Source organism: Sorghum bicolor, chromosome 3, assembly GCF_000003195.3.
Source record: "Sorghum bicolor cultivar BTx623 chromosome 3, Sorghum_bicolor_NCBIv3, whole genome shotgun sequence".
Lineage (NCBI taxonomy): Eukaryota > Viridiplantae > Streptophyta > Magnoliopsida > Poales > Poaceae > Sorghum > Sorghum bicolor.
The window spans coordinates 72609726-72677263 of record NC_012872.2 but is presented as its reverse complement, the minus strand read 5'-3'; the positions used below and the strand labels follow the sequence as shown (position 1 = coordinate 72677263).

The window sequence follows — 67538 nt, the reverse complement described above, 5'->3', positions numbered from 1 at the left end:
CTAACGGTCCTGTTGCAGACGTTGCAACAGAAGCTAGCTCTCTCTTCAGGTCTTCATCCATTAGATTGAATGCTGATGCTGATTACTGGTAGTAACAGACTAACGGTTGGTTTAACCGTCAAGAACTACCTCCTCCACCACACGGCATGTCATTGCCATGTACTACTAGTTCTAGTTGACTGTTGACTTAGCTAGGTACTCTGAAACAGGAAGAATGTAAAGCATGGCCAATCAGAAACTTAAAAAAAATCAACACAATTAGCAGCATGTACCATCGAAGAGCACTACAGAAAGAGGACAGAGTGCGAGTATGGAATCTGCCGGAAATTTTCAGTTACATGTCCTTTTCTTCCTCCACCACAGTTCATTCACAAAAGAAAAGAACAGAAAAAAGGTCAGAAAAGATGTCTGAACCGCCTTAAGCCCGACATTCTCTGAACGTCGTGTACACTGACTCGAAGTCCATAGCATATAGCTTATTGACTCTGCAAGTGAGCAGAGCACCAGAGGTTTGATGTAGATGCATCTGGCATATTCAGTTTAATTGTTTTTTCATAAATAATAGCCTCCATTAAGATCAATACAACTGCAACCATATTAAGATCGACCTCTGCGTGACTGGGTAACTACTGAATATCAATCGGTAGACCAGACTGCCACCTGTGTGACTGCATAAACAAAAACAATTCACTGGCCACCTTCCCCAAGAATTCATCCATATACCAAGGTACTAGCATCAAAATGTAATAATTGTGTTATTGGCAACAAGAAAGATCAAATTGATACATTCTTCCACGCATAACTTACTCAAGTACAACATGGATTGATTAGTGTTTCAGTTACTGCCACTCATCTCTCCTTGATGGATTGGATTGGATGTACTGTGTTCTCCATTCCTAGCAGTTTACTCATCGATCCTTCCACGCGTATGCATAAGCTGAAGAACATGGCTTTTTTTTATTGATGGGTATAAATCGGAATAGCCTTTATTCGACATACACTGCAGAAATTCAGAGTCTTTGATACTAACATATAATCGATTCCCACACATTTACTTAGTTTTATCATTTTCCTGTGCTTACTCGATCACTTGTGTGGTGTGGATGATCAACCATCAATGGGGTCCAACTCCAAATCCAATGCAGGGGCGGCGTCGGTGGGCGTGTGCTACGGCACGAGCGGCGACAACCTGCCGCCGGCGAGCGCGGTGGTGGGCATGCTCCGGGAGAACGGCTTCACGGTGGTGCGTCTCTACTGGCCCGACGGCGAGGCGCTGGCGGCGCTGGGCGGGAGCGGCATCAAGGTGGTGGTGGGCGCGCCCAACGAGGTCCTGACCACGCTGGCGTCCAGCGCGTCCGCCGCGGCGGCGTGGGTCCGCGACAACATCCAGGCGCACCCGACGGTGTCCTTCCGCTACGTGGTGGTGGGCAACGAGGTCCCCGTGGGGCAGACGCAGTTCCTTGTCCCGGCCATGGAGAACGTGCACGCGGCGCTGGCCGCCGCCGGGCTGGGCCACGTGAAGGTGACGACGGCCATCTCGCAGGGCACCATCGCCGTGCACCTGCCGCCGTCGGCGGGCGTGTTCACGGAGGAGGCGCTGTCGTTCATGAGCTACGTGGTGGCGTTCCTGGCGCGGACACGCGCGCCGCTGCTGGCGAACCTGTACCCGTACTTCGTCTACACGCTAGCTCTGGGCCACATGAGCATGGACTTCCCGCTGTTCACGGCGCCGGAGACGGTGGTGCAGGACGGGGAGTACGGGTACCAGAACCTGTTCGACGCGACGGTGGACGCGCTGTACGCGGCGGTGGGGAGGCTCGGCGTCCCCGGGGGTGAGCGCGTGAGGGTGGTGGTGTCGGAGACCGGGTGGCCGACGGCGGGCGGCGCGGCGGCGTCGGTGGAGAACGCGAGGACGTACAACCAGAACCTGGTGACGCACGTGTGGAAGGGCACGCCGCGGCGGCCAAGGAGGGTGGAGGCCTACGTGTTCGCCATGTTCAACGAGGACCAGAAGGAGGCCGGCGTGGAGCAGAACTGGGGGCTCTTCTACCCAAACATGGAGAGGGTTTACCCCATCACCTTCGGAGCCTGACGATATAGCATGCAGCAGCTTCGTCCACGGTCCATCCATGGACGACCATTGCATTGCATTGCATGGCATGGATTCAATTGAGTTGTGTGTGTGCATTTGCGTGTATACAGCGTCTGATGTACAGCAGAGGATGAGGAATTGTTGCGACCGCTGAGCGTTTGTTTGCTCCGACGTGTACGCGGGGATCGGAGGGGTCGATACTTGGATGAGCAGCTGGGTGTATGTATACGTACGCCATGCGTAGCGTAGCAGTATACACAAAGGCGTGTACATCCCGTGGCTCTTGTGAGTTGTGAGCTACTTGTGATGATGGGATTTGCAGACGTGGCACATTTCTTAGAAAAAGTTCTTTTTCATCGTGAACAAGTCATTTAATTATATATCCACATGTAGTTTTATTAGGGCACCTCTAGCGTGGAGATCGAACCGAATTGAGAAAAATCGACGAGCTACAGCGTCACGGAGTCAGTCACACACACAGCATCTGAATTCTGAAGCTTCTACCAATGATCACCACCACACCAACTGCGTTTTGTAAAATAGGAATAGTAGCTCTTTCGTTTGTATTTGACAAATATTGTTCAATTATGGACTAACTAGGCTTAAAAGATTCGTCTCGTCAATTCTGACCAAACTGTGCAATTAATTTTTATTTTCATCTATATTTAATACTCCATGCATACGTCTAAAAATTCGATGTGACGGAAAATCTAAAAAATTTTGTAAAATTTTTGGGAACTAAACAAGGCCTTGTTTTGTTTTTGGGGGTAAACAGCTGCCAGTCTCCCACTCCCACGGGCCACGGCCCGTGCTCCCACCGCCAGGCGCCCAGGCCAGGCCCAGCCGTCACGTCACGTCTCGCTCCCACTGTCCTGTCCCGCACCTCCCCCTTCTTTCTCACCAAACCAACAACGCACCAAGCCCCGCCGCTCCCAGGACCCCGCCGCCCCGTGCCGTCGAGGAAAATCCGCGATGCGCAAGTGGTCGCACGGCCTCGCGCCCGCCTCCGTCGTACTGCTCGCCGCGCTCACGGTGGCCGGGCTGCGGCCGGCGACGGCGCACGCGCACGGGCGGCCGCCGCTCCGGTTCGGGCCGGCAGGAGTGTTCAAGGTGGCCCTGTTCGCAGACCTGCATTACGGCGAGAACGCGTGGACGGACTGGGGCCCCGCGCAGGACGCCAAGTCCGACCGCGTCATGGCCGCCGTCCTCGACGCCGAGAACCCAGGTCCCTCCCTGCCCATGCCGATGCTTGCTTTCCCTTTCAGTTATTTCCTCCGGAAGAACTGAAACGAAACTCCTCTGTCGTCGCCTCGTCGGTCTCTGCCGCCGCGGCGGAATCCATGCATCGTCAATCAGACTTCGTGGTGTACCTCGGCGACCTGGTGACGGCGAACAACCTCCCGATCCCCAACGCGAGCCTGTACTGGGACCGCGCCATCTCGGCCTCCCGAAGCCGGGGCGTCCCGTGGGCGACGGTGTTCGGCAACCACGACGACATGCCCTTCGAGTGGCCGCCCGAGTGGTTCTCCCCCGACGGCGTCCCTCCGCTGCGCTGCCCCGCCAGCCCACCGCCGAGCACGCCGGACTCAGGATGCAGCTTCCGAGGGACTCCCCGGACCGACCTCATGGCGGCGGAGACCGGCGCCAACAGTCGGCTGTCCTACTCGTCCAGCGGGCCCAGGGAGCTGTGGCCCGGCGTCTCCAACTACGTCCTGCAGGTGCTCTCGCGACGACGACGAACCCGCGCCGGCGACGATCACGACCCAGCTCTGCTCATGTACTTCCTCGATTCGGGCGGCGGGTCGTACACCGAAGTGGTGTCCAGCGCTCAGGTCAAGTGGTTCCACAGCCAGTCTCAGTTCCTCAATCCAAATGGAAGGTTAGATAGAAATGGCTGTCAGCAACAGTGTTTTTTCATATTAAAACTGCTAGAGCATCTTCAAGAGTCTTTCTAAATCTCACGTGCACTCTAAAAAACCATTCTTGTCTTCTATTTTTAGTTAGCGAGAAATTCAGAATAAAAGATTTGGATAACCATTTAGAAAAACTGTTGAAGGTTAGTCTTTTATCAAAATCTTTCTATTCCACATTAAGGAAGGATTAGAAAGTTTCTTACTCTAAGGGAAAACAGTTTTTTTATCATAATAATATCAAATTAGCAATATCAGCATCATCCTCTCTCTTTTTTTTTTTTTGTTTTTGTTGAGTCATGCAGGATCCCTGAGCTCATCTTTTGGCATATACCAAGCACGGCGTACGTGAAGGTAGGTCCAAAAGCCAAGTCAGAGATAAGGAAGCCCTGCGTTGGCTCCATCAACAAGGAGGAAGTGGCGCCACAGGCAGCTGAATGGGGCATCATGGATGCACTCGCCAAGAGGCCGTCAGTTAAGGTGCGTCAGTCAGTGGTTCATCATCAGATTAATAAGCAACTGAATCCATCACTGTTCTGGTGCTTGGGTCAGAATATTTATCAGCCACACTGTGACACTGTTCTCTTTTTATTGATGACAGGCAGTGTTTGTTGGCCATAACCACGGGCTGGACTGGTGCTGCCCGTACCAGGAGCTGTGGCTGTGCTTCGCACGGCACACTGGGTACGGGGGATACGGTGGCTGGCCCAAAGGAGCGAGGATCATTGAGGTCACGGAGGATCCATTCTCGGCAGTGTCATGGATACGGATGGAGAACGGGAGCAGGCACAGCCATGTTACGCTCAGCTCCTGAATCCATCCATCTACCTGGGCGTCGGCTTGTTGTACAGAGAAGATTTATTTTTTTTCTTTTTTCCCTTAAAACAAGAGCACCACAGGATCGAGGTGCTATTTAATGTAAAAAAATTGCACAGCATGGACCCTGGCCTTTCTATAATACTAGCAAATGTACCCTCGCGATGCAACGGAATAAAAAAGTGTTACATAACTATTTATGTTTCTCTCTTTTTATACAAACTTTGAGAGCTATAATTTATTTTGTGTCGACAACAAATATATAAGGAAATATTGGCAATAATATGACAGTGCATAATTAAGTTTGTATTTAATTAAAATAAGATCTTCGTAGATTTTTTTTCTAGCATTGGTAAACACAATATCTTAAGTTTAGTTTTTTATAATACCATACGTTGGTATAGTCAAATATGTATCAAGTTTCATGAATTCTTTTGAAGATACGTAAAAATCTGTAACTCAAGTTAGTGTGGAATTAGTTTTTGATGCGGTCACTCTCAATTTTCCAAATTGTTCCACAGTCTAGGGTTGCACTGGTGTATACATACATGATGCACATTTATTTAGATTGAACTAGGAGGATTCTCCGCATGTTAACGCGAATATGAAGGAGAAATCTATATGTATGGTGTTGGTAATGCAGGAACATGATATAATACATGTATAGATTTATTAGCATTAACCGTGGAGATTATATCCATAGTGGATGATGTGTCCCGATGACGTGTATATCATAATTCTTGTGTTAATAAACTTTAATTGCAAATCATAGTGGACTAGTTAACTTACCAAAAAAATATTACCAGAGAGTATTAACATATCTAAAGTGAATTAGCAAAGTCATCGGTATGTGGTAATAACATACCGAGGCTAATTAATGTTTCCAGGGAAAACATATGATAATATTTTCTTTTTCAGAAAAAGAAAAGTTATGGTCCGATTTACCCTTTATTTGTCGACGTGGTCACGTTAGACAAAACCACCAGGGTAAAAAAAAAGTTTAAAAATTGAGAAGGTTTTAAGAAATCCGGTTTGTAATAAAGGAGTGGTGGAAATCGGACTGTTGTGAAAATTAAGACGGGCTGTTTGTAATAAAAGAGTGGTGGAAATCCGAGCTGGCTTTGAGAGAGAGCGCGCGCGAAGGGCCGGACTACGTAATGGGCCGCATTGCAGATCGTTGGGGGTCTGGCCTGACGGGCTGGTTTCACTGACTCGGCCAGCGCCCAGCACGCACGGGCTCCTCACTTTTCTTTTTTTGTTAAAGGCCTGTTTGGTTCTCTTACTAAATTTTAGTCAGCTAAAACTATTTTAATTTAGTTTTGAGTGAATTGTGAAATAAACTATTTTAGTTTTTTTAGCTAGTGTGTTAGAAAGTTTAACTACTAAAGTGACTAAAATTTAGCAAGTGAAATCAAATGGGTCCTAAGAACAACTCCAGGAGCTTAGTTAAAATTAGTAGCCAAATTTTATTGTTTAGTCATTTTGTAAAAATTGATAATTTCTTAAAAAAGAAGAGGTCTACAACAACCTTGCTATCAGATAGTAGTGCCAGTGATTAGCTATATATGGCCACCGAAAATTAAGAGATAGTCAACTTTCTATTTTACAAAACCAAATAGTACATGTGTTGGAGCCTATTTTTCTGCTATACAAGTTTTAAAATAGTCTTGATAAGAGCATCTCCAAGAGTCTTTGCAAATCTTATTCTCTAAATCATTATTTAGAGAACCATTTCTATAAAAATCGCTTTCTATATTTCTTCACTCTCCAACAACTTTTCTACCTTTCGTGTGCACTCTAGAGAGTCATTCTTGTCTTCTATTATTAGAGGATAACTTTTCACCAAAATCTCTATTCCAAGGATTTAGAGAATCTATTAAAGTTGCTCTAATAAAAATAGTTAAGCTCTTAGAGTTGCTCTGGCAGTCTCCTCACCTCTTGGCCCCAACCCCAAACGAAGTTAGGCGATCACGCAGCGCAGGCGCAGCTTCTCCTGATGGATCAGCTCTTCCAAAATCTGAACACGGTTGTTCACGATTCGTCCCGCACCCGGCCACCCATGAAACCGACGGGGAGAGGCCGCGACGAAAGCTGGCACGCACGCGACGCGGGCGACGGGTGGCAACCGGGCAAGCAGAGCACAAGAAGCAGACGCAACAAGCAACAAGTCGCGCGCAAGGGCTGGCACGGCGGGCGACCAAAAATTAACAAGAGGCCGGCCCCAGCCCGTCAAACGGGGCAGAGGGGCCCGGTCAGCTCGTCCAGGAATTCCACGAGCCCGGCCAACGCGCGCCTTTGTATTCTACGTGGTACTACATTACATGCAGCTTCCGGCACCACACCGGCCGCGATCGGCGGAGGACCTCCTCGCCCGCCGCCGCCGCCTCTGCCGTGTGGTGTGTGTTAGACTGTTAGGCCACCCGGGGATCGCGACCGCCACGTTCGGATGCGCGGCCTTCGTTCCTAGAGCGCACATACATACGAATTACTTAGTTCCACACCGGTAAATTGATGGATACTGACTAGTATATACTTGCTATATATATAAATTAAACTAGAGAGAGATGGCTACGTTATACGTAGACGTCGTAGTGGTGGAAACTTGGAAAAATCCAATCCATCGACCGGAGACTTGCTGAATGGCTATTATCCTGTGACCTGCCCAACTGGATATTGCCTTGCTGCTGGCCGCCTTGGAACGGCCTGCATTGCCCGGCGTCGGCGTGCCCTGTCTATATATCGCTAGCTAGCTAGCTATAAATACGGCCCCGTTGCCTCGGTGAATTGCATGCAGAGTGCAGTACAGCATCAGTCACAGTAGTAGTCATCTGGCTATACCTGTTAAGATACTCTTCACATACCTGATCGATCCTTGCAAGATGGCGAGGCAGTGTATCGCTTCCATGCTTGCACTGGCATTGCTCCTCGGAGCATTTGCAGCCATTCCTACAGGTGATTAAGATACGTTGTTCATACGTAGTACCCTACCCATTTGTATATATTTATGGCATTGCATGCATCATCATTGGAGTATTACTAGTCGATCTCAGTGCAATGTCGTTATAATTAATCGATGTGCGTACATGACTGACACTGACGTACAGGAGTGCAAGCCATCGGGGTGTGCTACGGCGTGAACGGCGACAACCTGCCGTCGGCGAGCGACGTGGTGAAACTGTACCAGTCCAACGGCATCAACCTGATGCGCATCTACTTCGCGGACACCAACGCGCTCAACGCGCTGAGCGGCAGCAACATCGGGGTGATCATGGACGTGCCCAACACGGACCTCTCCTCGCTGGCCTCCGACCCGAGCGCGGCGGCGACGTGGGTGAAGAGCAACGTGCAGGCGTTCCCGGGGGTCAACTTCAAGTACATCGCCGTCGGCAACGAGGTCTCCGGCGGGGACACCAACAACATCCTCCCCGCCATGAAGAACGTCAACTCGGCGCTGTCCAACGCCGGGCTGGGAAAGATCAAGGTGTCCACGGCGGTGCAGAGCGGCGTCACGCAGGGGTACCCGCCGTCGCAGGGCAGCTTCTCGCAGAGCTACATGGCGCCCATCGCGCAGTACCTGCAGAGCACGGGGGCCCCGCTGCTCTGCAACGTCTACCCCTACTTCTCCTACACGGGCAACGAGGCCCAGATCGCCCTCAGCTACGCGCTCTTCACGTCGCCGGGGACCGTCGTGCAGGACGGCAGCAACGCGTACCAGAACCTCTTCGACGCGCTCGTCGACACCTTCGTGTCCGCGCTCGAGAACGCCGGCGCCGGGAACGTCGGCGTCGTCGTGTCCGAGAGCGGCTGGCCGTCCGCCGGCGGCGACGCCGCCACGCCGGGGAACGCGCAGACCTACAACCAGAACCTCATCAACCATGTCGGGAAGGGCACGCCCAAGCGCCCCGGCGCCATCGAGACCTACATCTTCGCCATGTTCAACGAGGACAAGAAGACGGGAGCCGAGACGGAGAGGCACTTCGGACTCTTCAACCCGGACAAATCGCCGGCGTACTCCATCAATTTCTCCTAAAAACCAACCAAGTGGGACGCTCGCGCGGCCCGGTCCATATATACACGATCGAACAAGACATAAAATTTAACTATACGAGATACCATACAGATACACATATATACCTTATATACTACATACCAAAACATTGAATAAACTGCCTGTAAAATGCAAAGTGCATCCATGTAAGGCAAGTGCTTCGATTATTACATAAAAATGAATAACAAGAAGTACATTCTTGATTTATTTCTTCTTTGCCCATGTAGTTATATGCTTTCTCCTAATTTCGTCTCGACATTATGTGCATCGATCATTATTAAATGGGAGTAATATCTCATTATAATCAATTAAAATTCGGTTCAAAATTAGAACATATCATCTTGCAAATTGGGAGAGTGTTAGTAGTATGTTCAAAGATTTTGGGCGGCTTGGTACCAAATTTGAGAGATTTAAAGAAGTGTCTGTTAGCCTTGTGGAGTAAGTTAAGTAGCCATGTTGTATTGTTGTTGACTATAAATACAATACTGCTAGCACGAGTGCATGACTTCACCATTTTTTAAAGGCTTGCTGTGGGCAGCCTCTGCTGCGAAAATGGAGTTCAGACAGGAAATAGGTAACAAGAAGAAGATTAAGTTTTTAAAGGATAACTGGTTGGGAAACTCTAGTTGAGCTATACATTTTTGGGAAATTTATATTCTGGTCCATGGAAAGTCGGAAACGGTGGCTAATCTTTGGGGGTGGAAAGTCAGAAGGTGTGTTGATAACTGGTTGATGAACCTCTAGTTAGAAGTAATTTAGTTAGCCTCTACAGTTTGTTTGACGAAGAAGACTCCTTAATTTGGCAGTTTAATTCTAAACAGTGTTTTCCTCTCAATCTCTCTATAAAGTGATTAATTTCAGGTTAGTCGTGAACGGCAAAGCGTTTTCTTTCGTCAGAAGCCACCTAAAGATGTGTGCGAAAACGAGGCCGGCAGATCATGACATTCATAGGGCGCTAGCTCATGCCAGCATCAGCTGCGATGTCGACACAAGAAGACGCCACAGCACGGTCTCGACGACATGGCAGAGCTCGAGCGGCTCCATATCGCGAGGGCGCCCCGCTGCTCTAGCTGTCCGCCGTGAACGGGGATGACGCTGCCAGGACACAGGGCCACCCAGCGCGCTACTGGCCCTAGTGAATTTGCCGCCACCAGGCCCAGTCTGCATCATCCACCTCCACCCGTTGAAATGGATTATCTGGTGTTCAAAGTCTGCATTGGGTAAAGGAATATAATTTATTGCCTTGTTTAGTTCCGAAGAGTGAAAAGTTTTCGGTACTATAGCACTTTCGTTTGATTGTGACAAATATTATCCAATTATGGACTAACTAGGATCAAAAGATTCGTTTCATGATTTACAACTAAACTGTGTAATTAGTTTTTGTTTTCGTCTATATTTAATGTTTCATGCATGTGCTAGAAGATTCGATGTGACGGGAAATCTTGAAAACTTTTTGGTTTTCAGGGTGAACTAAACAAGGCCTATATTCGTAGGGCAGTGATCACAAATTCACAGGTGATACGACATGTCAACTACAGAGTGATCACAAGTTCTTATTCAGCTTGACACGGAAGCAGTAATGCGATTGGGAAACCATTTGTAACATCACTTTTGCCGATGTTGATCCTTTGTGACATTGTTACCTAGTGGAAATTTCATTCAGTCGTGTGATTTTGGGTTAGCAAAGCAAGTGTCAGTTTCAACTTCCTTTGCTAACATGTACCGACATCACTGGAACCTTTTGGATCTGTGACTCTGTATCATCTCAAGACTTTGGTTAGCAGTTAGCTAGTATATTAACTCACAGTTACATCAGATATGAAAAACTGCTACTGTCGAGGTACTTGGGTTCTGAATATTTTTCATACAGGAAGGTCAACAAAGAAAGATTGATGTCTATGCATTTGGGGGTTGATTTGGAGTTTTACTAGAGATTATTTCAAGAAGAAAACCCATTAATTAGCAGAGTTGACATCTCTATCACAAATTCACCATCCTGGACCACAGCGAACAGCTCGAGCAGGTGGTCGCGCGCCCCTGCAACAGAACCGCTCGAGCATCGCCACGCCGAGCCCGCGTTGCGGTAGCTCCTGAGTGCTCGATGACGTCGAAGTCCAACCGCAGATTTGAGAAAGCCAACACCCAACATGCTTGCTCGCGACGAGGTCAGGTCTACGTCTTCATCTGTCGCTGCCGCGGCAAGATCAGTACGTCTCGGCGGCTTCCGGTGTAAGCTGTTAACGGAACGAGGTATTGCATTGGTGCCGCTAAAACTGGGCGATCAGAGAGACGGCACATCTCTCAGAATTTGCCTCCGCCGTGCCCCTGCCTAGCTAGCTAGCTATATAAATATGCCTCGATGCCTCGGTGAATTGCATGCAGTGGAGTGCAGTCCAGTGTAGCATCGGTTACAGTTACCTGTCTGTAGCTGCTGCAAACATATAGGAGTAGCGCAACTGATCCTGATCCTGATCCTGATCCTTCCAAGATGTCGAAGCAGGTTGTCGCTTCCATGCTTGCACTGGCATTGCTTCTTGTAGCTTCCATGCTTGCACTGGCATTGCTGCTCCGAGCATTTCCAGCCACTCCTACAGGTCAGATCAGATTTTCATGCATCACGCATCATACATTACTCTAGCTAGGTGCAATGCTGATCACCGCGATATGCTGATATGCATGCATTATTGACACTTATGTACGTACGTACAGGAGTCAAATCCATCGGCGTGTGCTACGGCGTGAACGGCGACAACCTGCCGCCGGCGAGCGACGTGGTGCAGCTCTACCAGTCCAACGGCATCAACCTCATGCGCATCTACTTCCCGGACACCAACGCGCTGAACGCGCTGAGCGGCAGCAACATCGGCGTGATCATGGACGTGCCCAACTCGGACCTCTCCTCGCTGGCCTCCGACCCGAGCGCGGCGGCGACGTGGGTGCAGAGGAACTTGCAGGCGTTCCCGGGGGTCAACTTCAAGTACATCGCCGTCGGCAACGAGGTCTCCGGCGGGGACACCAACAGCATCCTCCCCGCCATGCAGAACGTCAACTCCGCGCTCGCCAACGCCGGGCTCGGAGGCATCAAGGTGTCCACGGCGGTGGAGAGCGGCGTCACCCAGGGCTTCCCGCCGTCGCAGGGCAGCTTCTCGCAGGGTTACATGGGGCCCATCGCGCAGTACCTGCAGAGCACGGGGGCCCCGCTGCTCTGCAACGTCTACCCCTACTTCTCCTACACGGGCAACGAGGCCCAGATCGCCCTCAGCTACGCGCTCTTCACGTCGCCGGGGACCGTCGTGCAGGACGACGACGGCAACGCGTACCAGAACCTCTTCGACGCGCTCGTCGACACCTTCGTGTCCGCGCTCGAGAACGCCGGCGCCGGGAACGTCGGCGTCGTCGTGTCCGAGAGCGGGTGGCCGTCGGACGGCGGCGACGCCGCCACACCAGGGAACGCGCAGACCTACAACCAGAACCTCATCAACCATGTCGGGCAGGGCACGCCGAAGCGCCCCGGCGCCATCGAGACCTACATCTTCGCCATGTTCAACGAGGACAAGAAGACGGGAGCGGAGACGGAGAGGCACTTCGGACTCTTCAACCCGGACAAATCTCCGGCGTACCCCATCAATTTCTCCTAAACAAGTGGGACGCATGCACGCGCAGGTCCATATATACACGATCCAACAAGACATATAAAGATGAATAGCAAGGAGTAATGCTATTTAAAATTTCGTCTTGACATTATGCAATGATCATTATTGAATAGGAGTAAGTCATTAGAATCGACCTAAATTAGATTCAAAATTAGATACATTTCATCTTGCAAATTGAGAGAGTGTTAGTATGTTAAAAGATTTTGGAGGACTTGGGATCCCAAATTTGACAGATTTAAACCTATATCAGTTAACCTCATGGATTAGAAGATACGATCTAGATGGTCACTAGTTATGGAGACAGGTTGTTGACTATAAATACAGTACTGCTAGACCTATAATATATCAATATCTTTCTTTTTTTTGGTGAATATCTCAATGTCTTTTATAGCTCAACCCTGGGGTCTTCACTGTATTTTAAAGGCTTGCTATGGGCAGCCTCTGCTGCAAAAATGGGGCTTATTAGATGGAAAATGGGTAACGGAAAAAAGATGTAGGTCTCGATTTCTTCGTCAGACAAACACACTGTAGAGGCTAACTAAACTACTTATAACTACAGGTTCATCAACCTGTTATCAACACATCTCCTAAAGGTGCATTTAAGGCTTGTTCCACCCCAAAGATTAGCCACCATTTCCGACTTTCCATTAACCAGAATATACACTACACAAACATACTCATCATGAACGCATTGCAGTGAGTTCATGCATGGGTCCTCCTACCAAAACATACAACCGGCCGGCACTGCAGTTTGCGATGTATTGATTGCCTGTAAATCAGAACCAAGGCTCGTGTATTCTGCGCTTGCTTCATCTAGCAATGTATAGGTCCAACTGTAAGTCTGTATGTATGTGTGACCGCACATAAATAACAAAAAAGAACAAGTTCAAAAAAAATACTAGACTGCAGCTTTGGCTAACTATATATAAAACATCCGTGCAGTGCTTTGCCGATCAGACTTTGGCATTTGCGAGAGCATATTTCCAAGAAGAGAGTCACTCGCCAAACTAATTAAACTCTCTCTGAACATGAACACGGGGAAGAAGACGTCTAATTACACTCGTCTTCTGGGCCTGTTCCTGGTGCGTGGACCAACAACGGCGGGCTCCTTCTCCTCCACCGGTACCGGCGGCAACTCTTCCTCCTCCCCTTCGTCGTACACAATAATGTCGCCGTCGTCTTCTTCCTCGCCGGCGCCGTCCTCGTCCGACGCCTCGTTCTCTTCCAGTATCGCTCGGTTTATCTCCATCTGCGCATGCACGGACAGCCGCCGTTTGGCCAAGTGTTAACACTGTATGTATGTGTGTCTCTTCAGGTTCAGACATGCTCTCGCGTATATGCCAAGTTGCCAACAAGGAAATGAATAGTCAGATGTACAATTCTATTCGCAGGTAGCACTAACTACAATCAGACGCGCATGGTGCTTGGCTGCTTGCTAACAATTTCAATTGTTGACGAAAATCATCATCAGAATCTCATTTGCGAAGTGCAAAATAATCATAATAGTAATGCAATCTGTCACAGACGTGCAGTTACTGGTTAGCAGGACGAATTCAAGTAAATTAACGAGGAATGAAGCTAACAGCTGATTAGTAGAGTATACGCAGCAGCTAGCTGCTAGCAGTAACAGAAGCGCGTGGTAGTGGTACTCGTATCGTAAATTCGTAATCGTACCTCCCTTAGGAATCGGTCGTCGAGGTCGTCGGCGACGCGGGCGGCGGTGACGAGCGTGCCGACGAAGAGGGAGAGCGGGAGCACGAAGGCGAGGATGAGCTGGTTGGTGCTGGGCGGCCCGCCGGCCCGCACCACCATGAGGCGTCCGCGGCCCCGCCGCCGCGCGCCCCCTGCTGGCACCGGCCTGGCGCAGCTAGCTCGGACAGGGCGGCCGGAGCACGGCGTCGTCGCGGCGAGACGCGGTGGCAGGGAGAGAGCCGCGACGTGGCCGCCCCGCGCCATGGGCTATGCCAGAGGCTTCCCTTTTCCTTCCTTGGCAGGCAGCAGGCTCCCCTCAGCGGGCAGCGGGCAGCGGCGCAGCGCTCTTGCCTTATCCGGTGCCCCGGTGGTGGTGTGCTGTAGCTGTAGTGGTGTTGGCACTTGGCAGGCGCGCGTGAGGAGAGAAGCGGATTGGGCTGGATTGGATCAAGTCACGTTATGGTTTTGGAGGCCCGCGAACGACAGACACGGCGCAAAACGGGCCCATTGGATAGAAGCAGAAACTTTTTCTTTGTGTTCGTAATTAACCACGGACCGTTTTATAGGAGTATAAAAAAATGAAAACGTGGGCCGAATCCAATTGGACTTAAATTAAATAAATATATATGACGAAACTGTGCTTATAAATTCACTTCTCCTATACTATATATATTTTATGATTATGATAACAGTGTCCTGATTGGGGTGTGTGTGTGAAGTGTACTCATTCCGGTGGCGGAGCTGGCGGTGGAGCTGGCACTGGGTTCTTGGCAGGCGCGCACGGACAGCAGGAGAGGAGCGGATTGGGCTGGATTGGATGTCACGAAAGAGGCTTTGTAGGCCCGTAGCCGTAGGGCAGAACAGACACGGCTCAAAAGCAGCGTCCGAGGAGGTTTCAGCCTAACTAAACAGCTTTGTTGCTGGGCTGCTGGACCACAGCTTTGTTAGTGAGTCAAACGAAGAGAAAATTGGCATCAGACGCAAGGACATGTGACACGTGAAGTGTGCACATTCCATGGCACTAGCTCCTGCCGACCGGCGTTGGGTCGCCATCGGCCGTAAATTCGGACGGCGCCGATGGATTCATCATTCATCAAGTGGAACCAAAAAAAAAAAAAAAGGAACAAAGGGAAATGCATGGCATGGCGCCGGCGCTTGAAATTGGCACGAGGGAGAAACGGAACCGTGCACCTCCGGCCGTCAGTCTCAGTCACGCTCTGACTGACTGAGAGTAACAACAACCGAAACAAAGCCAGCCTCATGATCCCCCCTGACGGCGACGTGGAGATCTCGCGCGGCGCCATCCGACCAGTTGCCTGGTTCCCTCGCGCCGCCGTCACGTCACTCCTCGTCACGCACGTCCCCACAGTGGTCGTACGTGCGTCACTGGTCGCGCCACGCGTGATGCACGGTCCGTTGTGTAGCCGGTGGCGTCACCGCGTCGCACTCCCTGACGTCAGGGGGGTGTGTGTGTGTGTGTGTATGGGCCGGCCCGGGGGAGCCGTGCAAAGATATTTAGAACAATAATAGAGTCTTCAAAGCCGACTCTTTTTTATAAAAAAAAAATTATCAAAAAATGATATATATATATACTAAGATAAATATATTTATATAGTTTTTATATTTTAAATTCAACAACTTAAAAATTAATTATTATAATTTATATTTTTAATATTTTCTTTAAGGATATAGAGGGATAGCCAACAGACACGTCCAGAGTAGTTACGGCAGAGCTTTGGTCCTGTTTAGTTCCCCACTTAAAAAAAATTTCATGCAAAGACGTCGGTGTGATTCTCATCTTCCTCTGCTTTTTTGGCTGTTGGTACCACTGAGCGGTGTCGCGACTAGCCCGCTGCGCTTCAACGAAGACGATGACGACGACGACGACTACTGTTCCCAGCGCAGCGAACAGGGATTGACAGACGCTGGCGGCAGCAGTGTAGCAGGCTGTAGCTCGGTGGCTCCACGACTCGGCCAAGCGGCAACGGGCCCGGCCCGTAGTCCTCTTGTCCTCCGAGAAGCCCGAATTCAGGAGCCCACGTCCCGTTGAATGATCAAACTTGCAAGCACGTGTACGGAGTACTCGTACGCACGTACCACAAGTTGTTCGCTGGGTCGTACGGACGGCAGGATCATTGAAGAGGAGTTGCAGCCGGTGGAAAAATCAATCATTCTTATAATGCGTTTAGCCGGGCTCCGAATTCTCTGACAAACATTTGAGATCTAGATTTTTCATAGAAATGTTTCTGTTGGTATTGAAACAACGAATCGGTGAAACCGTTTAGCTACCTATCCCCGAAATGAACTTGAATCACTGAGAAACACGTACTACTACTCATTTTTTTAAAAAAAAAAAATAAAAATAAATACCATCTTATTTCTTCTACATATGGGATGTAGTGTACTATTAAACCCACACGGTGTCCCCTAAAACCTCTATTATGGGGGTGTTTGGTTGGCCACTAGCATGGGCCACACTATAGTGAAGGCTGCCACAACCATGCTAAGTGTTGTTTGGTTGCTTATTCGAGTTTGGCACGACACAAATCTTTCCATAAGTTCTCAGTAACATTTCTCGCCACATGTGTAGCAGAAAAATTTACTGCCAAAGTCTCTGGCGCCACTATAGACTGGCATTTGGCATGGCTCGCTACTGCCAAGACCAAACATGGCCTAAAATAACATATCTTCATTCAATTCAACTAGGTTGGGACTTCTTGGGTCGCTTCAACTTGGATGGGCCTTCTTGAGCCTGCTCGATTCATAGCCAGATTTTAATTACCTAAACTTAGGTGAGCCAAAATTTTGGAATTGGTTCCTACCAAAATTTGTAACATGTCACAGATAGCGTGCCAAAATCTTTGGCATGACAAAGAAAAAATAGCCAACCAAACGGACCCTAGGTATAATCATGATCATATATTACCACCCCACAAAAAGATCACGAGTACGTCATAGATATCTAGTACGTACTCCCTCCCTCTCAAATTGTAAGTCACTTCAAGAATCTTGAGGAGTCAAACTATACTAAATTTTACCAAATTTATATGATAAAATAAATATTATTATGATACTAACTAGGTATCATTAGATTCTTTCTTAATTATATTTTTATAGTATACCCATTTTATGTTACAAATTTTAGTATTTCTCTATATAATTTTAGTCAAACGTGAAAATACTTTTACTCTCTAAAATTTTTGAAACGATTTACAATTTGAGATGGAGAGAGTACCTATTAACTACTACATCAACCATGTACTACAACTAGCAGCAAACATACGGAGTATACGGCTACTCTCTCTCGCGCGAGAGAGAGAGAGAAACAAACGTATATATACGGCCGATCGAGGCCTAGCTGTGATGGCGTGCCAGGCGCAACGCAGCAACGACAAGGCGCCCCATCGATGCATCCATTCCAGAGAGCGAGGACGACCAGAGAGAGCCCAACGCTGCCCTGCCCTGCCCTGCCCTGCAAGGCTGCATCTGCATGCCAACGATGCCAGCCAGACGAACTGAGAATCCAGCGTGGCGCACGTCGGCACGTACCCTGCGTCTGCGTACGTATGAGCTGGATCCATCCTTCCATGGATCATGTTTTGCATTGCATTGCATTGCTCCGATCGATCCGGTCGTGTGCGCGCGACAAAAACACACAGACGCATATCATGACGACTATACGTGCGACGGGACTGATAGCTAGCTAGCGACCACAGCATCTCGCTCGTCTCGTGCCTGCATCACTCTGGCTGCTGCCCTGCCCTCCTGCACGTACGACTGCAACCATCGATCCATCCGTCCGTCCATGCATTGGCCCGCCGGCAGAACAGGCCCCAGCTAGCTGCTAGCACATTGATCACGAGCCACCAAACCAAAAGACATGGAATGTTGTAAAAAAAAAAAAAAGACATGGAACGAGCGATAGTGTTATCGCTAGACGCCAGCATATTATATATAGGAGTATGTGTATGTACGTATATATACACGTAGCTATGTCACTGTGGCTTGCTGTATGTGTGTGGTACATACATACGTATATGTCACTATATATGTATTGTGTACACATACACGTACTACTGTATGCCTTGTTTAGTTCGCAAAAAATTTAGTTTTTGACAACTGTAATATTTTCGTTTTTATTTGACAAACATTGACCAATCACGAAGTAACTAGGCTCAAAAGATTCATCTCACAAATTACAAGTAAACTGTGTAATTAGTTTTTATTTTCGTTTATATTTAATACTTTATACATGCGACCAAAAATTTGATTTGACGGAGAATCTTGAAAATTTTTGCGAACTAAACAAGGCCTGAGCATAGCTAGACAAGCAGCGTTTTGTACGTACGTTGCCGAGGCGTCCCCATCGGGCGTCGCCGTCGTCGCCCGTCGGGATGGGCCGGCCGGAGACGGGAAAGGCGCGCGGGGACACCCAAATGGGGGAATTCTTCCCGTCCGAACGCTCGGACGGGAACCGCCGTCCGATGTTTCCCGCGTGGACCTTTTCCCGCGCCGGGAGCCGAGGCGGAACGAGTGCAGGAATCGGCAGCCAGGTACGTTGCGTTAGTTTTTTTTCCTTATTCCTTTTATTCTTTCCTTTTCCTTTCTTTTTCTTTCCTTTTTGATTTCTCTTTTTCCTTTTCGTGATTTATTTTTATTTTTATTTCTTTTATGTTTTATATAGTTATTTTTATTATTATTTTCACTTTTTATATTTTATATGTTTTTTTATTTCTTTTTATTTTTTTTCCTTTCTTTTCTTTCTTTTTCTTATTATTTTTATTTCCTTTTTTCACTTTATCTTTCACTTCTCATTTCTTGTTATTTTCATGCTTCTTTTTTATTTTTTATTATTTTGTGTTTTACATATTTTTTATTATTCTTTTCACTTTCTTTTATATTTTGTATGTTTCTTTTATTTCTTTTTTTCATTCCTTTTTTTCTTATTACTTTTATTTTTCTCTTCACTTTATCTTCTACTATTTGTTTCATGTTGTTTTTCATTACTTTATTTTATTTTATTTTATTTTTCTACGTCTCCAACACATGCGCGGTATGAGTTTTTATACAACCACTGGGTTCAGTATTTGATGAACTTTTATCGTAACTAGTAAGTTGTTCATTACTTTCCTTTTTTATTTCTTTTTAATTTTTCTTTTTCTTTTCTTATTTTTTATTTTGTGTTATTTTACAGTAATTAATTATTATATTTTTCATATACATATTTATTTCATATTTTCCAATATAATAATCATTTATTATTCATATTTTATGTTTTTTTTTCTCTTCTTTGCTATTTTTCATTTTTATATTATTATTGTTATTACTATAATTGATTAATTTTAATTTATATTCTGCTTTTTATTTTCTATATTTCATGAGATGTTTATATGGTATAGATTTATGTTCTACGATATTTCATGTGGTATATAATGTTATGTCCTGTGATGTTTTTATGATGTTTCTGTAATATAAATTTGATGTTTTATGATACTTTTTGTGATGTTCACATATTATAAATGTGATGTTCTATGATGTTTGTATGTCCACATGGTATAGATGTAATGTTTTATGGCGATGTCCGTACAATATACATGTGATGTTCACGTCGTATATAATGGTGTTCTATGATGTATTTCATGATGTTCATGTAGAATACATGTGGTGTTCTATTACGTTTTTTGTGATGTTCTATGGTGTATCTAGTGGTGTTTACTTACTATATACGTGATGTTCTACGGTATATTTAGTGATGTTCACTTACTTTATATGTGATGTTCTATTATGTATTTAGTTGTGTTTATGGTTTATTTAATGTTGTTCCTGTAGTATATATGTGATGTTCTATTATGTTTTCTATGTTTGCACAATATACATGTGATGTTTTATGATGTATATAATGATGTTCACATAATATATATGCGATGTTGTATAATGTATTTAGTGATTTTTTATGGTGTATTTAATGTTGTTCACTTAGTATATGTGATATTCTAGTCTATTTAGGACGTTTAAAAAATATAAGTGTTATATTCTTTTTATCTTTTCTTTATTATGTTTTCTCTTATGCTTTACTTTAAAATTTATTGTCATTTGTTTATGTTATCTGTCTATATTTATTTTTATATCATATTATCATAAATCTAAACTAGAATATTATTGTTCTGAACTGAGAATATTTTTTTATTGAAGACGGAACATTGTTTCTATAAACCTAGAACATCATCTCTGCCCAATAATGTTCTATCTTTGTAGGATAAATATTCGTTAATAAAATATTATCTAAATATATCCATGTGAGATCTTATTTTGAAGAATTTATTGTAACAAAACCGTTGGTGTAATCGGAATTTAATTTTATTGATTAGTATAAAAGTTATGACTTTTTTAAATCTGTTGAAAACTATTTAATGCGTCAGCTTAGTTGACGTGGAATGAGATGAGCATAGGTCAGTCTAGAAATATCTACCCACGCGCTGAGCCAAAACCTGTCACTTCCTACTATTGGCCTATACTTACTAGGTGGGAAAATCTAGTACCAAGAAAATTCGGCGGGAATTGCCGGACGCCGGACTCGGTCCGAACGGCCGGACCGCAAGAGGCCCCCCCAAATGGATGGCGATTCGGCTTTTGTTTCGATCGATCGCTGCATGCGGTTTCGGTTTGACGGGCAGGAGGGAAGGAAAAAGCTACTAGCACGGACCAAAAACGGCGCTCCTACCGGAGTACGTAGTATATGATGATTCATCACTATTTGTAGCTGTACGTACTTGTACGTACAGTACCTACTAGCTGCCGCTAGCTAGCTAGGCCGCTCGCCATGAATATGCTGCATCCTCGGCTGACTCGTCGTCGTCGATGTGCCCATGCTTCGTCGTCGTTCCGGCCGGGCACGCACGACATATCTAGAAAAGTGACTATACACACTAGCTGCTGCGGTCCCAGTGACACGCTAGCTTTTGCTTCTTCCCATCCCAGCAGCTCCCGCCTTTTGCATGCAGGCAGCGGTAGGCATGCATGATCGAGCTGATGGGCATTGGCCGCCGGCAGATAGGAACAGATCGAAGACGACACAGGAGTTGGATGAGTCATTCGATCGTGATGTACTCTACATTACAAAGTGGTTGAATGTTGAGTGCATGATCGAGCTTTCTTTCCACTGTTGTGTGGTCGTCGTCTTCATACGCTCATGATCAGCACGATGCATTCCAAGATATTGGGGGACTACTCCATGCTACACTATATTCGCTTGAGCTTATAAGACAAAACCAGCAGCATTCTTTTTTTCATAATAAATCAGCATCAACAACAGAAACCATCAGTCACAAATAGGATCTCTCACTGTGCCTGCTGCTTGCATTGCAATTGCATATACTCCGTATATAGGAGTGGCAGATTAATTCTACCATTTATACGAATGTCTTCATAGTCGTGTATAATTGCTCGCACGCTGCTAGAGCTAGCTAGGCCTGACATAGACAGTAGTGACTTATCTGTCCGGGCGGTGGCCCCAACTCAAGCAATGCACACAAGAACATGAACAAAGTGGCAGACAGTGAAATTGCAAGTAGCCTGGCCAGGCCATGCGCAAGCTGCTGATCGATCGAGATCTGCAATTCTGCATGCCTCTTTTTTTTCCCAGCGGCATGCATGGGGTGTGCATGGTCCTAATAAGGATCGGCCCAGCCGGCCGGCCGATTCATGCACGCATCAATGTCCTGCGCCGCGCCGGTAGCTGCTAGGGCCGGCTGGCCAGGGCCGTGTGCACGCCGCCCGGTCGCGGAATTGATCGGCCGGCACCACCGTGTACCGGGCAGACATTCTGAATGGCCACAGCTAGCTACGTACCAATTAAGTTCCGTACGTCTTCCGTCGTCTCCATGCTCTACTACATACACACGTACAATACAACAACGTACACCATTCTCCATATTCATAGTGCTGGATCGATCGCATGGCATGCAATTCCATCCGAGAAGGCGACATGCATGCATGACTTCTTCTCCATTACTACAGTACTGCTCCACGGTCGGGCCGGGCGAGGAGCAGCTAGCGGTCCATCGGTCGTCTGCTTGCTCTCATAGCATGCAGGCACAGCCAGGAGAATGTCAACGGCCCAATATTGGGCATCGTATATCACTACAGGTCAGTTCGAATTTAGTGTGATCATCAAGTGTAAACGAGAACAGTGGATGTGGCCGGTGCTCATGCACATGTGATTACGGTAACTAATAACATCTTAATTTAAGTATTATATTAATCCTAACATTGACATGGGATCCTTCCACATCCAACCAGATGGATTCGATCCAATCTCTTTAATTTAACTCGAATGCCAGCCGTTGGTGGGTGCATAAAGCCCGGACGTGATTCGTGATCCGTGTCGCTGAATTCATTGAGTACATCGGTACGTTGCCGTGTAGTATGTACAACTATAGACAAGCAACACGGCGAGGTCGATCCGTCCATTATATGTATTTCCCTCGGATTCGATGCGGGCGCACGGTAGGAGTATACTTATATTATTGCGGACTATTATTGATGTCAGCTCAGCTGCACGCCAGCTCGAACGAACAACCACATTTCGTTTCGGCAGGTACGTGCCGTGCGGACTGCTGACGTACTGTACTGCCGAGACGCCTCCTGATTACGGAATACTCGTATTATTGCTGCTGCTGTTTTGTAGCTAGCTAGGAGCCTAGGACAGAGTACGTAGGAGTAGCTGTGGCCTACTACGCGTACGCCGCGTCGCCGCCCGAGGTAAATCATTGGTCGTCGCGTCGTGCCGTCGCCTATACATGTACGTACACGTACTCGTGTCTTCTCGTGGATGTCAGATACGTGTACGTACGCGTACCTGCATCCCGTCGGCGTACTACTCGATGTGATGTGATTCGATAATTCTCACCGGGGTGGATGGTCGTACTACGACTAACGTGTTCCCGTGCGTGGCGGTGCATGCTCCGTTAATGGCAGTGGCAGCAGCCGCCGACCGCCGTGCACTACAGTTGTCGGTTGTCCGCGCGCGGATGCATCGTCGCTAGGCATAGGTACGTCTGGTACGTTGCGCGACCATGCATGCATGCATGCAATAGTAGTACTACTTCCGATCAACTCCTCGTCATGCATGCTTGGCCTTACGAGTTAGGCCTTGTTTAGTTCACCCTGAAAAGTAAAAATGTTTTCAAGATTTACCGTCACATCGAATCTTGTGACATATGCATGAAACATTAAATATATACGAAAACAAAAATTGATTACACAGTTTAGCTGTAAATCACGATACGAATCTTTTGATCCTAGTTAGTCTATGATTGGATAATATTTGTCATAAACAAACGAAAGTATTATAATATCGAAGACTTTTCACTTTTCCGTACTAAACAAGACCTTATTATATATGACGTGCCAGCCAAGCAGTACGTGTAGTATGTACGTGGTTAGACGTACGTACTGTAGTCGATCGATAGCCGCGCAACAACGTACCTGATGGAGAATTGGCCCTTTGATAAGTCGAGCGTACGTTGTCTCCGTACCCGTAGCCGACGCGAAGCGACGCGCTTCTGCATCGGGCGCCGATGGATCCGACCGTAGCCCGTAGTAAATGGACGGGCAGGAAGCAGCTAGTCCTTGCCGGGGAGATTTGCATGCATGACGACCCATATATAAATCCACCGACGACAGAAGCAACGGCTCGCCTGCCTGCTGCATGGCCCGGCCGTTCGTCTTGCCTTCGTACAATTACAGACGACGACGTACCTGTAAGGGGATCTGGATTCGGGAGGTGTCGTCAGGGAAACAATCTATCTAACAGCATCCGTATATGTATACTCGATCATTGCGGTCGTCTGGACTTACGTCCTAGTATTTGTAGATGGCACGGGCTGTATCAGAGGAGAATACTAACGGAGCCAGATACTGTAGTTATAGCTCTCCCACCTCATATAGTAGTACTGTACATTGGATGTCAAAAAAACTCCACATCCCATTATATTGTTAGTACCTAGTACTGTCTCCCTCGCAAAGAGGTGTACGTATCTAGTAGTAGTACTGCATACGTGTGGGCCGGTGCAACGAGTACTCGTAGATACACGTACTCCCTTTGTATTCAACTCGTAAAAATTCACGATGCAAACAAAAACAAGCGCGCACTGGCGTGGTGTGTGAAGATTTGTGCGTGCGCCGTGCGCGTTGGATCGGACCGACGTGGCTGCTACAAATGCAAATGGGGGGTGTGGTGGCCGAGGCGACGTCCACGATACTACTGGCTGTAAAGCGGACAAAGCCTCGCATTGGCCAGAGGGACAAAGAGCTGGCCTGTACCGGCACGTAGTAGTACACTGTACTTGCCGCCTTGGCCCCGGAACCCGCCACTCCATTCCCCGTCGTTTTTTAACCCCTCTGCCACCCCTGCCACTGGCAGCAGGTCCAGCTGCCAGCCCCCAGCCCGGTTGGCGGTTGCCAGCTCACCACGCACCTTCTTCCTCGCTTCTCACTTTTCACCGCACGCTCCGTTTTTACTACCACTTTTTACCCTTTCACGGATGGAGATGGTGTGCAGGTGTCGTGGTGTGGTCTGAGGAGTCTGACCACCACGTACAGTGGCGGCACGTGCCAATGGCAGCAGCCAGCTGGCGGCTCTTGAGTTGTGTAGCAGAGAGCGAGCCACCAGGCATTCCTAGAAATGGTTTCAAAATGTCTTATAATTTGAAAATGGAGGGAGTATTGCACAATTATTGTTTAAGAGAACCATTCCTAAAAATGGTTTCTCGAAGGTGCTATATAAATTTGGGCTCAACACAGGATTTTTAGAGACGGTTTATGATACGCTGAAAGGAGTGATTATAAACATTATCCAAGACCATTTTAAGGGGGTGTTTGCTTAAAAAATGCCATAAAATATATTTGTATGTGGTGTTGGGTATTTTCCAAACCTTAATTTCTAAATGCATGTTATCACACGAATCTGTCCTGAAAAACTGTTGATGATTGTGAAAATTACCTCTATTGTAATGCTACTAGGCACATATATACCTAAATGATTGTAGCTTAAATAATCATCCATTCCTATTATGATGTTAGCCGTTTTACTTAATAGGAGATACAACATCTATATGTATAATATAACATTAGTTATTAAATTTACTGTAAAATATGTGTTCATAATATATATTTATTTACTGATATAATTAACTTAAAAATCTTAATTTAGGATAAAATTAGAAGGACCAACGTTTTTGAAGGTATATATAGGAGTAAGACATGACCAGTGGAGTGTGTGCCTAGCTAGGTTTGGAAACTATTATAAACAAGTTGTCACGATTTGGCGCAACCAGCAAAAGAAACAACAGGATGCACACCTGAGGCATCGGTCCGAACAGATTTAGTCATGTCGTGTGGTTAACGAGCAAGAGAACACATGACTGTGAAAACCCTCGTAGGAGTACAGCTCTTTTCATGGTACCAAGGTTTCCCCGTCTTTTCCTATTTCGGACTTGGTTACTGTTTTCTAGCGGAATCAATCAGTACACAGTGCACAAACAATGAGAGATGGCCGGCGTACGCTCTTCTTGGGTTGAACAGTAAATCATGACACTTGGTGATTAAGATTTCCTCCTTAATCCCCTTTTGTCGCGAATGCACACTAAATACGGAGCTCTGTTGCAAAAACCTCTCACTGTACGCACAGTGGCACACCAATTAAGTCAATGATGATGCTGCCTGTTTTCGCCCAAGTGGAGCCATGCACAGCGCCAATAAAGCTACCCTAGTCATTCTTGTTTGAAGGCTTTTATTCACCCATACTGTGGCAACAACTTCTCCTTATTTAGTTCCGAAAAGTGAAAAGTTTTCGGTACTGTAGCACTTTCATTTATTTATGACAAATATTATCCAATCATGGACTAACTATGATCAAAAGATTCGTCTCGTGATTTCCAGCTAAACTGTATAATTAATTTTTGTTTTCGTCTATATTTAATGTTTCATGCATGTGCCACAAGATTCGATGTGACGGAGAATCTTAAAAACTTTTTGGTTTTTAGGGTGACCTAAACAAGGCCCAAATAGCAAAGGTCAGTGCGAAAACATTTAAACTCTCACTGTAGATTCTTTTGTACAGTACGATGGGCCAAAGTGCCGGTCGGGACTATTACGAGCTCGACCAAGACTTGGGCGCCGGCTAAAATTTGTTGCCATCGCCAAGCCAAAATTTATCAACATCTATCTCATATTTGTCATATCAAATCTATGATAAATACTTTTATCTAAGTCTGACAACCTTTACTTATAACTTTTTTGAAACGGTAAATTTAAAAAGCCAACCAAACAGATCGGATTACCGTTGACTCGTTGAGCTACTCCAGCACGCTTTGTGTTTTCAGTTTAAGTAGACCTAAATCAATGTCCTACATTTTGCTTTCCTCTATCTCCTTGCTTACTCTATGTATTCTATGTCTTTGATCCAACATAAATTCAAACAAAAATGTTACAATTTTATACACATGAGTAATATCCAAATCCATAAATTCAAACATGTCATCTTCATTCAAGGTCGGCACCCCTACTTTGCCTTCTCTATTCAACTTCGGCAACCAAAGCAGTTGCTGGAATGAAGCTAAGTTATTATCATCATCATCGTCATCATCGAATCCTCTTGCATCCAACATTTGCATCCACCATTGTCCAATTAAATATTCATTTGTGAAAACATCTGCATACCAAATTGTGGATAAATTTGCAAAAAAAAAAAGAAAACTACAAATTGATGTGGCATTCACAAGAGAGAAAAAATGACCTTGGGATGCCAAGGAGCCTAAGCTCGGGAAATATTATATCGGGGAGGCTGCAAAACGGCAAGAAGCCGCTAGGGGAGGCCAGGCTCGAGAAAGACAACACTGAGGAGGTTGAACTTACAGGCGGGTCATTGGGAGGCTGAGATTGGATAAAGGGCTATCCGAGAAAGAGCCTGGATGCCGAAGGGAAGATGGCAGCAGGGAAGGCTAAGCTCGAGCTAATTGCAACTCACCATGGTGTGCAACAGGGGATGACCTCTTGGTGATCGGCACAAGGATGGCGTGCAGGGAAGCCGATCTCTAGCTACCAGATTTAGGGTTCTGCTTAGCATTCTTAATTTGACAAGGCAAGTGGGATAGGTCGAGTTTGAGGCGGGTAGCGACGGAGACGGCGCATGAGCTGAATGACCCGAAGGAGAGCAAGAGGAAGGAATTAGGAGACTTGCTTTTGGGTGCCCATGGTTGGTTGGAGTGAGTTTTCTTTTCAACACCCAAAAGTAAGATAAAGGCTTAAATAGATATTCTATTAAAATTTCTCTAATATATATAAACCAATGATCTGGTTAAACATTTGTGCAACCTTTCAAGGTGTTTGGTTTGAGGAGCCACTCGATCCTAGATGAGGTGCTCCATCATAAGTTCATTCATCAAATTTGTTGCATCATAATCTCTTTCATCAAATTTGAGGAGCCACTCTATTCTTGATACTCACATATCTTATAAGCCGTAATTTTTCTGCCAGCTAATAGTGTTTTTCTCTCATAATAAATCAACAAACAATAGTTAGGCAAAAGGCTAAGTGCATCAACGTCCATAGACCCCCAAAAAAGAGAGAAATGGATAGATATTGACTCACCTGAAACCAAACACCCTTAACAAAAATAGCGTATGCAGCGAAATTTTGTAACCGAAATGACATATAGGGTCGTTCTTTTACTTTTTCCTAGGCACAATTCAGCCAAAGTTTCTCCATTCATGTGTGCACTTGTCCGGCATTAATTACTTACGACATATAGCATGCATTACTTATGTGTCCAAATGATAAGAGATGTTTGGTTGCTAGCTATAATCTACCACAACTAACTTTAGTCAAGATTTGTACGAGGCTCTCTCAGCTGAATGCAATGCATACCTGAAAAATCGAGCAACCACTTGATCGTCCAAGAGTGTGCATATATACTGGGACAAAAATTAAAAGGATGCATGCCATCTCAAAAGAAGAGATACTATGTAGTACAAAGACTTAAGCCCTGTTTGGTTCTCCTTGCTAAATTTTAGTTAGCTAAACTTTAGTCACTTTAGTAGCTAAAGTACCAAACACATTGACTAAAAGGAGCTAAAATATTTAGTCCCATTAGTCACCCAAGAGTAGCTAAAATAATTTTAGCTAGCTAAAACTTAGTAAGGGGAACCAAAGAGGCCCTTAGTACGAATCAGATATCCAATAAATTAATTAATCACAGAGAGAAAGAATGCATCAAGAACATTAGTCTGGAAATTAAGCCTTCCATTATATTATATCTCCACCATCATTGCATTGCATACACAAACCAAGCAGGATTCTGCAAACCCTACAGTACCAAGCACAGCTACTAATACTATTCCCCAGCAGGAAATGCAGGAGCATGATGTAACCAAAAGAGATGGGAACAGGAAATCCTGAAGAACAGCAGCACGTAGTACGTGTTGATCGGTTCATCTCAATCATCGTGACAATGAGATCGATCTTAACACTAGATAAGCACCCGGATTAATCTACTATTGTTTAAGCCCTACCTCGCCTGGCTATACGCCTGCTTGCCTGCCTAGTTGAACACCGACAGCGGCAGCATGCACCCCGCCGCGTGCGCCTCCGCCGCCGCCGCCATCGCCAGCGCTATCTCGTCACCGTTGCCGGCAGCGACGCTAGCGCTGCTGCTGCCGCCGCCGTTGCCATTGGCAGCCACCGCTTCGGGGTTGCCCGGCAGCAGGCTGAACCCGTGCAGGAACTGCGGGTGTGGCATGAAGAAGTGATGCTGGTGCTGGTGCTGGTGCAGGTGATGGTGCTGCTGATGCCCGGCGTCCGGCACGTGCGCCCGCACGTCGGCCCTCTCGGCCACCACGTCCGACAGGGCCGGCGAGGAGACGGGAGGAGCCTGCTGCGGCGGGGTCGTCGCGGCCTGCGGCGACGACTGGGACGACGAAGCGGACGGCCGCTTCCGGCGCTTCTTCTCGTAGGCGATGCCGCGCGCCTTGGCCTGGCTGTCGCGGACCTCGCGGAGGTATAGGCGCACGGCGCGCGCGCCGAAGGGGTTGGCCTCAGGCCGTCCCCCGTGCTCCTCGAAGGCGGCGCGCAGGCGGCCGACGAGCGCGTCGAGGCTGCCCCAGGCCTGGCGCAGCGGGCACGGGCACGGGGCCGGCGGCGACGGGTGGCCGAAGAAGGGGCACCCCGGCGCGTGGACCTTGGTCTTGCCGAACTGGTCCAGGTAGCGCAGGAACTCGAGCACGTGCGCGCCGCTGCACCGCGCCAGCTCCAGCGGCGGCCGGTGGTTGCGCAGGTACTGCCCGAACGTGTGCCAGTCCCGCCGCTTCTGCGACTCGTAGCGGCTCGGGCGGGGCGCCTCCGCGCCCGCCGCCGCGCCGGGGCTGTCGGCCGCTCCTCCTCCGACCTGCATGTCGTCCGCTTGCTCCTCGCGCCTCAGATCTGCATGCAACCCCCCTCGATTAGTGCGACGACAACGCCGGGGAGTCAAAAAAAAAACTGAGCTTTTCGCCGCCATCACCAACATGCTCGTGCAGAAGAGAAGGGAGAGAAGCTTTCGAGGCGGCGGAAAGTGGGAAGAAGAAGAAGGCCTTGTTTAGTTCGCAAAAAATTTCAAGATTTTCCGTCACATCGAATCTTGCGGCACATGTATGTGGTATTAAATTTAGACAAAAATAAAAACTAATTACACAGTTTGCCTGTAAATCGCGAGATGAATCTTTTGACTCTAATTAGTTTATGATTGGACAATATTTATCACAAACAAACGAAAGTGCTACAGTATCCAAAATCCTAAAATTTTGCCAACTAAACAAGGCCGAAATTGTAAACTAGAAGCTCGGGATTTCGTGGTCCCTGGATTCTGCTGCTACTTTAATCGAGAAAACAGGAGTAAAGAACTAGGGTTTGCAAAGGGGGAGGGAGATGAAATCAGAATCAGGCTGGTCCAGGGCAAGTACGGCTCCTCTGAGGGCAGCACATCCCAAGAATTGCCTGATCTGAGGTCAGCAGCTGCAGCTGCTACTGCGGCAGCCTGGTGGCCTTGTTTCCCAAGAATTGCCTGATCCTGGTGGTTTATTTCCAGCAAGGATTCGGCATGGGCCGGGTGGCTGTGGCTGCCACCAGAGAGCGAGCCACCATGGCCTTGTTTAGTTCCCAACAAATTTTGCAAAATTTTTTCAGATTCCTCGTCACATCGAATCTTTATACACATGTATGAAGTATTGAATATAGACAAAAATAAAAACTAATTGCACAGTTTGGTCGGAATTGACGAGACGAATCTTTTGAGTCTAGTTAGTACATGATTGGACAATATTTGTTAAATACAAACGAAAAAACTATAATATCGATTTTGCAAAATATTTTAGAACTAAAGAAGGCCCATGTGGTCATGGGTTTATTTCCTTCCCGGCGGCTTGGGAGTGCCCGTAGAGAAAGGATCCCAGTTCGAGCCGTTCCCGTTCCCGGTTAACCCCCAAATCACTGTAGCACACTTTGTTGCCACGTCGAGCGGTCGTGCGGCACAGCTGGATCCCTGAGGCTGTCTTGACCGGCCACTTGTGCGTGTCAGCAGCCGCTAGCAGTCCAGCACCACGGGGCCTTGGCCCTTGGGGCTGCCTCTGCCTGCCTGCCTGCCTGTCCGAACGATACAGTGAGTGAGAGTGGTGGCAGCACGGAGGAGGAGGAGGCGGCACACGGACGGGACGAATGACGAACGAACAAAACACAGGGTGGTCCGATTGTTCTGTTACTGTTGCGACTTGCGATCCCGATCCCGATCCCAATCCCCGACGGCAACGACAACTACGACTTTGGGTTCAATGCATGCATCCATCCATCCATCACAAAAAAATTCATTCAGAAACCCACCCTGCCTGCTGCCTTGTGCGTGTTTGTTGTAACTTAAACCCCGGCGGTACGGTCGACCTGCCTCCCCAACCACAACCGATCGCGGTACGTACCACCAACTCGCGCGCGCCGTCACCGGCAGTACCCCCGGCCAGTGCCACCGCCCACCGCCGCCGCCGTGTACCACCCTACAATACGTCCATCCTTGCGCTGGGCGCTCCCCGGAGAAAGGAAGGAGGGGCCCAGAAAGCAGAACACACAGATCCATCCAGCCCAAACCCAACCCGGTGCAGAGGCCTTGCAGTTGCAGGGCAGAACAGAACAGAACAGAACAGGAGAGGGCGGTTCGTACACGAGCTAGGCTTGCTGTGGTCCGAGCGGCGGCAGCAGAGCAAAAGCACGCAACACCACCCGCCGCAGGCGCAGCAACAGCAGTCCCGTACTCCCGGGCCGGCCGTAGGAAAAAAAGAGTGGGGGTTAATTTGGCGGGGCCCACGCACAGTGTCGCACGCCCCGCAATTCCAAACCCTCCCGCCAGGCCGCCACCATCCATCCGTCAGTCACGCGACGGGTCTCGCTGCTCCGTGCTCCTGCCGCTGCTTTCTCTTCTTCTTCTTCTTCTTCTTCTTCTTCTTCTTCTTCTTCTTCTTCTTCTTCTTCTTCTTGAGGGGAGAGAGAGAGAGAGAGAAAATCATTCACGAGCGGGGGGGTGTCGCTGCGCTTGCGGCCAGGCACTAGCGCACCGGGATTGCATGGATCTGCCTCCGTTCCGTCCACCCATAACTGTCCCACGGCACACTCGACTGCACAGGCCCCTGCAGCTGCGGCCCTGCACTTTACCTTAAACCCTCCCCCTTTTCCCCTGCCGCTCGTGTTGACCACTACCGCCTGTTCCCATGTTTACATTCTCTGCATGGTTCGTTACTTCACCTCATTTTTACCATGCAAATTGGTTCCATTCCATTTGTTTCCCCCTATATATAGAGAGCAGGTGTTTCTAAGGTTATTTTGTGTACTACACACAATCTGTCAGCGAATACATCCAAAGGACACGATAACTTTTTTTTTCTTTTTACACAGTTTCAACAACCAGCAACAGCAATATAGAGATAGAGGTAGTATTTCAAAAATCTCCAACGGTGAGCAAGTACACACCTGCTTACTTGCTAAAAACAACCTCGGTTGTCTTATAAATTGTAATTTTTTTCAACCAACAATGTTTTTCTCTCGTCATGAATTTTCAAACCAGCGAACAAGCTCATAATAACACGCGAACAGAGCAACATATATTGATCAGTTCCCACGAATAATCCCCTCTCCCATGCTTTTCTCCATATGATTTTTAGGATTAGAAAAGAAAAAGGAAAGACCTAATGATTAGATTACATACAAGCATGCAGGTCAATGATTAAAACCTTTTATATTATACTACCATAAAACACAAAACCATTCCCTATGTATATGTATGCATAACATATGCTGACAATAGAAACAACCAAATTAATAAACAACCTGAGCACCATCGGCACGACCTACCTAACCAACGGATTTCCTATACGTATCCCCTACACAAACCCTGGCTGGGTAGACTGTTCGTCCATATCATTACGCGGCAATCATCCGCGTGTGCAACGCAAAACAAAGGCAAGACAGACAGTGCGACGACACCTACCTGACCGACTGCTGGAAAATGCCGGCCGGCGCGCATGATTTTGGGTGGTGGTTGATGGTGCCAAGTGGGCCGCTCAGCTGACGTGGCGCCGGGCAACGCCGGGAAGCGGCATCTCGAGGACCGCAGCAGCAGCAGCAGCGTGGTGGTGAGATTTCGGGGCGCGTCTTCGAGCGCGAGAAAAAAAAAACATTAATACTCGTCCTACTAGCAGTACGATCCAAGGCCTTGTTTAGTTTCCCAAAAATTTTGCAAAATTTTTTAGATTCTCTGTCACATATACGAAGTATTAAATATAGATAAAAATGAAAACTAATTGCACAGTTTGTTCGGAATTGACGAGACGAATCTTTTGAGCCTAATTAGTCCATAATTGGACAATATTTGTCAAATACAAACGAAAGTGCTACTATTTCTATTTTGCAAAATTTTTTGAAAGTAAACAAGACCCAAATAAAAAAAAAGGCAGAGAGGAGGAGAAGAGGGGGACTGGGGGCCCATCGCACCCCGGGGCCGGCAGCGGAGCAGAGCGAAAGGGAAGCTGAGCTGGGAGTGAGCAGGAGACAGCTGGAGCTTTGGTACGGCCGGGCCGCTTCCGAGACGCAGCTCCCGTCGCCGCTCGCGCTCCCGGCCTGCGCGTGCCGCCCCCTGCGCCCGGTCCATGGACTCACTGCAAAGTCCACCCGCCTTCCTGTTGTCTTTCCTGAGTCCCCCCTTCCTTCTTTTCCCCCCTAGTACCTCCTTCTCCCTATGTACTCCTGGAAGGCTGGAAGTAGTAGTACTCTCAGGGCAGAGCAGGGCTACGTCCCTAGTGGAGTGGTGGTAGTGACGTGACCAGGGGTTTCCACTGTGCTCTAAAAAGAGTGCTTGCCTTTGTTTAGTTCAACAAAAAATTAATTTTTTTGAAATTCTCAGTCATATAAAATCTTACGGCACATGCATTATATATATATATATATATAATCTTTTGAGCCTAACTAGTTCATAATTGAACAATATTTATCAAATACGAATGAAAGTGCTACAGTATCCATTTCAATAAAAATTTGGAACTAAACAAGGCCACTTTCATAAAAGCCTTGTTTAGTTTCCAAAATTTTTTAGTTTTGGATACTGTAGCATTTTGTTTTTATTTGACAATTATTGTTCAATCATAGACTAACTAGACTCAAAAGATTTATTTTGTGATTTACAGATAAACTGTGCAATTATTTTTTTGTCTATATTTAATGCTTAATGCATGTGCCTTAAGATTCGATGTGACAGGTAATTTTGAAAAGTTTTAGGTTTTTGGTGTGAACTAGATAAGGCCTTAAATTTCAAGATTTCTCGTCACATTAAATCTTTGGAAGTATGCATTAAACATTAAATATAGATATAAAAAATAATTAATTACACAATTCACCTATAATCCGCAAGACGATTTTTTTGAGCCTAGTTAATTTATATTTGAATAATAATTATTAAATACAAACGACAGTGTTAAAATACTTAAATCAAAAAAATTGACGTGTTGCATCCGAATGAGTTTTCCCCGCGAAATGATGCTTCTACTACTACTACTCATACATGTTTGTTCCCTACGGTTTTTTTTTGACAATTGCGATAAAATTTATTACCCGCAGCAAGAAGCTGCTAAGATGGATACAGAGTTGAGGTCTACTTGGAGTAGAGCCTGAAACAAAGTACAAATAGGGCCACATAGAGGCCTGGTACAATCACAGTTTTGAAATATAAGCATGGAGCTTCGGGTCTGTTTTGCTAAAGTATCAGCTGTTGTATTTTGATTTCGGTTGATCTTGAAGAGGTGAGTTTGTATTGTGACCACAGTATTGGTGAAAACCTGTGTAAACGGTTTGATTCTCCACTGAGGCGGGTTCTGTTGATTCTCCTGATGGAGGAGATGCACCAACTGGTGGGAATCTGAAAGAAAATTGCAGTATGGAATTTGAAGAGCCTGGACAATGGATGCTCTAAGAGCTAGGGCTGCTGCTTCACCCATGAGAACGGAGTGGCAATGTTGAAGTTGTGCTTTGACATAGATTGCTTGAAGCGGCTGAACCTGAAAATTTAAGATAAATATGTCTAGACCTTCAATGTTAGTGTTTGTGTTCTGTTCATCAGGGGTTACTGCGGCATCAACATAACATCTTGAGCCTTGGAGGCTTGCTCGGTAGGGACATAAGTGCATTGTTGGCTGTTGGAGGTGAACCTGCAAAATTGAAAATTGATTACCTGAATTTTGAGTAAACTGAGATGCTGTCTGGGGGGGATTTTGTTCATTTTGGATCATGTAGGCTCGGATGGCTTGATGAACTTGAGGGACTGTCCAATCCTTCCTGTTGAAGTGGTAATCATTTCTGGCTTTCCAAATGAACCAAAGAGTATAAAGAATTTTGCATAGTAAAGCTTCAGGAGTGGAATCTGGAACTATAAGGGTTAGCGTTGATTGGACACCATCAATTTCAGGGGGAAGATTAGCAGTATTAATGGATGGGTTGGCTGTGAGCCATACCTGACGAGGGAGGGTACATTGGAAGAACAGATGGTAGTCATTTTCAATCATGTTGCATCTGTCACAAGTGTTGTTACCTGGCGATGAAAATCTGGTTGCCCTATGAGCTGTGGCTAAGGCTCTTCTTATGAGTCTCCAGGTGAAGGTTTTGATGATTGGAGGAATACTTTTGCATTTCCAAACCCTGCATAGAATTGTGTTAGCCTGTGGAGTGATGCTTCTTGCACCTGTAGCAGGAATCTGCACAATGTTATTATTAGAGAGATGTTTATAAGTAGCTTTCACAGTTCCTAATACATCTTTACCAGGAGTCCATCTTAGGATGTCACTGTCTGTACTGTCAACCGTCGGTGTATTTATGATATGGCTGACAGCTTGATTGTCAAAAGTGGTATTAAGAAGAGGTATGTTCCAGTTACGAGTGCCTGGGTACCAGAGCTGATTTACAGTGCTGGGAAGAGGCAGAGTTGTGACTGGGATGAGCAGGTGGTCGTGGATGGATTTCCATATGTCACACCAGGGGGTTGACCAAATAGAACTGTTGCCTTGATGTAGTTGAAGCTGCACGCTTTCCGAGAGGTCCTGTTTAACCTGCAGAATTGAATACCAGAAAGCCGACCTGGGAACATTGTTAGTAGCATTCCAAAATGAGGAGTTGGGGTAATACTTTGATTTTATGATCTGTTGTAAGAAAGGGTTTTTATTAGTTGCCAGGGTATAAGTTGTGTGCATAATCAGGCTTTTGTTGACAAGATGAAGATCTCTTATGCCTAAACCTCCATTGTGACGAGATTGACAGATATCTTCCCAGGATCTGAAATGAATAGGGTTAGTTGCATTTTTCTCCAGGATTCCTGCCCACCAAAATCTTTTAATGATGGTTGTTACATTAGCAATAAAAGCTTTCGAGAAGAGGATGGTGGCCATATAATAAACAGGAATGGCCGATAGAACAGATTGGATATAGGTAAGTCTGCCAGCATGATTAAGTTTGTTTGCTTTAACAGTAATAAATTTTGCGTGAAATTTGTTTTTAATAAAAGCATATACTTTGTTCATGTCTTTATGATTAAAAATCAGAGGAGTACGGCTCTGAGCATGCGCTGTGCGGTCCGCCCACCAAAGCCACAAACCCACCGCCACAAGGGTCTCAGACAATGCGGTCCTTGTTCATTCGCAAAAATTTTAGATTTCGATACTATAGTATTTTAATTTTTATTTAATAAACATTGTCTAATTATAAATTAACTATGTTTAAAAGATTTGTCTCGGGATTTAAAAATCAATTGTGCATTTAGTTTTTATTTTTATATATATATTTAATGTATCATACATGTACCGTAAGATTCGATATAACGAAAAATCTTGAAAGTTTTTGCAACTAAACGAGAGCCACGGCAGCAGTATCGAAAGGCCGAGATAGCGAGGGTGTTTGCAATTGCTACTCCACGTTTATTTTAGCTCCAATTCATATTTTTAGTCAAACAATTTTTAACTCTGCGTACTTTGTTCGACAAAAAGTATAAAGTTATAAGAGCACCTACAAAATTACTCTACTATAAGCCGTTCCACAGTGGAGTTTACATAATAGAGGTTTTAGAGCGGTCACAAACACCGCATACCATCATGTGATGAATGCTACTATGGCATTGTTTACATGCACCTAAAATTCTAAAAGTTTAGAAAATTCTCTATCACATCGAATTTTGCGACACATATATGGAGTATTAAATATAGATAAAAATAATTAATTATATAGTTTATATGCAAATTGTGAGACGAATCTTTTAGGCCTAATTAATCCATGATTGGACAATATTTGTCAAATACAAACGAAATTGCTATAGTGTCAAAATCCAAAATAATTCTGCATCTAAACAAGGCCTATAATTGCTAGTGCAGGAGGAGCCCGAGAAACTGTGACAGCTTCTAAAATAAAACTATGTTTTCCTTTTTTTTCTTATATTTTCTATACCAACTAAATAACTTAGTAACGTGAACAATAAAACCCTTTTCCTCAAAAAAAACGTGAAGAATAAAACCTTGCGGAACATTTATTGGCCACGATGACCAATCTAGAAACCAAACTCTTAATTAGGCCTTGTTTAGTTCACCCTAAAACTAAAAAGTTTTCAAAATTTCTCATCACATCGAATCTTGCGGCACATGCGTGAAGCATTAAATATAAACGAAAACAAAAACTAATTATGTATTTTAGCTGTAAATTACGAGACGAATCTTTTGATCTTAGTTAGTTTATGATTGGATAATATTTGTCACGAACAAACAAAAGTGTTAGAGTAGCAAAATCCAAAAAAAATCACATCTAAACAAGGTTTTACAGTATGTCCAACGGTTCTCGATATCTCCTCGATAGTCTATCCCAATATACTAGGGTAGTCATGCTTTTTTCTTGGTGCAACAGTGTCATAATACCTTTGCACTTATTTTAGCAACCAATAGTTTCCTTTGCATATGGACCACCACAACTTTCACTATGCCGCCATATTTTCTTGGACACACCTGCAGGATCCGTCTTTTATGTTGGTATTTGGGGAAATATATTGAAATACTATTATACTATTTTTTTCAGTGTTAATAAAGATAATAGTGAACTACTCTAATAATACATACTATACTCCCCTATACCTAAATAAGTGTCGCTCTCATTTGCTAGGATTAAATGTTTTAAAATTTAACTAAATATGTACAAGAAAGTATTAATCGTTATAGTGTATAATTAGTATTGTTAGATTGATTGCTGAATCTATATGTTTATAATAAATTTATTTGGCGATACATATGTTAGTAGTATTTTTTATTAACCTAGTTAAATTAAAAAAAAATTGACCAGCACGAATATCTTAGCGGCACATATTTGGGAAGTGAAAAGATATTAGGAGACGGCTAGGAGATGTATCCTTGTTCGCATTAGCAGGAGTACGTTGCTGTTAATCTGACGATCCAAGGCATGGTGCGGTGTCAACAATTGCAAGGGAAATGGCTTTTTTTAAAAAGAAAAAAGAAAAAAGAAAAAAACTGAAAATGGCCACTGTTACCTGGTCTATGGACTGCGTCCACGCAGGGGGCCTGCCACGCCTTTTGTTTCTTGTCCAGAACTGTAGCCGCGCTGTCTCCCTTCCCCCATGAGTCCCACACACTTTACTATGCGCCGGGCCCACTCCCTCATTCTATGGCCTTGTTTACTTCCAAAAATTTTTGCAAAATAGTAATAGTAGCACTTTCGTTTGTATTTGACAAATATTATCTAATTATAGACTAACTAGGCTCAAAAGATTCGTTTCGTCAATTCCAACCAAACTGTGTAATTAATTTTTATTTTCATCTATATTTAATACTTTATGCATACGTCTAAATATTCGATGTGATGGAGAATCTGAAAAATTTTGTAAAATTTTTGGGAAACTAAACAAGGCCTATATTTCGCTCCCCCTCGCCGCTCCAAATCTCCGTTCCCGGTTTTGCCCTGGTGTTCCCCGTCGAAATAGCCGCCTTGCCACTGGCTCCGACCAGCCATAGCCCATCCCGGAAATGAGTTGGCCGACTGGTCCCCCCAAATCTTGGGGATGGAATCGAGTTGGGATCTCCTGGAATACATACAGGCAATCAACGCAACATAAGAGCATCCCCAACCGTTTTGCATAATTAGTTTGGCAAATGAGGGAGTTTGTCAAGTCTCAAAAAAATATGGCAAAGATGAAAAGAGGCAATCTCTAATGGTTTGGCATTAATCACTTCACGCCAATTTCTCAATGCCAAGTGTGAACAGGTTTGGCATATATGCCAATCCTTCCTCTCTTTTTGCCAAGTTAACAAAATTGCAAAGTCTAAATGCCAAACCGTTGGATAAATGTTTTTAAGACTTTTTTGCAAATACATGAATGCAAAGCTTATTTGCAAAACGGTTGGGGATGCTCTAAGCATCGGACGGACTGACTGAAGTGTGGTGTGTGTGTGCGCGCCTGTGTGGCTTTCTTGACTGCGAAAGGTCACTAACGAATTCTCGTTGAATAGTCGAAGTATTCTACTAAGGCCCTGTTTAGTTCCCAAAAAATTTTGCAAAATTTTTCAGATTCCTCGTCACATCGAATCTTTAGACGCATGTATGGAGTATTAAATATAAACGAAAATAAAAACTAATTGCATAGTTTGGTCGGAATTGATGAGATGAATCTTTTGAGCCTAGTTAGTCCATGATTGGACAATATTTGTCACAAACAAACGAAAGTGATACAGTACCTGTTTTGCAAAATTTTTTAGAACTAAACAAGGCCTAAATCCCCTTTGCAACAAATTAAACTATTCACGTAAACACACACGCTCCTTCACAACAGTTGTTCTATCTCTCAGAGCACACATGTCTCTATGCGCGGTTTATATATACTACTACTAATGATCATATAATAACACAGGATAGCTGGTCGATCAATGGAGAAGGGCAGGATCATTCATATGTGGCACCACATCAGTTCCAAACAAGATAGGAAACAAATGCGTTCAGAAAACTTTATTAGTTTCAATGTCTAATTTTGTTTTATCTGTTAATCGAACGGCCTCCGTTAGGTCCCACACGTGTTGCTCCATATTCACACCCAAATAATATCCGTGGTTATATATATACTAGTACTATTCTTGTACTTCATGATATATATTGTCGTGTCATTTCACTACTACAAAAGTCATTTTCACTCCAAGTTCGAACAAAAACATATTAATATTTTTTATTGTCAATACAAACTGGTGAGACAACATGATTTTCACCATTGACCGTAAAAATGTGACCATTATCACATTGGTTGGTACACGAGCCGGTGATGAAAGTCCATTATCGCTATTGTGTCACCAACTAGCGGTGATAATTGCCCTATTTGTCACGTTAAGTTTATATTACCAACTAGCTTTGTGATAACATGATGCAACATAGTAAGAGTAATACCTTTTCCAAGTCAGGAAGTATGAATACAAACTTTATCGAGATCCATAACTTTTGTATTGGACCTCATTTTTATTTGAAATCGTATATGATCCTAAAATTATATTAAAGTTATCATATTTTAAAATTTATTTTTAAAAATTATCAAGACTGACTTAGATACAGAAACAACCAGAACCAAAATGGTAGATCTTGTTGTGATCTACAACTTTGTAGTCTCTTTATTTTAGTTTGCTCAAGGCTTAAAAAATTCATAATAATACTGGCGCCAACCAGTCTAAAAGGAGAAATTTTGTTTCAAAATAACGTTGGATTAAAAATGCTTAGATGAATAATTGCATATCCTGATGAGATAAACAATTTTATAGCTAACGAATATTTCATTTGAAATCATGTATAGTCCTAAAATTGTATTTGGATATCTTATATTTAAAAATTTATAAATTTCAGATACTCCAAACTAACTCTAATCTACTTGAAACTTTTTATTTAAATTTGTTTGTGGCCTCGTGTTCATTACAATACAAGCTACAACTAGCCTAATAGAAGAAGCTTTGGATGGATAAATATGAGAAGCGAAGTTGTAGATCCTTATCTACAACTTCGTAGTTATTGACTTTATCAAAAAAAATTTATAAAACTAGAGGGGTTTGCACCCCAACACATAAATGAATAAATTAAAAACTGATGACAATACAATGAGTAGTTCAAGAAACAAAAAAGGCGCTGAAAAAATGAAAGATGCAAGGGAAATTACAACACATTTTTAATCAATAAATCAAAGACATTCAAAACTTTTTTATTTAAATTCATTTAGGGTCTCAAATGTTCACTATAATATCTAGAAAAGCCACTACAAAGGGGAAAAAAAATGCCATGCACGCAATCACAATTGACTTTGGGGTGAAGTGGTTTGAGGAGGTACACACAACGCCCCTGTATTTTCGTGCTTAAAACCGAGTGACTTGTGACTGATCGTTGGAGGTTTGTCTTTTTTTTTTTGTGGGGGCGGGGGCTGCTAATTTTTTTGGCTCGATTTGTGATTTGTAAAAATTTGTATGCCCGCATGGCAGATACACTTCATTTAAACTTGCTCAAGCTCTGCTCCTAGGCTATGCATCCACTGCATTACCGTTAAAACGTGCCATCGAATTTCTAGGGCACCTTATATTTTAGAACGAAGATGTTCACGGTGCATGCACAAGCACGATCGGCGTGCCGTGCCAAATGTCTTCCGTGCATGCAGCGCAAAAGGGAGAAGAGCGGAGAAGCGAAAAAGGAAGCACACAGGCTGCGGAGGTGGTACACACAGTTCCATTCTGTGTGTCGGCAAATGAAATGAAAAGGCGGCGCGTGGGCGTGGTGGTGGTGGTGGTGGTGGTGGTGGTGCTATTCATTCCTGCGGCGCCAAAGTTCGTTAATCCTCGTGGCCGGCCGTGGAGCTTTTAAGATCTTCTGCTTCTTCTTCTTCTTCTCCCGCCCTTTTGACCGCCCGCGCGCACGCAACACTTGACTGGTCTTGGGACTTTGCATGCATGCAGATCAGCAGTTGCATGCAGCATTGCAGCTTCAACAACACACACACACAAACAGGCTCATGTATGTAGCTACCACTAGCTAATTATGGCCTCCATGTTCATTACCAGCACTGTACTAGTGTACTGTATTGCACCGACAGCTCGTCAGCATGATTCCCCTCTCGGTGCTTCCCCGTACATGCATGTGTGTGCCTCCGCTGGAAACGGCAAGGATAATGTACACAACGCAATCCGGTCAGAATTTAAATTGCCAATACTACTACTACTACTATACTAGCTAGTTTTTGTTATCCGCTAACCACGCTCGTCTCGCCGCAATGAGCAGCTCCATATATGCTGCAGCGTGGCCGTCGTGCGTGCGACCTGCATGCTCATGTGGTTTTGAAGTGTGGCAGCAGGGTGTGAGGAGAGATAGGGCGCGTGATCTCAGCAATTATGTCACTCATGTGATGGCAGCAGCAGCGGCAGCCGCAACATGAACGTGTAGAGGAAAAGCGTAGGAAACCCCGGACAAAATCATGGGTTTTATTTTCCGCCGTCGTACTTGTGGCCGGCCAGGCAGCGAGCGAGCGAGCGACCGCGAAGCCGTCTAGAGAAAGTGACCGTCGAGGGCAACTGGGCAAGGGCGCGAGGAAGGAAACAAAAGAAAAGGGCAGACACGAGACAAGGGCAGGGGCAGCTCGCCTTCTCCGCTTCTCCCTTCGGTTTCGGTCGGTCTACTCTGCGGTCGACCTCACCGCGAACCCACCTGTCAGAACCTCACCCTTCTTGAGCTGGGGTTGTGAGTCACAGTGTGTACTAGAGAATTTGCAGCAAGAGCCCTGGGCTCCCACGGTTTTCGCAGCTTAGCCCAAACAAGCCGTGCTCGTGCCCGTTGTGGCGCCCATTTTTTGAACCGCAGGCAGCTAGTAAGCTTTAATTAATTAATTAATTAATGACGAATCACCGTAGTACGTTACGGCTCCGGAGAATTATAGCCCGGGCAGGGGCAAGCCATGTGTCTGCGACGCTGGAGCCTGCGCCTGCGACCTGCGTGCCTAGGTAGACTGCAAACGAAGCAAAGGCAGGCAGGCGGGCCGCGGCAATGGCATGCACGGCCATGAGCGCCTGCTGCCCGGCCGGCCGTCCGCCCGCGCGCAGGTGCTCGTCACGCGACAGTGCCGGGCGCAATTAATAGCCCGCGAACGCAACGTGCCCCTGCGAGGCGACGAGCCTGCTGGTGATCACGTGCCGCGCGGGCGGGCGGGCGGGCGGCTGCGGTTCGCGGGCGGAATCGTTCCGCAGCGCTTTCCGTGGATCCGGTCCGCGTCCACGTCTCGCCGTCGGCCTCCCGCGTCCGCGTTCGCCCTTGGAGCCCAACGGATTTGTTTCCGATACTTTTTTTTGAATATACAAACGTTGCACTAGGAGTATAATAGTACAAGCCTAGTAGGCCTAATGATGGCGAAGCTTAACAGGAGTTTGAAAACATTCGACACAAATTCGTGCAGGGAGTACGGGATCACGGCACCCATGTGTGTAGTAGTATTTTCACGCGGACGCAGTCACGCAGGCGACGGCAGACGCCACCAGACCCGGCCAGAGACACACACACACACACGCGCCGGCCCGCCCGGCCGATTCATTTCTGCCACCATCTACTCCCCGTACGACCCGGCGGGAGGCGAGCTGCCGCCGCCTGCTACGCTAGCCTGGTCTGGTCCCTCCCGGTCAAAGCTGCCGCCGCTGACCGCCCGGGTCGTCAGCCAAAGCCAGGAGCCCAGGAACCAAGAACCACCCCACGGGCACTAACGGCCCAGCCCGGCCCGCGCCAACCAGACCCAACTGAGTGGTGGTGCCGTGGCCGAGTCGCTATCGGCGGATCGGCGCCTGGCCCCGAGCCCCCGACCGAGGTCAAACAAGCAAAGGCAGGGGCGCCGCCGCCCCACCCCGCGCCCATATCGCGCACGCAGGCACGGCACGAGGGGCGCCCGCGTCTTTTCGCCCGTGCCGCCCACACCCACACCCACACCCACGCCCACGCCCACCACCACCACCACGCCACCGGCGCCGCGCCGCGCTGGCCTCTGCCCGCCTGCCGGCTCGGGCTCACGTCCACCGCTGCATGCCCGGCTGGCGGGTGGCGCCTGCATGCACCTGCACTGCACTAGCTTGACGCCCGCGCCCGCACCAACGCCGCCGCTCGCAACGGCCGAAAGCCCCCGCCGTCCCCCCCCCTCCTTTCTCGCGTAAAATATTGGCAAAGCGGCCGGAGCGCATGGGATTACTCTACTACTAGAGGCTAGTTGCTAGGCTAGGCCTTGTTTATCAAAAAGTTTTCAAGATTCTCCGTCACATCGAATCTTGCGTCACATGCATGAAGTATTAAATATAGACGAAAATAAAAACTAATTACACAGTTTAGCTGGAAATCGCGAGACGAATCTTTTGATTCTACTTAGTTCATAATTAGATAATATTTGTCACAAACAAACAAAATTGCTACAGTATCGAAATCCGAAATCTTTTCGGAACTAAACAAGGCCCTAGTCCAGTCCTCCTCGGCTTTTGACCTTTTGGGGTCCTGGCCTCATCTGCAATGCAATTTCCCGTCGCCAATGGCGATTGACTGCGCCGCCGCCGCCGATTTGGTTAAGTTGACCCGGCGACTCTGCCTGCTGCCCATGGTCGCCATTGCTTGCTGACACACACTCGCATCACTTCGCTTGCTGACCCACCCACACTCGCCATTGACGCAGTAGTATATTTTGCCGAATCACATTTCTCTGAGGCCTGATGAGGAGAACACGTGAACGTTAAGCTAAGTGGAAAAGGCACGTGAACTGGGGGGGTGGCGGGAGAGAACCAAAACAAAAGGAAGAGGCCGTGGCGTATTTATTTGGTTTCATTTCATTTGATTTGAATCCGACCCAGCGGCATCCATCCGTATGTCCAGCCTAGCGTGAAGTGAACACGGCGCTGCTGCTGCTGTTTGTTCACTTCGTGGAGCATATATCCAAGATAAATTCGCATCACTCGCCAGCTGAAATACACCACCAGCTTCTAAAAAAAGTCGTGGCATTTGTTGGCAACGCCACGTACAAGAGCAAATCCACAAGGATGGACGGGCGTCGAGCGTGACAAATCCAAACGCAGAATTCAACCATACTTAAGGTCTTGTTTGGTTCCCTAGCTAAATTTAACTTTAGTCACTTTAGTAGCTAAAGTTTCAAACATATTGACTAAAATAAGCTAAAATAGTTTAGTTCTATTAGTTAGTTAAGAGTAGCTAAAATAATTTTAGCTAGCTAAAATTTAGCAAGGAAACCAAACATGGCCTTATACTACTGTACATGCATAGTTGTATACATACAACAACAGCACGCACGCGTTTCCAGTGCATGTGGCTTTGTTTTAAATAAACAAAACAAAAGCAGAGGAACGGACGGACGCTACTCCTACACTCGAGCAGGTCAAAGCCGGGGAGAAAAAGAACATTTCACATACGAAATGCAGAGGCACAGACATGAGACAGGTGGTGGCTGGCTGGCCTGGTCTGGAGATGAATAAGGCGGAAATTGGGGGGCCAAATCGCAATAACCACGGGCTTCATAAAAAGAGCAAGGCCAGCCCCAGGCCACGCTCTTGCCTCCCCTCTATTTCTATTTCTCCCCCTCGCTCTCGCTCTCGTCTCGCTTCCCCTCCCCTCCCCCTCTTCTCTCTCCTTTCCCCACTATACTAGCCGCCCCTCCCTTCCCCGGCGCCGCGCCGCTCTGTTCCATCCCGCCCGCGGCCGGTCCCATTCGCCCGCCATTCCGACGCGCGCCGCCGGCAGGGCGCCGCGTCCCAGGCACGCGCGCGTGCGGTGCGGGGGCGTGGGGGGATTCGTCCCGCGCGGGCGCCAGGGGAGAGAGACAGAGAGGGAGCGAGCGACCGCGCGCGCGCGCGCCCCGGGATGCCGTGATCGCCGCCGCGCGCCTGGAGCCGGGGCCCGGGGGGATGGGGCGGGTCGGGCTCGGCGTGGCGGCGGGCTGCGCGGCCGCCACGTGCGCGATCGCCGCCGCGCTGGTGGCGCGCAGGGCGTCGGCGCGGGCGCGCTGGCGCCGCGCCGTCGCGCTGCTCAGGGAGTTCGAGGAAGGCTGCGCCACGCCGACGCCGCGCCTGCGCCAGGTCGTCGACGCCATGGTCGTCGAGATGCACGCGGGCCTCGCCTCCGACGGCGGCAGCAAGCTCAAGATGCTGCTCACCTTCGTCGACGCGCTCCCCGCCGGGTACGTACGGCACGTCTCCGCCTCCCTCGTCCTCCTCACTGACCGCCTGTCTGTCTGCGGCAGGCCGTTGCCTTCCGCCATGCGCGGCCTCGCGATTCCCTGATTTGAAGCGCCCTTTTCTTTCGCCCCCCTTCTTTTTTCCCTGATTCTTGATTAGAACGCACACAAAATAAAGCTGTCTTTTTTTTTCTCTCGTAACTGTCTTACATGCTGGTAGTTGGATCATACCCTTGCATCTCGCCGTCTTGCTCGTGTTCGATGTTTACTCCTGCTGCTTCCTCTGCCTACCCGCCTAGTGTGGAGCGCCGCGCATTTCTCGCGTTCCCTTGGGCGTCCGTGCGAAATGCGACGCGTACGGATTCAGTTTTTTTTCGCCGCTTAAGTTTTCTGATTGGTTTGTTTTGGTTTAAAGAGGCGGCGCGGTAGGCCGCGCATTTCCAACATATCTAGCGCCCAATGCGGCGTGCATTGAGCGTGCGTCGGACTAGTCGTGTCGATGCTAAGTTGATGATCCTTTCAGTCTTTCACACTCATCTCCCTGCTCTTGTCGGGCGAGGCGACGCTGTGCAATGCAATGGTGAACAAATTTGGGTCCCTGCTTTTCTGATGTGTTCATCCTACAGTGCGCGAATTTGGGCCGTTACTTTTGCTGATATATTATGTTCCTATATAAAGTCGCCATCTTTATTCGATTCCGAATAATGCCGCGCACACCTCGGTAGATTTTCCTCGTGGAATTCCCGCAAATACGACGTCATAAAGGTTTGCCATCCATCTTTGTTGGAACGGGACAGAACGATGTTCTTCTCCGCCTGCCGGAGTTGTGGCCTCGCGTCTAGTCTAATCGCGCCGCTCTCCGGTGGATTTGAACAGTCCAGATGCGTGATGCCGCCTGCACTGCAGTGCCACACCTTTGTGCGGGTGCAGCTCCGGGGCTCAGAACATTAATCTCGGAAGATGGCAGGAATTTCTCATGTGCCCTTGTGCCACCTGGGGCAAGCTCTGTTGGGTTGACGCTTGCATTCATGGAGGGGTTTGGTGTCCGGAACCCCCCCATAAAGGGGGGTGTGGAGCTCGGCATCTTGGGACATGAATCTGCCTATGCGCTTTTATGCGCCCGGCATTGGGTTTCACAGGCGCCAGGTTGTATTCCACAATGGCATTGTGGCCTGGGGCGTTCTCTGTCAGACGGGAATCATTGCTCGGGGAGGCACCACCTTTTGGTGTGCAAGAATATCTGGTGACAGATGATGGCGAGCCGTAACTAATGCAGGAACGTTTGTGTTCCACTCGATAGGGATGCTCTACTGTTGCTTGTTCAAGGCTGGATGCTTGTGCTGATCACAGTCCATCTGATACCAAGCTAAACAATCGGGATTTGAAGGCCAAATGAAACATCAAGCCGCTTGGTTTGGTTCCCACGCAGTCTTTTTTGTTTCCACTCTACTGATCTGCGGCAGCTGTCTAAGTTCATTGTATTGTTTTGGGTAGCCGCCCTTGCAACAGCTTACAATGACAGTAGAACAATCTGCGTGACAGATGGGATACACATTGATTTGGTTGGCCTTTTGTTCTTTTGCTTCTGTCACATGTTTGGATTTTAGTAACACTGTGTTTCTTGTTCGTGTCCGTTTTCGTGACGGGAATGCAACAGTTTCTTCTTGGTTTGCATAGCCATGGCTACTTATGCATTATCAAGTATGATCAAACTGAATTAGCAACAGTTTCTTCTTGGTTTGCTAAGGAATATTATACCCTGACGAGCAAATGCATGAAACCAAGCTGCACAAAGCCTTTCTCTCTCTGTCTTTTTTTTTGAAAATTTCCTAGATATTGCATCCATTGGTTTCTTTTTAAGCCGATACAAGGCCATAGCTGTTAGTATTCAATTTTCTTGGGTTCGGCAACCCCAATTTTATAATCGTAGCTAATTCACATTAACATTTTGCATTTTATTCTGTAGTGTCTGGGTAGGAGATATAACCATTTTCTATATTTAGATATTTAATTGGGCAATACTGTAAGAAAGCCTTTTCCATTATGCTTTTCATTAGCTTACCATATGAGCTGAGCTGTCCAACTTTACCCTGGAACTCAATGACCCTTGTACAAGCTTAGCGTGCTTGTGTCATTTGTGTCTGTGTGAGATTGTCCTCAAACTGTTAGGCAGTTCTTTAGCCATCCTTGATGCAATGGCTGCTGGCGTGTTGGATGAAAATAGCTAAATTACGCAGGCATTGTGAAAAGGTGTGGGTTGGTATGTGCTGTGAGAGCATTCACAAGGGACGTGCTCTAGCTGTTAGAGCACTCATGGAAGCCATTATTGCGCATACAAGGGATGTGCATTCATGGAGTGGGCTTTGAGCTGGCTTCGTGGTGTCAGTCTGGCTAGCCGTTAGTGCAGTAACAAATGAGATGCGCAAGCCGTTAGAGCACACACAAGAGAGACACACCCGTGGAGTTGGATTTGAGCTGGCATTGCGGTGTCGTCTGGCTAGCTGTTAGAGCACTCACAAATGAGATGCGCTCGCCATTACAACACACAAGAGAGACGCGTCCATGGAGTGGGCTTTGAGCTGGCTTAGTGGTGTCAGTTTGGCTAGCCGTTCGTGCACTAACAAATGAGATTCGCAAGCCGTTAGAGCACACACAAGAGAGACACGCCCATGGAGTTGGATTTAAGCTGGCAATGTGGTCTCGTCTGGCTAGCTGTTAGAGCACTTACAAATGAGATGCGCTAGCCATGACAACACACAAGAGAGACGTGTCCATGGAGTGGGCTTTGAGCTGGCTTAGTGGTGTTAGTCTGGCTAGCCGTTAGTGCACTAACAAATGAGATGCGCAAGCCGTTAGAGCACACACAAGAGACACAAGCCCATGGAGTTGGATTTGAGCTGGCATTGTGTTGATGCGTGGTTTGTTGTTTGGTTATGCACTGTCGACCAGGTAGTGGCAACTGCTCATGTCCGTTGCTTGTCATTTCACGCATGAGTGGCTACTGTCGCCTTGCATGATTTGCTTGTATTGTATGGCGGAAGCATGGATTTTCTGCTTCACTAGCGGGATTTTTTTTTGGGTGGGAAAGTTGATTAATTGTTGTAAGGAAAAACGTTCTATGCTATTTCATCGAAACTGATTGGAAGAAATGTAGTGTTTCTTCGGCATTGGATTGAGGAGGGGAAACCAGGGAATTGCATCATTCTCCCAGAACTAGTCCTTTCTAACCCATATAATGCTGTCATGCATTAAATGTTCAATTCAATGTTTATGTCAGAACGATTTATGTCGCTTTACTTTTCTCATTAGTATGACCACACTAAGTTATATTTTGTACCTTTCAGAAATGAACAAGGCACATATTATTCCATCGATCTTGGAGGAACAAACTTTAGAGTGTTGAGAGTTGAAGTTGGTGCTGTGTCTGTGGTGACCAGTCGGGAGGTTAAACTTCCCATCCCTGAGGAATTGACCAAGGGTACAATTGAGGTGCTTATTATTTCATGTAGTTTCCATTTTCAAATATAAATATGCTTTTAGTATGAGTCTCTGATTTATTGTTTAACTGCAGGAGCTATTCAACTTTGTTGCCATGACCCTAAAGGAATTTGTAGAGACAGAAGATGTTAAAGATGAACAAAGGGCGCTTGGTTTCACATTTTCTTTCCCAGTTAGACAAACTTCAGTGTCTTCAGGGTCATTAATTAGGTGGACTAAAGGTTTTTTGATTGAAGATGCGGTAAGAGACACTTATCACTAGACTAGATCAGAAGTTCAGAACATGCCATTTAATTTGTTAATCACAAATTATTGTGCTAATAAATGATTGGCACTTTGCTAGCGTTGTTTTTGTAACATAAACTATTATTTATGGAGAATGCAACTTGCTATGCACAAGAAATTTGATACGGACATGTAACTTAGCAATTTTTTTCCTACCAAGAACTCAATGTGTACATAATAGGAAGCACATAATGCCTTGTTTTGGTGTATATCGCTTTTTGTGATAAGTTTATGCTTCTAATTTTTGTACGCTTTCTGATCTGAACCATGGGATTTCAGGTTGGGAAAGATGTGGCTCAATGCTTAAATGAAGCTCTTGCTAGGAGTGGACTAAATGTGCGAGTTACTGCACTGGTAGGTTGTTGCCTACTATTGGCACTGTGAAATGGTGCTTGTTATCTTCTCATTCCATTTGGCAAGCCTCTTTTACACATTGGTTAATATGGAACTTATTTAGTGTTCTGTGCACTATAACATGGGTGCCCTTGTCTAAAACTTAAATTAGCACCAATCATTGCACAAGAAGCATGAATGTTGCTCCAATTGCCATGCCTAGTTAATTTTGAGAAGGCAACATACTGGTCATCTCCTAGCTGAGCAGTGAGCAGGCTCTATGTTTCATTAGAGTTAGTTGATAGCTGTGTCATTGCTTGTAAAATCTGTTATTTGTGCACTTTTAAACCTTTTCCCAATGCCAGCCTTTCCTATGGTATCAAAGTTCCTTCAGATTGTTTAGTTTTGGTCTCACAAATTTGCTTCACGAAGCAATTTCTATGGGCTAGCACGATAATATTCTCACCTAGTATATTCTTCTATGCTTATTGCTTTTTAGTTATCATGTAGCATTAACACCTTTTAAATACTTACCTTCATTTTTTGTACTTAGGTGAACGACACCGTGGGGACATTAGCTCTAGGACATTATTATGATGAGGATACAGTGGCTGCTGTGATCATCGGTGCTGGCACCAATGCTTGCTATATTGAACGCACTGATGCAATTATTAAATGTCAGGGTCTTCTTACAAACTCTGGTGGCATGGTATATATTCTCTTGCTGCTTTGTTCTGTACTCAAAGTGTCAATATCATTGATTTTTCCTGTGGACAAAAGATGTAACTATTGATGTTCAATTCATCAGGTAGTAAACATGGAATGGGGCAATTTCTGGTCATCACATTTGCCAAGAACTCCTTATGACATCTCCCTTGATGATGAGACGCAAAATCGCAATGATCAGGTGACACTTTGTGTAAAATATGTTATGTAATAGTTGTACCTTTTGTTAGTATTGCTGAACAAATTTGACATTGATGCAGGGGTTTGAGAAAATGATCTCTGGGATTTATCTCGGGGAAATTGCAAGGCTGGTGCTGCATCGCATGGCTCTAGAATCAGATGTTTTTGGCGATGCTGCTGATCATCTATCTACCCCCTTCACATTGAGGTACCTCAAGCTTGCTATATGCTTTGTTTATTCCAAATTTTGTGTTGTGGAAAGTTCAAAGGGAACTAGTTAGTATCGGGTTATTCTCAGTATAGCTCTGATCTGCTATTTTCTACCAATGCAGTAGATCGATGCAGTACTGTATGTTGTGTTCTGCATCTTTAGATTCACGCTTCCCTATGTTAAGTACCTGGTCCTTGTCTTTTTTATGAGTACATGGAAACCTTCCTGCTCATCTATGCATATTAGTATTACTGTCCAATGGTTCATGTTGATGTGTCATTGAGCTTGTAAAAGGCAAAATCACATGTCTTATTACCTAGAACTAAAGCTTGTGGGCAAAAGCTAATGCTAATACTTTAGTATATGTTTTTGTTTGTGTTCCAGCACACCACTTCTGGCTGCAATTCGCAAGGACGATTCACCAGATCTGAGTGAAGTCAGAAGGATACTGCAAGAACATCTGAAGGTCAGGTTTCCTGATCTCCATGAAGTAAACATGTGCGTTCCTTCAATCTGTACTGAAGGTTTTGATGATTTGCTGCAGATAATGGACACTCCCCTGAAAACTCGAAGGCTAGTCGTCAAAGTCTGCGACATTGTCACCCGAAGAGCTGCACGCCTAGCTGCTGCTGGTATTGTCGGGATACTGAAAAAGCTCGGTCGGGATGGGAGCGGCGTGGCTTCAAGCGGGAGAACACGAGGGCAGCTGAGGCGGACGGTGGTTGCGATCGAGGGTGGCCTGTATGAGGGCTACCCAGTGTTCAGGGAGTACCTAGATGAAGCTCTGGTGGAGATCTTGGGGGAGGAGGTGGCGCAGACGGTGGCGCTAAGGGTGACAGAGGACGGGTCTGGGGCTGGCGCTGCCCTCCTCGCCGCCGTACATTCGTCGAATAGACAGCAAGGTTCCATATAGGGAGATGGTGATACAGGAGCTAGCCCCTCTGTGCAAATGTAAAAAGGGACATTATTTGATATCTATATTCATATATATAAAATCTGGTCTTGTGCAGAGAAATACCTGTTCTCCTATCTCAGCTCTTATGATTCTTCTGCCTTGCCCTTGTGGATGTAACCGTTGCTGTGTACTAGGTTTACCTTTTTTTCCCAGTGTTGAAGGATTATAATTCTTTGTAAATCTGAGTTGCTGATGAACTGATCATGCAGGCCAAAATGTCATGCCAAGCTAAGGTAGGCCACATTACATGACCGCAGTAACGATTTTTGTTTTTTTTTTCTGTTGGATGCAGACATCACATTGATCCTTGAAGGATCATCTAGCGAGAGATCAAAGATCAAACAATCATATGAAATTAGACGTTTCTGGATCATCTAGCGAGAGATCAAAGATCAAACAATCATATGAGATTAGACGTTTCTGGTTGATGACCACAGTAATGCTGACATTTCCCTTCTGCTTGTTATCTCTTGGCCTGGCTTCGTAGAAAGAGAATACCAACTTGTATTGAGGGGGTGTTTAGTTTAAAAAAAAAATGCAAATTGCCAACTATGGCCTTGTTTAGTTCCCAAAAAAGTTTTCAAAAAGTTTCGGATTCCCCATCACATTTAATTTTGCGGCATATGCATAGAGCATTAAATATAGATAAAAATAATAACTAATTACGTAGTTAGCCTGTAATTTGCGAGACGTATCTTTTGAGCTTAGTTAGTTTATGATTAGACAATATTTGTCAAATATAAACGAAAGTGCTACAGTGCCAATTTTGCCAATTTTTTTGAACTAAACAAGGCTAATTTGGAATGATGGAATGCAAAATGCCAAATATTTTAGAATTATGTTTAGTTCCATCTAAAATGCAGAATTTTTTGCCCTCATGAGGACCACTTGAGGCTCTTTTGGGGTTTTTTTTTTTGCCTCTTGAGGTCAAAATCCAAAATGGAGAATAATCACCCTTTTGCTAAAAATTTTGCATGGTGTTTAGTTACATTATGCAAAGTGATGAACCAAAACCCAAATTTTTTTGAAATAGTAAGGGAACCTTAAACACCCCCTCTAAGAAGATAGATCCTTGAGTAGTTAGGCCTTGTTTAGTTCACCCAAAAACTAAAAACTTTTCAAGATTCCCTGTGATATTAAATCTTGCAGCACATACATGAAACATTAAATATAGACAAAAACAAAAACTAATTATACAGTTTGCCTAGTCATGATTTGAACAATAATTTTTAAATAAAAATGAAAGTGATAGAGTATGCAAAACCAAAAAAAATCGAAACTAAACAAAAGAAACTCAATAAGAGAAATGGCCCATACCGTCATGGCAGTACATGCCTGGGCCACGGGCTCCAAAGGGCAGAAGCCGGAGCCCAATAGCCGTGGAATCCGGCGCGTGCGCCATTCGAAAAGGCGCGACGTCTTCTTCCAGAAGGCTCCGAGGCTCCGAGCCACACGTCGGCTCCTCCCGTCTCCTCCGCCTCCGCGCGCGCCCCCGCCGTCTCTCTCTCTCTCTCTCTCTCTCGCGCGCGCGCGCGCCGCCGCCGGACACGACGTGAGCTCTTTCTCTCCTTCGTCCACCTCCTCTATCCCCTCCTCCCGGATTCTCGCACCACCTTCGCCGTTCTCACCATGTGTTCTGTTCGATAGGGCTCTCCAATTCGACTAATCGGCTCTGTTCCTGCCGGATCGAGTTTGGCTAGTACAATCACAACAAGGATTGCACGGGTTGTGCCGCGAATGGTGCACGGACGGAGGATATTAGGTTACGATCGCAAGGTGAAGTGCCTTTTACATTTGGCAATTTCGCACTCTTAACTGTTGTTTGTTGCGTTTTGATCTCCACAAAGTCGCTGAACATAGGCGGAGTGGCACCCTTTTGTTATGAGTAGCATAGCAGCAGGAGTGCACGTTTGGAATTTTGGCTGCATTCTTGATGTGGGTAGCGTCGAATCCTACTGATGTTTGCAGTTTGATATGGCATCTTGGTTTATCTTGGAAGGATAAGGTGGATTAGACACTCTTGACGGTAACAATGCGGTCAATTAGAAGTAACTTCAGATGAATGGCTTTGTATTTTAGTCTCAAATCAACTTATCTTTGACATGGATTGGACTGACACATCACCAACTGGGATAAGAAGACTAGTGAGACTTAGTCCTTTTTTTCTTACTTTTTTTTATTCTCAGCCAACAGTTAATCTGGAAGCACATTGATTCAGATGAGACGTTATAAAGTCTAGTATTATGGAAATTTCCTTGATGTACGAGTTTTACAGGGTCATTTTCGTTGTTAAAGGTTGTCTCTTATCACCATGAGCTATCAAAGGTATCCTTGATGCACAATTATAAAGTTTGAGTAAAGTGGTGGTGATAACAGAGTGACACGAAAGATCTTCACTAAAACCAAACACAGCTGTTTTCTCTCTCAATCATCTGCATTTCCTTTTGTCCTTTTCTGAAGTAAGGTAACATCAAGGGATGGACGTATTGTCGTTCAAATGTTGAGAAGCACACAAACTCCATAGATATTGATATACACAGAGTCTGAAGAAAAATGAAAGGAAAGCTCCATGTGATGGCAGATAAAAGATGGTGGTTCAGATACTTATTTTGGAGTAGGTGGTTGAAATGGTAAATAGTATGTACAACTCAACTGTGCTTTGTAACTAGGAAACTATTTCCTTGATTTTTCAAATTAGTATATTCGTCTGGCTACATGCCTAACAAGTACTACCTGTGTCCTCGTCATTCTTTGTACTAGAAACAAGATGGCTTTGTGAGAGAATGAACTTGAAATCAGCTTATTGCAACATGGCTGTTCAGACTTCAGAGAGTAGAGTTTGTGGACATGTGCATCAGGTTGCCAGCTGGTAAGATTGTTCAAATAGATACTGCAGAAGAATTGATCTGGCCAGATTATTTAAATCCGTAGTTGATGAGGCCAGATTATTTAAATCCCAGTGGTGGATCAACTGTTTAAGCTTCTTGTAGCCCCAAGCCCAACATTGATGATCATCTTGTTACATCCACATCTGATGTACTATGAACATTGACAAATGACTATACTAGTGATACGTGTGAAAGCAGAACACTAAAAATTGTGTTTGATTCAGTCAAGGCTGATAGCGTGATAATGTAGATTTAAGTCAGATATATGTGAAACAGTCGACCAGGCTTTGTTGTAGTTTCCATAACACTCCTACATGTTTTTTTTTGTGCATTAGTTTGTTAGCTGATTCTTATTTCAAGGACCTAGCACAACTCTCTCTATGTTTGGAACATGCAGTTTACTTCATTGTATGCTTATTTGTAGCTGAACTGTCGGTATATCTTACATAATATTGATTTCTTAAGATCTGAGAAGAGGAATTGACTAGTTTTTCACCTCTGATAATCTGGACCATTCACCTGCTTCTAGTATCATGCTTCCCTTTTCTCTATTACAAAATAACATGGTTATGTTTATGCACCATATGCGTGACTTGTTTTGTATTCCAATTTGTAGCTAGTTTACACTGTTGTTAAATCATGGTTCACCTCAGTGTATGGCCTCAAATCGTTCTTAGTATTTTAACTTCTATAGCCTGACTACTAAACATCAATTACCTTCTAAATACTCCACAAGCATTTTCCTAACCAAAACAAATGCTAGAGCACAACCCTATTTTGGTCCTAGGATGTTTTCCACCTGACCTTTTACAGACATGAATTCATTTGGATAATATTGGTTTTGAGTCAACCTGTTGGTGGAATGATCTCACAATCGCAAAGAACTGCATGCCCATATTTGAACCAAGCAAATATCTTTGAATATTCTGCTGTTACTGGATTTGAATACTTGCATGTATTGAGATCTTCTGTTAGTGCTATCATGAGCAGAAGCTGTATCGCACATGCAGTTCTAGACACCATACAGAAACAAAGGTTGTATTCGCTTTATTTTTAGTCTAAATTCTATATCCTGGCTTTGTTTGTTTTCTTCTGATAATAATGAGGAAATTACAGCACATTTGCTTGATACAAAAACTGAGATGTCAGTTATCGAGTTACCATGTAAACTTAATTCTGCTTGATTGGATTTGAGAAATCTTTCATTTCACATTTTTAATCAGTTTCAATAATGGCTCTCTTGATATCTTATTTGTTATTCAAATTCACACTACAGGTTGCAACATTTAATGCACAAGTGGAGAGAATTCCAAAATGTTTTCTGTTTCTGAACACCATGATTGATAAACGACTTCATTGTTTTTGCACAAGCATATAATATCCCGACTCATGGAAACTAATGTAACCTGCTAAATTTACGCAGGCACTCCTGAGATGAGATGCTAGTTACAAGTGAAATAACAGGCAGTGTTATTTGCTAATCAAGGCTCTACCCTCATGCAACTTTCTGCACTTTTTTTTAACGGAAAATGCATACAGCCCAACATGAGTTCCTCGGGATACTGGTTAGTGATCAGTTGATCAGCACAGCTCATCTCAACGCTGTAACAACAGACGGGTCCTTTGGACCGCTACAATCCTCCAGTGATTGCCTCCAAAGTTGCACTCACCACGTCAGAGTTCAGGTGACGTTGCGCCACTTTGAAGTACTGCTTTGAGGTATCTTCGGCCACTAAAAATGTCGCTATGCTGTGTTCTTCAGGCTAGCTACCTTCCGTAGATATTGTCTTTACAGGGGATACTTTTACCTACACTTTTGTACAACCTTATGCTCTACAGAAGCATTAAAATAGCAGGAACTGTCACAAAGGCAACGGCAGTGAGGCCTTTGGGAATATTCTCTGTCCTGGTGCTAGGATGGCTAGGGGATCATATCTGTGTTTCCTCCGTTCAAATGTCTCCCACCTTGCTCCAAAGTGGGCTTTCCACTGCTGCTGTGTGGTGTAGGGTGCCAGATACTGTTTCATCCCAATATCAGCCTCTTCACAGAACTCTACTATTTGGTTGTTCAGGTTCATTGCATGTGCAATGCTGCCGTGACCTGAGAGAGACGGTGCTGAAGAAAGGAATCCCACTAGGTAGAAAATTTCCTCATCTGGTATGACTACTGACGTTCTGTTGTCCCACCTGCATCAAAATGAAATAGACCAATTGAGCTACCTTAACCGCAATACTAGATTAACTTATTTGTGACAGCAAATTTTGCAAGTGAAGCAAGTTACTTTGATTTGTTCACTGGATAAAGCAGTATGGGACCATTGTTGCTGTCTTTCAGGATCTTGCCAAAGACTTCCTTAGCAAATCTGCGGATTGAGCTCCTCGGTATTAGAAGATTCAACCAAGGGTGTGGAACTTCCCAGAGGCCTTGTGCCCTCAGCTTCAACTCAGAGGTGTGGACCCTGTCCAAGAACTCCAGGTACGTGACATCGGTGTGGAATAGAGTAGACTGTATGAATCTAAGTCGAGATAGCACCACAGTAACTTCCTGTAAACGTAAATTTACAGTTATTATCATTGGAGTCTAATGTCGACGTCTTGTTGCAAAGTGAAATAACAGGCTCACCTGTTCCATGATATCAGCGTCGTCACTATTGAAGTTCTTGGTTAGCTCGAGGCAGTATAGTACTCTTCCATCCGACTTAAAATGGCTTGCTTGGACTGGGTCTTGTGGCTTGAAGGACGCCCTCCAGTTGTTGAGGATGCCTGTCCTGTTTATGATGACAAAACCTTCAATGTAGTCAAAGGAGTTCTCTGCCATGATCAACATCTCCTGGTCCTCGGTGAAGGTTTCAAAATCCGAGTAAAGAACTCTTATCCACCTCACCTGTCATTGTATATATATCCATTTAGTAAATGACTGCATGTTGTACTGAGATAAATGAAATATTCATTTTACTGAATCGCTTGTCTGATGACTTACCATCTTTGGAGCAGGCTCAAGTGCAATCCTTGCTCTGATGATGATCCCGAACTGACCAAGACCGCCAAGAGCACCATAGAAGAGATCAGAGTTATCCTCGGGTGAGCATGTAACGACATCTCCTCTTCCTGCATTTGGTTGTTACGATTACGATCAGCAACTGTTTTTTATCTTTCGTTATGTGCGCCTAGCTAGTTCAATGCATGCTTTGTGAGTTCGTTTGAGACCTGTCACAATCTCCAGTTGATTGACATTGCTGACCTGCGGTCCGTGGCGGAACGCCTGCCCGCTGACCCCCGCATTAGACAACGTGCCACCGACCGTGAGATGGAGATAGTCCGTCCACGACTTGGGTGCCAGGCCGTGCTTGAGTGTCTGACGCAGCACGTTGATCCAGAGCTCTCCGCCGGGAGCATCGACAAACGGTGACACACCACCGTGGACCTGGAGTCTAGCACCACGACGGAGCGACTCCATCCGGACCACGATCCCCTGGGCCGCCTGGGACTGACCCATGAGGGAGTGCCCATGCCCGCGTGCCGCGACAGTGAGTGGTGATCCCTCGCCCAGGGAGAAGACGTGCCTCACGGTGGTGGCGATATCGGAGACCGAGCCGGGGTGGAGGACTGCGGCTGGCAGGAAGCTGCACTGGTTACCGAAATCCCGCGCCATGGCGGAGACGTCATGGAAGCTGAAATGGCCATCGAGGGGCAGCGTGCCGAGGGACGACAGCACGTCCTCGTCGGGGACGTGCATGGTCAACCTGGCGAGCGCCAGGAGGACCAGCAGCTTGAAGCAGTGCACCAGTGATGGTGGCCTCATGGTGGCCGGCCGGCTAGCTCCTCCTCGATTTATAATTCGACAAACCAACAAAAAGGATGGGAGTTCGGCAGGTTGGCGCTGGGCAGTTGGGAAGCTTGGAATAAGAAGGCAGAGAGAGAGAGAAGAGGGTGGTTCCTGGTGCGTGGTGGCGGGCGAGTTTCTTGAGGTGCAACGAGGAGGAAGACGGAGGGGGGGTCGGGGGTTGAAGAAGGCGGTGGCTGTCCATGCAGGGGAGGGAGGGGGCCTCTCTATATAGGAGCTTGCCTTGCAAGAACTGTGTGGTGGTGTGGTGCGGCGGTCAGCTAGTGAGTCCAGGGCGGGCGCTAGCTGTTTGGTAAAAACCGTATGGCGACTGTCTGCCTGCCGGCTTGCTTGCCGGTTGCAAATTCAGGCGCAGACATGTGCTAGTGGTGCATTGCGGAAGTTTCTTTTTAGAGCATGCTGTTCTCGCTTTGTAGCTCCTATCTTAAGCAACGGGGGAACATGTGTTGGCTAGTTAACAGCCTAATGGAGACGACAGAGGTGAGTTGAGAGACCCATCTCATAGATATAGAAAGAAAAGGGGCCGTTTCCGTATCGGATCCTCTGTTCCAGTATCAGTGGACTCAGCCTATGCTATTGCTATGCCTATCTCTCCCAGACACTCACATGGCTTGCATGCGTCTGTCCCTGGCCAAGCCCACAGGATATCCATATGTTTTGGTCCCTGGTCATATGCTGTTGGATTCGAGCTAATACTACTAATCTGATCTGCCTCTGTGTCTGTGAAGGAGCCTTCTTTTCCTTGCCTCACTGCCCTGCTCTCTTCTCTCTTAATAAAACATGACATGCATAAACAAAGATGGGTTCGATCTTTTGGTTAGCCTAATCGTATGGACATGGATTACTTGGGATATTTTTTTTCTTTGGTCTCTCATAGTAACACGCACACACACACGCAATTGATTGATAATTGAAGATGACCAGGAGCTTTCAGATGATAAATACTGGGGCTCCTGCCGTGTTCCATGCCAGTCCGATCGAGCCTGGTCTCCTCCATTTCCCATGCCTGATTTCCATGCGTGTAGAGGAGGATCCGTTCCACCGTGACCCGGCCCCCGGGCCATCGTTGTTGAGGTTGAGCTTGTCCGTCTGGGAATTGATTGACGGGCTGGAGAGCAGCTAGCAGACACCAGGGGTCCTCACAAGTTAGTTTTCTGGAAATCTAATAGCATCCGGGTGATGGCAACATGAGCACACATGCGCAACCACTTCTCTTTCTGTGGTACGACTTGGACCGTCGCATTTGCTGCCGCCTCTCTCCCCTTCCTCTACCTATATGTTTGCATACGTACACATGCGTACTACGCGGCACAGCAAGCCCGTGTGGATTCTGTTCTGTGTGGACGACGACGATCGAGAAGGCGTAGCGTAGCGTACTGGAGGCGAACAGCTAGCAGCGGATCAGAGCAGCACCAGAATTGCTAGCTGGTCAGTCGTCAGAACACTTGTGACTTGTAGGAGCCGACGACGTCGCTCGCTGTTGGTGTCAGGAATTTATGCTAGCTAGTGAGTGCAGGGGTGAAACCGACACGATGGACACCGGCGGACGGTAACGCATCGGGATGCGACCAAGTGGTCCGGTCCGGCCTGGCCCGGCGGAGCACTAGGCTGGAGCACGAAGCAAGCAAGCAAGCAAAGGGGACGGGACGGACGGACGGAGCCCATGCGTCGTCGTCGGGGTGGAGGGGAGGCCACTCTGACCGTCCCTCCTGTCCGCCCGCATGCTGATGCCTTTGCATTGCCTGGTAGGCAGACTCCACAACGGAGATTCTTCTCCTCTCTCCCTCTCCCTCTCCCTCTCCCTCTCCCTCCCAAACTAACAACTCAAAGTGCCTTGTACTAACACTCTTAGTATATAATATTCCCCACTTATATAATACTATTAATAAAAATCTAGAGCACTCCTATTTTAAAAATCTAGAGGGTCTTCAATTCTTCATACATGCTGGAACCGCGTGTGGGGGAAACAAAACCACTTGAGCAGCTTTTGTAATGTGTGTATACTTTGTTTGTTTTTTTTTCCGAATGATAAACAAACATGTCTAAAAAAGCTAAAAGGGAAAATTGCAAAGAGAGATAGAGAGCATATATACCTCCAAGTTAGGAGATTTTCAAATACCCATCCGAAGAAACTTTGTTAATGCTATTAATTAGACTATATATGTAAAAAGGAAAAGTGGTGGGTGTATATATTAAACCATCTGACATGGAAATGCAAAACACACACATGTTTAGTGCTCGCCACAGGGCTACCTTCCAGAACACGGCCTGGCCTTCAAGCTGGGGCCAACCACTACACCAACAATGGTGTGGATCGTGGATGGATGGCGCCACCATTGATTCGAAGTGTTGGCAAATGACAACCTTTAAGCGTTTGACCTTGACGGCGCCCGTCCGTTGCAATGCACCGTTGTGTCAATGCGGTCCACACAATTCATCGTCAACAGTCACACGTATGTATATGCTAGCTGGAAAGCCAAATGCGTACTGTGTTTTGAGCCTACGTGGAATATAGACAGATATATGCATGGGATTTGGCTACTGTTCCCCCCCTTTTTTTTCCATTTCCTTTTGTCTTGGTCTACTTTTCAGACATTTATTCGATCAGATGGAATGGAAGTTGACATAATTTCATTGATTTGACTGTGCTCATCCCTCCATGGAGATTTTCTCCATTTTATTACCTAAAAAGATACAGTATATCAGTATTACTTTAGTTGATGGTCAGTTTCTGACCAGTTTAAGAAAAGATGATAATAATGATACGGTGCTTGCGAGGTACTCTTCGGACTGCATGATGCAATGGTACCACACAAGGGGCCTCCATTTGCCGCCCAGCACAGTAGTTATGGACGAGTCAACCGATTGAGATGGTACCAATGATAGACGCCATTGTGCACAGGTGTTGTTATTTGTTTGTGTTCTTGCATGCACTGCTGACTGCATGGCCAAGCAACTGATGTGTGAGCAAGACAAACACTGCCAGCGCGTTCTGTTCTGAGGGAGATGCTCGTGCATGCATGCCGGCATGGGAGACCGGACCTGATCGAGGAAGCAGGGAGGCGGCCGGAGAGCGATCGCCGGTGCGGCCCGGCCTTGAGATCGCGCGGAAGTGGACTCCGGGGACCCATCCCCCACGTGGCCTTCTTGACATATTCGCCGGTGGCTTTCGGCCTGCGGGACCCAGTGGCGGACGTGTCAGGCCCTGGCATGCATGGTGCACAAAACCCACAGCCTGTGGGGCCATGGCCCACCCTGCTGTTTGGTTCTGGGATCTTGTATTTTTCTCATCTGCATGAGGATGGCAGTTGGCAGGTACTAGTAGACAACCTCATGAGTTGATATAGTGGTAACGTAGTACAATTGTACTACGGCCTTGTTTAGTTCTCAAAATTTTCAAAATTCGTTATATTGAACTTATGTATAAAGCATTAAATATAAATAAAAAAATAACTAATTGTATAATTTGTTGTAATTTACGAGATAAATTTTTTAAGTCTAATTAGTTCATGATTCGATAATAATTGCTAAATAAAAACGAAAATACTACAATAGCCAAAGCAAAAAAATTTCCCCAACTAAACAAGGCCTACGTTCACTCATGCGCTTGGAATCCAAGTCTTGAGTTTGGTAGATCGTTAGCTGTACGTACCACTGTAGTGAACCAAATCTAGAAAAAAAACTCACCAAAGGATTTGTCGTCACAGGATTCTATAATAGTGTTGTCAAGATAGTAGGTGTCATCCAATTGCTGATGTGTTTTGAAAAAATGTTCACATGCATGTTTCAAAACTGTTGCTATATATGATTTGGGAAACTTTTGAACAAGATTAAGACTCTGTGCTATTTTTGCAGGTATTGTTGAGAACAAAGCAAAGCTCGGGAAACCATTCCCAAGTTTTTAGAAATGGCAAGTGGGTGGTTATTCATCAGAAACAACCTCGATCATCAGACGATAGCAATTCTGCAGTGACATGGCTAGCTTCACCTTGACCACAGTTGGGCTTTAGAAAAAAAAAAATATATATGATTACAACTAGTGAACTTGACTTGTATAGATATTTATAGATAGTATATGCTGACCTATCTATGTTGGCATTATTTTTCAGATGCGTGCTGTGTCTGGTCTGGAAAACAGATGTGCATCACAAGCTGGTCCAAAGCACCACGTACGTGCTTTCTTTCTTTCTTTCTTTGTCATCTCAATTGTGTGCCAACGTGAATATATGTACATCAGTCATCGTGTCGAGCTACCCATGGGCGGCAACCTTCTTTAGTTTCCAACTCCTTTTTGACCGGTTTTCGTCGGATCAATAGTGCCAGATGCATGCGTGTAAGAGATGGAGTGTGATGGCAGAGAGCGACTGAATTGAACGTTCACTGAACCAATAACCAATCGATCTAGCTAGTGCGTTGGTCTATATGATCAAACTATGAAAACAGCGTGACAAGTATGAAAAACTATATTGTCTTTTTGTATGTGGATGCATTCCCATGTCTATAGATGTGCGTATGCATGCATGCTCAAATAATAATAGTACACATTAAGGACTGTATTCAAGACTATTATAAGGGCGGGCATGCATGACTGTGTGTACTATATATAATCTGCTGGATGATTAAGGATTAGAGACCATGCAGCGCAGTGCCAATACTATAACACTATATATATATATATATATATATATATATATATATATATATATATATATATATATATATCTTCTTGTGTGCAATGCAATGCAGTAGTCAAAAGCTAGATGCCATGATAACCAACCCTAAAAGGTGGTCTAACCATCTAAGACAGCAACTAGCTAGCGCTGCACTTGACATGATTTTTTACTAATTTAGCCAGCAGCCAAACCACCTGATAATTGTCCAGTGTTTAGGTAGACAGCAGTTAACCCCCACTGTTGTTCACTTTGTTCTGTCATCATATTGCCGGCATCTTTGAACATTGTATTGCTAACTTTTTACGTCAACTGCAAAGTAAACCACTGAGATCAAAGACAATGTAGCAAATAAAGATAATATTGGAACTATCGATCGAATCAACTAAAAATGTCTGCCATCTTCCACAAGACATACTTATGCGGTAACCAGACAAACAAGGATATGTACTTTTTCTGAGGGAACAGGATATGTACTTATGCACCAGCTTATCAGGAAAAAAAAAAAGAGAAGGGCTTTAAAGTGAAAAAAAAGCTTAACTTGCTCGCACCTCCTATTTAGGGCATAAGGTGGTTGTTGGATATGTCTGCTACCAATGTCTTTGCTCTAACGTCCTCTAGGTTTCTTGAATGCATCTTCTCACCATATGCCGAGTTAGCGAGACCATGATCCCCTCTCTTGGATCTCCTTGTTCTCCAACTGTGTCCTCCAACCGTAGAGGCTTCCTCCCCTCTATGGGCATATGTGGAAAGAGATTGGATCCAAAATGAATTCCATAGAAGATGTATATCACGACTGTTGTCTGTCATCTTGACTCAGTGCACTACAGTCGGCTGTGGAATAGAGCTCATCGGAGTTCGACCATCGACTTGTCTCTACTATGGGATTTATAGCTTTGTTTGTCCCTGTGGCTATTGGTAATAGTTTTTTCTTTTTGTGGTATTGTTGGTTCTCTTTTTCTCACCCCTTATTTTTGTAACTCTGGGTTCATGACCTCTAATGTAACTACCATTAATTTGCTAGAATCTATGGTAATGAAAATTCAGGTGGAGATAGTTCATCCTAGTGACCTTTTTTTAAAAAAACTAGAGGACGCTCATAAATAATAAAATCCAGTACTTTTCCTGAATCATGTATGTTCGCTCATAAATAATAAATAAGTGATATAGTGGGGGACTGTGTTTTTCCCTCAATTGGCAAACAATATTTGAAAATGGGAGCTTTCAGTGTTTATCAACATAGCATACTATTTTTTTTAAATGAAGTGCGACCCATTGGGCCAACCTAACTTTAAAAAACTCAGACTGTAGAGAGATAGCATGTGTGGTGCTTGAGCATTTGCGTTAAGGTAGAGGATTCCTCACCTAGTTCAAGAAAACTCCCGAATCTCGTACGCCGCCTGCACACAGGGACCCATTACCCTATGAGTGGATCGGTGCCACAAACCTATGCTTTAGGTAATGCAGGGCAGATGAGGGTATTTTTTTTATCTCTGACACTGCAATTCACTCCATGAGGATCGAACCCAGGCCGTGAAGGTGTCACCTGGAGTTCTTGACCAACCAGTCAGGCATCATTGTTTCAATCCTACCGAATAAAGTAATACTCCTACATCTATGTAAAAAATAATACATCTACGTTCTTAGACTAACAATTAATTTAACCATACAAAAAATCTATAATAGAAAATTGGCTATATATATATTAGATTTTTATTTGTAAATACTTTGTAATGATTCATTTTTTGTTGCAGTAAACTATAAGTATGTTATGTAAGAGAAAATTAGTTGTCCATGTGTGATTTTGAAAACTACATCAAATTGAGGCCTTGTTTATAGTTTGCAAAAATTTTCAAGATTCTCCGTCACATCGAATCTTTGGTCGCATGCATGGAGCATTGAATATATACGAAAATAAAAACTAATTGCACAGTTTACCTGTAATTTGTGAGATGAATCTTTTGAGTCTAGTTACTCCGTGATTGGATAATGTTTGTCAAATAAAAACGAAAGTGCTACAATAGCAAAAAAAAACTAAAATTTTTGCGAACTAAACAAGGCCTGAATCGTGTACCTAATAATTTGAGACCGAGAGAGTGATACTACAGAAAGTCTAGCACACTAGCAGGTATAGCTAGCAAGGTAACCGTGTCCTGCAACAGAAAAATGTCATTCGAGCCTCAAGTTCTGTTCGACCAAAAAAATGAGCATGTGACCAAATCTTGTGTGGGCCCTATCGATCTATGTGGGTCCTATCTTAGAAATCTCCTTTTTATTTGGTTCTCCTTGATTTATATAGTATATAGTAACCTAAAGAGACATGCACCAACGCCCTATTTTGTTAGCAGGGTGCTAGACAACAATTTCATTGTGCACGGGAGCGAGAAGTTGATGCTTTTACACTACCGATGAATCTACCAAAATTGCCTAAAGATCGATATATAATAGCTAATAACTCTAGTCGTAGCAGTTGTGTGAAAGCATAGTGCACATCAAAATTAAGTGGAAGTAGCTATGCATATGTACTTCATCTACTCATAGATGACTTAATGACATTTTAGGTTTTACAAAGTTAACTATTCCAAACTTTGATTGTATATGTTACATAAAGTTTTGATGTTTGAAGTGATATGAGTAGATTTTTTTAGAAAATAATGTTAAATCTTAAAATTAGTACATTGGATACATTTTATAGATAATATTAGAAGGAAAATTAGTAGTCAAAGGTTTGAATCATTGACTTTAGACCAGCCTCCTCCCTGGCGGCTCACCCCCAAACCACCCTTGCCTGGCGCCCCTTTCCCTAGCCCGCCTCGACGTGGGCGCCTCTCTCATCACAGCCTCTCCCCGATTGTATGGCTCAACCTTGCATGACACAACCCAAAAAATGAGAAAAGAAGACGAGGGAGCGTATGAGAGAGGAAATAAAGTACATATTGTGAGAAAGGAGTGATGTGGTAATTCAAATCTCTGGAGGACAAGAAGGGGATGATATATAAGGGAATACTCCATCTGTCCCAGTATATAAGGCGTAACCACCCCTGGTTCAAAGACCAAGAACGTATTTAATACTTTCTCTCAGCACTAATACTACTACATTAATATTTGCGAGAGAGAGCGTTATTATGAGATATAACAAAAAAGTGATTAGGCCTTATATATTAGGACGGAAGAACTTACATGACAATTTCATCCAACCCACACTCGAACAAACACTTGAAGAAGTCCCATCCCTTGAACCGTTAGTGAAATCTGTTAGCCAATAATAGTCCCATCCCTTGAACCCGCAATAACAGATTTCGCTAACAGTAGCCAACAGTTTATATAGTCACCTTATACATTATTACTCTTGTAGTTATATAAATAAGCGACGTTATTAGCTTCTGTATGGTCTTCAAAAACAATTAATTAGTACGTACCTTTTTAAATATAATAACTATCAAACATGGCAAAAATAATTCAATATGTAATTATTTTAACATATCCAAACTTGATACATGAAAGTTTTTTTTGCAACCAATTAAAGTTTTAAGTGGTTTGCTTAAAGACAAAATGACACTCATTTTGATTAGGCGTGTCATATAATTTACCAGCAGGGGAGTAGCAAGCTGATTATTAGTGATACATTGTCCTAGATATTGCTAGCTAATTAGGTACTCCGAACTTTGTTACAAATAACCATTTGTGTGTTGAGTAATTTGGATATATATGTGATATTATCTATACGAGTCTATACTTGTCTTGAGATGTAGTTTATTTCAATGTTTCATTAGTTGAAGCATACACTTTGTAACAAATAGTACTAGTAAAAATTAGGTCTGGAAACCATGTCAAATATCCAAAACATCACTTATTTGTGTGTGACTCGAGAGATACAGGATCACAGGAGAGAGAGTTGGACAATGTTCGCACCGTCCATTCTACCAA

At 45.3% G+C, this 67538-nt stretch overlaps 7 protein-coding genes and 2 long non-coding RNA genes across 15 annotated transcripts in view; 6 read left to right on the top strand and 3 right to left on the bottom strand.

Moving 5' to 3' along the window:
* Positions 1–2448, top strand: part of LOC8062299 (lichenase-2) — a 3564-nt gene extending 1116 nt beyond the window's left edge. Inside the window, exon 2 of the mRNA XM_002459031.2 lies at positions 1146–2448. Coding sequence (XP_002459076.1) covers positions 1146–2092 — 947 coding nt within the window. The 3' untranslated portion in view covers positions 2093–2448. The remainder of the gene's footprint in view (positions 1–1145) is intronic.
* Positions 2964–5014, top strand: LOC8062298 (probable inactive purple acid phosphatase 16). The gene is made up of 4 exons (XM_021455796.1): positions 2964–3317; positions 3449–3971; positions 4308–4482; positions 4604–5014. Exons 1-4 carry the CDS (start codon positions 3065–3067, stop codon positions 4814–4816), a joined length of 1164 nt encoding a protein of 387 aa, XP_021311471.1. The 5' UTR covers positions 2964–3064; the 3' UTR covers positions 4817–5014.
* LOC8062297 (glucan endo-1,3-beta-glucosidase, acidic isoform) lies at positions 7578–12519 on the top strand. Its single transcript, XM_002459029.2, has 3 exons — positions 7578–7770; positions 7923–8837; positions 11558–12519. Exons 1-3 carry the CDS (start codon positions 7698–7700, stop codon positions 12502–12504), a joined length of 1935 nt encoding a protein of 644 aa, XP_002459074.2. The 5' UTR covers positions 7578–7697; the 3' UTR covers positions 12505–12519.
* Positions 9780–14601, bottom strand: LOC8081322. 5 transcript variants are annotated; one of them, XM_021456653.1, is made up of 3 exons: positions 14194–14598; positions 11285–11454; positions 9780–10077 (listed from the first exon to the last, which is right to left on the bottom strand). In XM_021456653.1, the coding sequence occupies exons 1-3, from the start codon at positions 14473–14475 to the stop codon at positions 10071–10073; spliced, it is 459 nt and encodes a 152-aa protein (XP_021312328.1). In that variant the 5' UTR covers positions 14476–14598; the 3' UTR covers positions 9780–10070. The 5 variants fall into 5 exon arrangements, with proteins under 5 accessions (XP_021312328.1, XP_021312325.1, XP_021312327.1 ...); XM_021456650.1 differs by lacking the exon at positions 9780–10077 and adding an exon at positions 10625–11100 and having other exon boundaries at positions 14194–14601; XM_021456652.1 differs by lacking the exons at positions 9780–10077; positions 14194–14598 and adding exons at positions 10625–11100; positions 11574–11666.
* On the bottom strand, positions 28492–29856 carry LOC8062296 (protein G1-like1). The gene is made up of 2 exons (XM_002456873.2): positions 29772–29856; positions 28492–29688 (listed from the first exon to the last, which is right to left on the bottom strand). Exon 2 carries the CDS (start codon positions 29657–29659, stop codon positions 28811–28813), a length of 849 nt encoding a protein of 282 aa, XP_002456918.2. The 5' UTR covers positions 29660–29688; positions 29772–29856; the 3' UTR covers positions 28492–28810.
* On the top strand, positions 45738–52462 carry LOC8081321 (hexokinase-3). Its single transcript, XM_002459027.2, has 9 exons — positions 45738–46024; positions 49366–49510; positions 49593–49760; positions 50084–50158; positions 50691–50846; positions 50946–51044; positions 51124–51251; positions 51639–51720; positions 51799–52462. The coding sequence occupies exons 1-9, from the start codon at positions 45753–45755 to the stop codon at positions 52165–52167; spliced, it is 1494 nt and encodes a 497-aa protein (XP_002459072.1). The 5' UTR covers positions 45738–45752; the 3' UTR covers positions 52168–52462.
* On the top strand, positions 53595–56657 carry LOC110433914. 2 transcript variants are annotated; one of them, XR_002451348.1, is made up of 4 exons: positions 53595–53761; positions 53857–53985; positions 54178–55078; positions 56521–56657. It is a non-coding gene; the product is annotated as an uncharacterized LOC110433914 (long non-coding RNA). The 2 variants fall into 2 exon arrangements; XR_002451349.1 differs by lacking the exons at positions 53595–53761; positions 53857–53985 and having other exon boundaries at positions 53992–54839; positions 54970–55078.
* On the bottom strand, positions 56438–61177 carry LOC8081320 (cytokinin dehydrogenase 4). Its single transcript, XM_002456872.2, has 5 exons — positions 58305–61177; positions 58078–58205; positions 57721–57981; positions 57380–57642; positions 56438–57284 (listed from the first exon to the last, which is right to left on the bottom strand). The coding sequence occupies exons 1-5, from the start codon at positions 58897–58899 to the stop codon at positions 56960–56962; spliced, it is 1572 nt and encodes a 523-aa protein (XP_002456917.1). The 5' UTR covers positions 58900–61177; the 3' UTR covers positions 56438–56959.
* LOC110433913 lies at positions 57099–63405 on the top strand. 2 transcript variants are annotated; one of them, XR_002451347.1, is made up of 7 exons: positions 57099–57235; positions 57433–57573; positions 57715–57957; positions 58092–58178; positions 61177–62256; positions 62797–62939; positions 63051–63405. It is a non-coding gene; the product is annotated as an uncharacterized LOC110433913 (long non-coding RNA). The 2 variants fall into 2 exon arrangements; XR_002451345.1 differs by having other exon boundaries at positions 62797–63405.

Coding starts and splice junctions, on each gene's coding strand:
- LOC8062298 (XM_021455796.1), top strand. CDS start 3,065: ATGCGCAAGTGGTCGCACGGCCTCGCGCCCGCCTCCGTCGTACTGCTC. Junction 3,318..3,448: donor CCTCGACGCCGAGAACCCAG/GTCCCTCCCTGC, acceptor ATCGTCAATCAG/ACTTCGTGGTGTACCTCGGC. Junction 4,483..4,603: donor CCAAGAGGCCGTCAGTTAAG/GTGCGTCAGTCA, acceptor TATTGATGACAG/GCAGTGTTTGTTGGCCATAA.
- LOC8062297 (XM_002459029.2), top strand. CDS start 7,698: ATGGCGAGGCAGTGTATCGCTTCCATGCTTGCACTGGCATTGCTCCTC. Junction 7,771..7,922: donor ATTTGCAGCCATTCCTACAG/GTGATTAAGATA, acceptor ACTGACGTACAG/GAGTGCAAGCCATCGGGGTG. Junction 8,838..11,557: donor ATCGCCGGCGTACTCCATCA/ATTTCTCCTAAA, acceptor CATTATTGACAC/TTATGTACGTACGTACAGGA.
- LOC8081322 (XM_021456650.1), bottom strand. CDS start 14,475: ATGGCGCGGGGCGGCCACGTCGCGGCTCTCTCCCTGCCACCGCGTCTC. Junction 11,455..14,193: donor ACGACCGATTCCTAAGGGAG/GTACGATTACGA, acceptor TCTGACCTGTAG/GAGTGGCTGGAAATGCTCGG. Junction 11,101..11,284: donor TTTGCAGCAGCTACAGACAG/GTAACTGTAACC, acceptor TTCCGTTAACAG/CTTACACCGGAAGCCGCCGA.
- LOC8062296 (XM_002456873.2), bottom strand. CDS start 29,659: ATGCAGGTCGGAGGAGGAGCGGCCGACAGCCCCGGCGCGGCGGCGGGC.
- LOC8081321 (XM_002459027.2), top strand. CDS start 45,753: ATGGGGCGGGTCGGGCTCGGCGTGGCGGCGGGCTGCGCGGCCGCCACG. Junction 46,025..49,365: donor GTCGACGCGCTCCCCGCCGG/GTACGTACGGCA, acceptor TGTACCTTTCAG/AAATGAACAAGGCACATATT. Junction 51,252..51,638: donor TCTACCCCCTTCACATTGAG/GTACCTCAAGCT, acceptor TTTGTGTTCCAG/CACACCACTTCTGGCTGCAA.
- LOC8081320 (XM_002456872.2), bottom strand. CDS start 58,899: ATGAGGCCACCATCACTGGTGCACTGCTTCAAGCTGCTGGTCCTCCTG. Junction 58,206..58,304: donor TCAACTGGAGATTGTGACAG/GTCTCAAACGAA, acceptor AACCAAATGCAG/GAAGAGGAGATGTCGTTACA. Junction 57,285..57,379: donor TATCCAGTGAACAAATCAAA/GTAACTTGCTTC, acceptor ATTTTGATGCAG/GTGGGACAACAGAACGTCAG.